The sequence below is a fragment of the Schistocerca americana genome, chromosome 6 (assembly GCF_021461395.2).
Source record: "Schistocerca americana isolate TAMUIC-IGC-003095 chromosome 6, iqSchAmer2.1, whole genome shotgun sequence".
Classification (NCBI taxonomy): domain Eukaryota; kingdom Metazoa; phylum Arthropoda; class Insecta; order Orthoptera; family Acrididae; genus Schistocerca; species Schistocerca americana.
In genome coordinates this window covers 483,789,124-483,861,212 of record NC_060124.1, presented here as the reverse complement: position 1 = coordinate 483,861,212, position 72,089 = coordinate 483,789,124, and positions in this window count along the sequence as shown.

Here is a 72,089-nt window from a genome sequence, read left to right as displayed (position 1 = left end):
AATGTAGCCCATAACCATACTCTTACAGTTATCCGGCAAGCGGATTGTTTCTTCTACTGGAATGTTGTTGATTCTGTGATCATATACTACCAACCGTGACCATTGTCACCATTAATTAAGATACAAGCTCAATTACGATGTGAAAACAACTATAGCTGCGAGAACGTATGTAGAAATAGCCAATAATGGAAACAGTAAGATAGAAAACCACTTACAATAATCAGCGTAGAACTTAGTGGTGATAGCCCTGTATAGATGCTTATATCTTTGCATGCATGGATATTCTGTGATTTTTCGGTGAGGATGTTCTTGCCTATGGGAAAATATTGATGTTAGACGGATGTAAGGAAACATATAGCTGTCTAATAACCTATACAGTATATACACTTCGTATTTCAAGCAGTAGCACTATTCAAATGTGAAAATACTCAAGACAGAGCTGATTACAAAGATAAAACAACCGCCACGATATGACTAAAGGATCAGTGATAAACTGTTTCAGTATGTTACGTCGTGTAAATATCCTTGTGCTGCACTACGAAGCGTTACGAAATAGCACGAGTACATGGTGAAATCAGTAACAGCAAATGGAAGCAAGAGATATACTGGCAAATCGGGGAGAAAAGCGCTTGCAAGGTGTTAGTACTAGTATTTCTTGATGATAATTCAGCACTCGGAGTCCTAATCGGGCAGGCACAATATCAGTGAACGATGCTGCTATCATCTTAAAGGATGAGGACAGTCCATATTCAAAATGTAGAAGATTTGCTAACGAAACCTGTGGTGTCACCGCCAGACACCACACTTGCTAGGTGGTAGCCTTTAAATCGGCCGCGGTCCATTAGTATACGTCGGACCCGCGTGTCGCCACTATCAGTGATTGCAGACCGAGCGCCGCCACACGGCAGGTCTAGAGAGACTTCCTAGCACTCGCCCCAGTTGTACAGCCGACTTTGCTAACGATGGTTCACTGACAAATTACGCTCTCATTTGCCGAGACGATAGTTAGAATAGCCTTCAGCTACGTCATTTGCTACGACCTAGCAAGGCCCCATTATCATTTGCTATTATTAATCTTGTGATGCATGTACCGTCAGACCGATGTTCACCAATTATGGATTAAAGTTAAGTATTCCAGAAGCTACGTACTTATTTTACTAGTCTCAACTCCTTTAACTGTTCCAGACCTCACGCCAGCCTGCGTGAGCTTAAACGCGTGCCTTTCGGCTTCACCTCATAGTGGCTTGGCTGTCTTGCCAAGTCACAACAAAACCTACACCTAAATCTTAGGAATAAATGATGGTACATTTAGAGAACTATTACACAAAGGATTCTGTTGTCTCCACGGTACACTTCGCGTAGGGACTATGAGAATCAGGTTAAGCGGACCAGGTCACTTATAGAGACACACAATCTTTTGTTTTGCTCACATCATACGCGAACGGAACAGAACAAACAAAACCTCGTGTATTGGTACAAAGTACCCTACACTTCTCGGAAAAGAGTGGGTTACGGTGTTCATACACTCGAGTGGATGAATATAAATGGTGGCTAATCAGAATAATTCACTTATCAAGAAAATCTATAGTTCTATACAACTCAATTACGCCAGCGAAACGACCTTATAAAACCCGGCGTTGCACTGCTAGTGGGAAGTCTTCACGCTCCCTGAAAATGTTCCAGGAACATTTTCCCGTCTCTCCGTCGGTTATCTCCTCCCTTCGCTTTGGTCTCTTATTTTCTGCGCAGCTCCAGTGGCTTCCTGTTGTTTTGTGCTGCTCCGTACATTATTCATTGCTTTGAGGAGCAGTTTTTGAAGTGCAAAACTACTTCGGCGAAAATTCATCGAGCTCACCGGCTTATAATACCGCACAAAAGGCGTTACTCTCGGTAGATTAATACCGCTTTCATCTTGTGCATCGCTATATGATGAAAACATCGTTTCTATCTGAATATTTCTGCTCTTACTTAGATATTTCCCGTTATAAGCTCGGATAGCGATCTGCTAGATAAAGGTACAGTACAGAGTCGTAATCTCTTGTGAAAAGGCGTTATCTTTGCTTCTCCTTCTGTCGAGAACGTTGAATGCGAATGGTGCGTGAGATAAACAGTGGTATAATCTCTATGACAAGACCCGCACCTTCTACAGTCATAAGGAAAATATTTTCCACCCTGTGCTACATTTTAAATTTTCTGAAGACATGAATAAAATTTTATAAATCACTAAAAAATATGCTGTTCTTTTTGTAACTGTACACTCTTCACGTACAAAATGTTCGGTAAGCGGACTGTGGCTAATACAATCAAAATGTTCGCTGCAAAAATTTTTACTAGAACACACAGTTTATAACAGCCACGCTGCCCCTTCGTCACTCTTTGTCTGCACCTTCGGTCTCTATCCTTTGCAGTAAACAAAGCGTACCATCTTCATCGATAATAAAAAAAGATTCAGGAAGTGAGGTCCACCAGACATCGAAGTGTATCTTCCAAACGTAGCTAATGTCCGTGAGGGAGCTAAAATTTACGCTGTGGAATTCTCTGAGAGCGTGGGGCGTCCCAGAGAAAGTATATGGGCAGTCGTGAATCAAAAAATGGTTCAAATGGTTCTGAGCACTATGGGACTTAACATCTGAGGTCACCAGTCCCCTAGATTTAGAACTACTTAAAGCTAACTATCCTAAGGACATTACACACATCCATGCCGGAGGCAGGATTCGAACCTCCGACCGTAGCGGTCGCGCGGTTCCAGACTGAAGCGCCTAGAACCGCTCGGCCACTCCAGCCGGCAGTCGTTAATCAGGTGAAAATATAATGTGACTGAGTCATATTAGTGGACCTACAACCTAGATGCATCGATGTCTACATTAAAGCGAAATGTAACAGTCATCATAAAACCATTGCATTACATTTACAATTGAAAAATTTGTATTGAAATGCACCAGGCTGGAGTCAGCCCGTCAGTTTCATTTTAATTACATGTACTAGTTACTCAGTCAACTAACAGACAAACTTGTTTCCTTTTTTGTATTCAGATAACGCAGATTTTTATATTCACATGAAACATACATAATAAGTGCAAAAGTTACAGCTTCCTTTTATTTAGATATTTTCATTTAGTTGGTGTTTAGGTTTGCATGTAGTATCCGGTTGGTATTTGTTGAGTCGTGGCGTTGCCATCAGCACCCAGCCTTTCCTCTTACGTGGAGAGCCAATGTGGATCACTTACCTGGGATTTTCTGGTAGGCTCACCCCCAGCTCAGGGATAGTCTCCAGGCTACCCTCCCCCTCTTTTCAGCCCCCACCCACTGTAGAGAACAGAGCACTCCCTACAGTTGCTGACCGCTCCCTTGGTATCGCCCTGCATTTTCGCACTGCCTTGGTGAGCGACGTGGACGTTTCCGGAGAATCTGGGCGGTAATTTGGACTGTAAAGAGGACCTTGCCAGGGATATGGGAATGCAATCACGCAAGAAATAGGCCGACTTCGGAATTCCGCCAACGCGTCACACTGTTGCGAAGACCGAAGCTTTGACACGGGAAAGGGCACTCGTTTGAGTGCACGGTATCTATAAAAATTAGTCAGAGCGGCAGAATGTGCGTTGCTTTTCGAGGGGGAAGAACCGTGAATTCTCTCACACCTGTCCAAGCGACCCCCTATTTTCCGGTGTGGGGTTCCGCTACAAAATTACCGAGCGAGGTGGCGTAGTAGTGGGCACGCAGGTCTCGCGTTCGGGAGAACGACGGCTTAAACTCCATCCGGCTATCCACGTTTAGACTAAATCGCTCCAGGCATATTTCCCCATTCTTGACACTATCCGAGCTTGTGCTCCGTCTCTAATGACCTAGATGTCAAAGTGAAGTTTTACCCAATCTTCCTCCCTTCCTATAAAATTGTTGCAAACTTGTCTGGAGTGAAAAACTAAGAGATTGACTCAAGTGAGAGTGAACATTTCGGTAGAAAGGAGGTAATGTTTGCAATGTGGTCTCTGATTGGCAGTAATTGTGTCAAGGGTTGTGACTGGACAACGAGCAAATTTTGGCGGTTTCTCCGTAGAGGACTAGGAGGATAGTCGTTTTTAAGAATACTCTGCATGTGGATGGAGACCAGATCGTAAGAAGGAATAGTTTTCTTCTGGGTAGGGATCGGTGGGGAATTGAGTTTTCTACTCGCCAAGGTCCAGTCGACTAGGCATTTGACTTCTGCGTGGGTCCTTAGGTAGCACTTCCACTGCAGACCTCTTTTGCAGTGACTGAGGTAGCAGCCCATCTTCTCGAACGTCAATGTTGGTAAATTCAGACACCACTAGAGATGTTAATAATGAAGCAGGAGATGGTGGTTTTTCGTTTTAAAGTAAAAGAGGGTTCTTGTGTTCACTTATACTTTGGCAGCTGAGGGCATATCCATGGCTTTGGTTTCCTGCATGTATCTTCCCACACCCCATCTGATCGATGTGATGATGATAACCAATGAGAAACGCTGTACTTCACTTATTTAAATTGCACCGTGAGTAGCGACTGTCAACGTCCTTGCCGTAGTAGCAACACCGCTTCTTGTCAGACTACTGAAGTTAAGCACTCTCGGGCTTGGTTAGCACTTAAATGGGTGACCGTCCAGTCTTCCGAGCGCTATTGGCAAGCGGGGTGCTCTCAGCCCTTGTGAAACCAATTCACGACCTACTTGAATTGGAAGTAGCGGCTCCGGTCAGAGAAGTAAGAACTTGCGGGGGAGCTGTGTGCTGACCACATTCCCCTCGATATCCGCGTCCAGTGACGCCTGTGGACCGAGAATGGTACGGTGATCCGTCAGTGGGCCTTCAATGCCTGTTCGGAAGGTGTTAAGTTTAGTGTTAGTTAGTGACTAGGTCATTTTCTTCCCTGCGCCGCGGACTTTGCCGCTCAATTTTGTCAGTTGCATTAATTATATTGATTTTATGTTCTGACTTCTACCTATAGCCAGTGTAACAGAGACTTAACCATTACATTTGCCGAGCGGTCTAAGGCGCTGCAGTCATGGACTGTGCGGCTGGTCCGGGCGGAGGTTCGAGTCCTCCCTCGGGCATGGATGTGTGAGTTTGTCCTTAGGATACTTTAGGTTAAGTAGTGTGTAAGCTTAGGGACTGATGACCTTTGCAGTTAAGGCCCATAAGATTTCACACGCATTTTGAACATTACATTTGTCAGTCATGTGCTGTTTCCCCTGTGGGATATTTTATAATAAGCGATCGTCTAAGTAATCTGTATTTCTATTCAGTACATAGACACGAACCACTACATTCCCTTTGTATTATTAATTTCAAGAAGGACCACACCCAGGGTCAATATCCTTCAATCATATTCCGTTGCGCGCAGTTTATCAAGTACATCTCCCGGATGGAGGCGAACAGCATATCGGCAGGATTCATTCGATTCAGATCAAAGGCACTGTTTATATTTAGCCGTAGCCAAGACACGCATTGCAGCATTGCTTACCATGCGAAGGAAACATAGTGTCCACATGACAATGTATTGCACCTGCAAGTACACTCCAACGACTCCAATCGCCAGGTCCCTCTCCACCAGTGGAAACATGTGACGCCTAAAAATTCATGCGTCCCGTTGACATCGTAGGGGACAAAATACACTGCCACAAAGCGTCCCAATTACAAGAAGTAATCATAAAGTTTTAATTGTCACCATGAAAAAAAATACAAAACTTAATACACTACATCTTATTCAGAATCCGACAAAATACACTCCTGGAAATTGAAATAAGAACACCGTGAATTCATTGTCCCAGGAAGGGGAAACTTTATTGACACATTCCTGGGGTCAGATACATCACATGATCACACTGACAGAACCACAGGCACATAGACACAGGCAACAGAGCATGCACAATGTCGGCACTAGCACAGTGTATATCCACCTTTCGCAGCAAATGCAGGCTGCTATTCTCCCATGGAGACGATCGTAGAGATGCTGGATGTAGTCCTGTGGAACGGCTTGCCATGCCATTTCCACCTGGCGCCTCAGTTGGACCAGCGTTCGTGCTGGACGTGCAGACCGCGTGAGACGACGCTTCATCCAGTCCCAAACATGCTCAATGGGGGACAGATCCGGAGATCTTGCTGGCCAGGGTAGTTGACTTACACCTTCTAGAGCACGTTGGGTGGCACGGGATACATGCGGACGTGCATTGTCCTGTTGGAACAGCAAGTTCCCTTGCCGGTCTAGGAATGGTAGAACGATGGGTTCGATGACGGTTTGGATGTACCGTGCACTATTCAGTGTCCCCTCGACGATCACCAGTGGTGTACGGCCAGTGTAGGAGATCGCTCCCCACACCATGATGCCGGGTGTTGGCCCTGTGTGCCTCGGTCGTATGCAGTCCTGATTGTGGCGCTCACCTGCACGGCGCCAAACACGCATACGACCATCATTGGCACCAAGGCAGAAGCGACTCTCATCGCTGAAGACGACACGTCTCCATTCGTCCCTCCATTCACGCCTGTCGCGACACCACTGGAGGCGGGCTGCACGATGTTGGGGCGTGAGCGGAAGACGGCCTAACGGTGTGCGGGACCGCAGCCCAGCTTCATGGAGACGGTTGCGAATGGTCCTCGCCGATACCCCAGGAGCAACAGTGTCCCTAATTTGCTGGGAAGTGGCGGTGCGGTCCCCTACGGCACTGCGTAGGATCCTACGGTCTTGGCGTGCATCCGTGCGTCGCTGCGGTCCGGTCCCAGGTCGACGGGCACGTGCACCTTCCGCCGACCACTGGCGACAACATCGATGTACTGTGGAGACCTCACGCCCCACGTGTGGAGCAATTCGGCGGTACGTCCACCCGGCCTCCCGCATGCCCACTATACACCGTCGCTCAAAGTGCGTCAACTGCACATACGGTTCACGTCCACGCTGTCGCGGCATGCTACCAGTGTTAAAGACTGCGATGGAGCTCCGTATGCCACGGCAAACTGGCTGACACCGACGGCGGCGGTGCACAAATGCTGCGCAGCTAGCGCCATTCGACGGCCAACACCGCGGTTCCTGGTGTGTCCGCTGTGCCGTGCGTGTGATCATTGCTTGTGCAGCCCTCTCGCAGTGTCCGGAGCAAGTATGGTGGGTCTGACACACCGGTGTCAATGTGTTCTTTTTTCCATTTCCAGGAGTGTAGATATAACTTATCATATACTGATGACCTATATAATTTAACTATATAGACACTGACTTGGCATAACTGAGGAGCGTACTACCGTCTATCGGGAGTTATGCCAAGCGAACAGGGATAACAGTCTACTGCAGTGTGCTACCATCTGGTGGCATTGTTGCAAACCTACTGTTGATTGTAAGTGCAATCTGTGCACGCCGTGAACCGTGCACGTTGTTTATCAAATATATATGTATTTGACCTGTATTACGTGTCGCCAGTTGCGCGTCCGCACAACCTCCTTGGAACGTACACAACTGAAGGTGGGCTCGCGACCTCTGATGCCAAGTTTCAAGGAGTCTAGAGGAGTAGGAATGTAGCACAGCGCAGTAGATTGAATGCCGTGTACTTCAGACTACCGCATCAGCATTATTTTTAACAGAATTCAACGAAAAATAACCAATAAATCCACGAAGTGTCAAAAGTTAGGATATTAATGTGCTCTTTTGCTCTTACACAACGGCCGCCGCCACTTGCACGACATGCTGGGGTGATGCAAATCGTTTGTTGACGTATGTAGATGGTGTTGCTGTAGAGGCGCGGCACCTGTGGCCGCCAGCCAAGCACATCGGCCCGTGGCCATGGGAACAGCTGACTGACTGTGTGTACTCTCCCCCCTCCGCGCTCTAGTGGCCGGGCAATTACTGCGCTTGCTGCACGGCTACATACGCGGCGCGTTCCCGCGCAGTCGTCTGCCACAAACGCCTGCTTGGGGAGAGCAGTCTACAATGAACACAGCAGCGAACAGAGGAACACACAACGCAAAAATGACGGCAACGGGGACACGTCATTAAATAGTTTTGTCACAGTTCCATAGCTCAGGGACCTAACTACACTACTGGCCATTAAAATTGCTACACCAAGAAGAAATGCATATGATAAACGGGTATTCATTACACAAACATATTGTACTAGAACTGACAAGTGATTACATTTTCACGCAATTTTGGTGCATAGATCCTGAGAAATCAGTACCCTGTACCCAGCACCTCTGCCAAATAATAACGGCCTAGATACGCCTGGGCATTGAGTCAAACAGAGCTTGGATGGCGTGTACAGGTACAGCTGCCCATGCAGCTTCAACACGATACCACAGTTCATCAAGAGTAGTGACTGGCGTATTGTGACGAGCCATTTGCTCGGCCACCATTGACCAGACGTTATTAATTGGTGAGAGATCTGGAGAATGTGCTGGACAGGGCAGCAGTCGAACATTTTCTGTATCCAGAAAGATCCGTACAGGACCTGCAACATGCGGTCGTGCATTATCCTGCTGAAATGTAGGGATTCGCAGGGATCGAATGAAGGGTAGAGCCGCGGGTCGTAACACATCTGAAATGTAAAGTCCACTGTTCAGAGTGCCATCATTGCGAACAAGAGGTGACCGAGACGTGTAACCAATGGCACCCCATACCATCACGCAAGGCTGATACGCCAGTATGGCGATGACGAATACTCGCTTCCACCGCGATGTCGCCAAACACGGATGCGACCATCATGATGCTGCAAACAGAACCTGGATTCATCTGAAAAAATGACGTTTTGCCATTCGTGCACCCAGGTTCATCGTTCCGTACACCATCGCAGGCGCTCCTGTCTGTGATCCAGCGTCAAGGCTAACCGCAGCCATGGTCTCCGAGCTGATAGTCCATGCTGCTGCAAACGTCGTCGAACTGTTCGTGCAGGTGGTTGTTGTCTTGCTAACGTCCCCATCTGTCGACTCAGGGATCGAGACGTGGCTGCACGATCCGTTACAGCCATGCTGATATGAGGACTGTCATCTCGACTGCTAGTGATACGAGGGAGTTGGGATCCAGCACGGCGTTCCGTATTACCCTCCTGAACCCACCGATTCCATATTCTGCTAACAGTCATTGGATATCGACCAACGCAAGCAGCAGTGTCGCGATACGATAAACCGCAATCGCGATAGGCTACAATCCGATCTTTATCAAAGTCGGAAACGTGATGGTACGCATTTATTCTCCTTACACGAGTCATCACAACAACGATTCACTAGGCAACACCGGTGAACTGCTGTTTGTGTATGGGAAATCGGTTGGAAACTTTCCTCATGTCAGCACGTTGTAGTCGTCGCCACCGGCGCGAACCTTGTGTGAATGCTCTGAAAAGCTAATCGTTTGCATATCACAACGTCTTCTTCCTATCGGTTAAATTTCGCGTCTGTAGCACGTCATCTTCGTGGTGTAGCAATTATAATGGCCAGTAGTGTAGGTTGATGCAACTGGGGTAAAGCCCGGGGCCCCCGAGGGCAAGTTGCTATGTGGCATCCAAAAGAAAGCGATGGAAGAAAAAAAAAAAAGGCAAGAAAAAAATTTAAGTTTGTATTTTCAGTTAACTAGGAAACTACGCTGTAATCGGAGTTTTGTATTTCTTTTATATGTATGGTGCGTGAACGTCGGAACTCAAATATCAGTCCTTCAAAAAAAGTTGATGCATCTGTAAAAAATTCTCGACAAAATCGACTTTGAAGTGTTCTGCATGTCTTCAACAGCCTAGAAGAAGGTGGACTTGAGGCTTTGTGGTAGAAAACTCGCGTGCCTTGTGGGCACACTGGGTTATATTTCTGGCTAATGCAAATTTTCAAACAATGATGCATGTTCTACGAGCACGTCCGTGAAGACTAAAATACATAAATATGAAAAATTATTTTACTATGTTTTTTGTAAAATATTCTTCACTAACCATTGTTTATAAATGGTTGGTAAATAAGATTTTGTATTTGCAATGAAACCTGGAATTTTGCGAGTGATATATAATTAGAAATAAGAAGGCGTACACTTTTCATGAAAATGACAGATTCGCAATAGCTAGCATACATGCAATGAATGTTACAGTTAATTGACGTAGACAATAGAACTGAAAAGAAACGAAAAAAATAATGACGAAAACAATACTCTAAGCAGCGATTACAAGTTTAGAACGCTACCAATTTTTGCCGTCTTTATGTACTTTACGCTACACGGAAGTGTATGTAGGGCATTCAGCTTTGGTTAAAAATTTGCGCCGGCCTGAAATCAAGCATAAAGCGCCTACGTGGCAGACGAGCACTCTACCAAAGTGCGATTCTGTCTGTCGAAAAATCCGTCATGTTCTACTGCACTGAAGAAGGTCGGAAAACTTAAAATTCAACTTTTACGAGAATTTTTCAGAGTTGCTTCGAACTGCTCTGGGATATAATATCCGAGTTCTGAACTTCATGTACCACAAATATAAAAAGTTGCAAAAATCTAATTTCTGTGTGGTGTTCTTGTCACGTTATTTACTTTAACGATTCTTTAACCCCCATTCTGTTTAATAATGTAGTCAGTCATAACCGTGAAGGCAATGTTAAGTTAAACAGACAAATAACTTCGAATAGTGTAAAACGGAACGTCATTATTTAATTATCGGAGAGAACTTAAAAATTAATTCGTAAATTTGCCTCCTATGAACTAGGTATTTGCTGTCAAGATGATACTAACAAAATTGGTTCAAATGGCTCTGAGCACTATGGGACATAACTTCTGAGGTCATCAGTCCCCAAGAACTTAGAACTACTTAAACCTAACTAACCTAAGGACATCACACACATCCATGCCCGAGGCAGGATTCGAACCTGCGACTGTAGCGGTCGCGCGGTTCCAGACTGTAGCGCCTAGAACCGCTCGGCCACACCGGCCGGCGATAATACTAACATTTTGCCACCATTACCTGGAACGTGAAATGCAGCTCACAGTGTTTCGCAGGAAATGGCTGTTATAAAATGGACAAAATATTAAAATTAAAAACGAAAATCTACTTTTTCCCAACGACTCTAATTTCATCATCGTGTGTTTTTTAAGTCAAAGTAATATACTAGTGCTTTGTGACACTAACCAAATTTTTCTTGACGGTAACTTCGACTACTGCTACAAATTATTTTTTGGATATTTACAGTTCATGTTTGAAGCAATGGTCATCCCATCTACATCGACATACAAACTCCGCAAGCCACCGTCTGGTGCGTAGCGAAGTGTACACTGTACCACTACTAGTCATTTCTTTTGCTGATACACTAGCAAAAAGAGCGAGGGAAAGACGACGTCTATATGCCTCCGTATGAGCCCCAAATTTGTCGTCTCCTGTCCTCGTGATCCATACGCGAAATGTACGTTGGCGGCAGAAGGCTAGTTCTGCAGTTCAAATGCCCGTTCTATAAATTTTCTCGACAGTGTTCCTCGAAATGAACGTCACCCTCCCTCCAGGGTTTCCGAGTTGAGTTCCCAAAAGTATCTCTACTTACGCGTTGGTAGAACCTACCAGTAACAAGTCTAGCAGCTCGCCTCTGAGTTGCTTCGATGTCTTCGTTTAATCCGATCTTCTGGGGACCCCAAACACTTTAGAATACTCAAGAATAGGTCGTACTAGTGTTCTATACGCTATTTCAATTTCAGGTGTCCCACACTTTCCTAAAACTCTCCCAATAAACCGAAGTCGACGAATGGCCTTCGCTGTTGCAGTGGTCACGTGTTCGTTCCATTTTAGACCCTCTTAGTATTTTGTTTGTTACCCGACAAAATAGCAGTTATGCACGAAAACGTCTTAACTGAAATCGTACATGCTTCTGACGAAATGAATATTAAGTTTCAAGGGTTAACCATTGTGTATAATTTCGAAGTAGGTATACGGAAAGCAGTTTGACAGGTGTGGCTATATTCATCAATAGTTGATGTAGATTTCATTTGACGCAGCATGGATGAGGAAAATTCAGGAGTTAAGGCTGTCTTCCGATTACAAACAAAAAAACACTGAAACAAGTTAATGGTTTAACGGGGTGTCTGGTTTGGCTTTTCTCCCTCTCGGTACTGGTGTTGAAGATTTAACGAGCGTTGAACCCGAAAATAAAAATGTTACATGTTTTTTAACGACTAAGAAATGTGATGAACGAAGAGTAGCAATCGGTCTTAAAAATAAAATTGAATCCTAAAGCTTTGTTATCACTTTGGAGTCAGAAATGCGATGACGAGCTGTAATGAATCTAAAAAGAAAATTTAACACTTGAGCTTTCTTATCCTTTTAATTATTTAGTGCAGAGCACTAGAAAAATAGTGCATTAGAGGTTTTACAGCATGAAAGTAAGTACGTTCTGGTTGTTAATGACATATTAGGAAGAGTGCTGTTAGGATAGCTAACATCAAAGGATCGTTTGACATATTGCTCGATGAATCTGTAGACGTAGGTGAAATATAGAACATTGGATGTATTTTGCATAACAAATGAGGAAAGGAGCTTAACATCTCACTCGTTGTGAAAGTATGCTTACTCTGTTTTTCACGCTAGCAAATGGGAACTGGCGGTGCAAAAAATGGTTCTGCCATCTACTGATGTGTGTGTGTGTGTGTGTGTGTGTGTGTGTATGTGTGTGTGTGTGTGTGTGAGTGTGTGTGTGTGTGTGTGTGTGTGGGTTTATAAAGCAATGTATTTACAGTGTGAGTAATGTCTGCAACGTAGCATTAGCATTTTATCATTGTTATGTAACTTATTTGCAAAACAGTAGTTTATACTGGGGTAAACCGAATGATGCAGCACTGTTGTAGGCATAGTGCATTGTATTCGGGTGGGTGGAGGCTGTTCTTCGTCCAGCCATCTTGATTTAGATTTTCCGTGGTTTCCATAAATTATTTCAGGCAAATGCCCAGATGATTCCCACTGTAAGACCACGGCGGACTACCTGTCCCATCCTTGCATAACAGACCTGCAAGCCTGTAAAAGTACATGTGAAATATTCTGTTTCTGTTACTCTTAAATTGTAATTCTAAGACATGTCTAATATCACGTAAAAGAGATCTCCGCATGAATAAAACCACTACTGCTAGTACTAAAAAGGGTACAGAAAGAAAGAAGAGGAGGAGAAGGATTGCATGTAAAGTTCTACGTCTACATCTACATCCGTACTCCGTAAGCCACCTGACGGTGTGTGGCGGAGGGTACCTTGAGTACCTCTATCAGTTCTCTTTTCTATTCCAGTCTCGTATTGTTCGTGGAAAGAAAGATTGTCGGTATGCCTCTGTGTGGGCTCTAATCTCTCTGATTTTATCCTCATGGTCTCTTCGCGAGATATACGTAGGAGGGAGCAATATACTGCTTGACTCATCGGTGAAGGTATGTTCTCGAAACTATGTGGTACGGATCCCACACCGGTGAACAGTATTCAAGCAGTGGGCGAACAAGTGTACTGTAACCTACTTCCTTTGTTTTCGGAATGCATTTCTTTAGGATTCTTCCTATGAATCTCAGTCTGGCATATGCTTTACCAATTAATTTTATTTGGTCATTCCTTTTTAAATCACTCCTAATGCCTACTCCCAGATAATTTATGGAATTAACTGACATTCATTGAGATTCAATTGCCATTCCCTGCACCATGCGTCAATTCGTTACAGATCCTCCTGCATTTCAGTACAATTTTCCATTGTTACAACCTCTCGATATACTACAGCATCATCCGCGAAAAGCCTCAGTGAACTTCCGATGATATCCACAAGGTGATTTATGTATATTGCGAATAGCAACGGTCCTACGACACTTCCCTGCGGCACACCTGAAATCACTCTTACTTCGAAAGACTTCTCTCCATTGATGAGGTGAGGGCAACATTTTGTTGAGAAAAGGAAAACCGACAGTCAAGCTACGTGGACGGGAGTTAGAGGAGACAAATGTAAGTACTTGCCACAGGACTGGGTTACGCCACTGTCGTAACTGTGTAGAATATATTCGAGGAACGATCTGCAGCATCCACCAGTTATTTAGGTTATCGAACTTGTTTTATTCCCATGTACTAGTTTCGGGTGTTTTCGCATCTGTCTGTGTTGGCATATACTTAGTTTCTCCTCACAAAAGTTACAAGAAGAACTGGACGCTAATGAGGAGTTCGGGGCTCTAAATACCTTCCCCCTCCCCACTCCCCCCTCACAAAAAAGGATCAAGAGAAGGATATATTTTGTTTTCACAAGCATATCTACACAGCGCAGATCGTATCAAAACGGCTCATGCGATTGTGTACAGGTGTGGGTGCAGATTTTCGTTCTGGATCGTGGGGCTGGGGGATCACAATTTCGTTCTCCCTCCCACTTTCGCTTTTATTGTACCACAACTACCTAGGATTTTAATATGATAATAATACAGGGTGTTTCAAAAATGACCGGTATATTTGAAATGGCAAAAAAAACTAAATGAGCAGCGATAGAAATACACCGTTTGTTGCAATATGTTTGGGACAACAGTACATTTTCAGGCGGACAAACTTTCGAAATTACAGTAGTTACAATTTTCAACAACAGATGGCGCTGCAGGTGATTTGAAAGATATAGAAGACAACGCAGTCTGTGGGTGCGCCATTCTGTACGTCGTCTTTCTGCTGTAAGCGTGTGCTGTTCACAACGTGCAAGTGTGCTGTAGACAACATGGTTTACTCCTTAGAACAGAGGATTTTTCTGGTGTTGGAATTCCACCGCCTAGAACACAGTGTTGTTACAACAAGACGAAGTTTTCAACGGAGGTTTAATGTAACCAAAGGACCGAAAAGCGATACAATAAAGGATCTGTTTGAAAAATTTCAGCGGACTGGGAACGTGACGGATGAACGTGCTGGAAAGGTAGGGCGACTGCGTACGGCAACCACAGAGGGCAACGCGCAGCTAGTGCAGCAGGTGATCCAACAGCGGCCTCGGGTTTCCGTTCGCCGTGTTGCAGCTGCGGTCCAAATGACGCCCACGTCCACGTATCGTCTCCTGCGCCAGAGTTTACACCTCTATCCATACAAAATTCAAATGCGGCAACCCCTCAGCGCCGCTACCATTGCTGCACGAGAGACATTCGCTAACGATATAGTGCACAGGATTGATGACGGCGATATGCATGTGGGCAGCATTTGGTTTACTGACGAAGCTTATTTTTACCTGGACGGCTTCGTCAATAAACAGAACTGGTGCATATGGGGAACCGAAAAGCCCCATGTTGCAGTCCCATCGTCCCTGCATCCTCAAAAAGTATAGGTCTGGGCCGCCATTTCTTCCAAAGGAATCATTGGCCCATTTTTCAGATCCGAAACGATTACTGCATCACACTATGTGGACATTCTTCGTGAATTTGTGGCGGCACAAACTGCCTTAGACGACACTGCGAACACCTTGTGGTTTATGCAAGATGGTGCCCGGCCACATCGCACGGCCGACGTCTTTAATTTCCTGAATGAATATTTCGATGATCATGTGATTGCTTTGGGCTATCCGAAACATACAGGAGGCGGCGTGGATTGGCCTCCCTATTCGCCAGACATGAACCCCTGTGACTTCTTTCTGTGGGGACACTTGAAAGATCAGGTGTACTGCCAGAATCCAGAAGCAATTGAACAGCTGAAGCAGTACATCTCATCTGCTTGTGAAGCCATTCCGCCAGACACGTTGTCAAAGGTTTCGGGTAATTTCATTCAGAGACTACGCCATATTATTGCTACGCATGGTGGATATGTGGAAAATATCGTACTATAGAGTTTCCCAGACCGCAGCGCCATCTGTTGTTGACAATTGTAACTACTGTAATTTCGAAAGTTTGTCTGCCTGAAAATGTACTATGGTCCCAAGCATATTGCAACAAACGGTGTATTTCTATCGCTGCTCGTTTAGTTTTTATTGCCGTTTCAAATATACCGGTCATTTTTGAAACACCCTGTATATATGCAAATATATTAATGTAATAATTATCTGTTTTGAGTAACTTGCAACAAGCATAACCAAAACTGACATTCAAGAAAATGTACCATTTTAAAGTATGCGCTCGAAAAGTTTAGACGTTCATATTTCATGTAGTTGATTTAAGAGTTGTGACAGTAACAAACTCTCATAACGTTAACAACGTCAAAATTTACGCAGCATAAAATCAAGTGGGCTCTCACCATTATCTGTATAACAGCAAAACCATTACAAACAAGTTTAGGTGACCATGGGTTTGTGAGGGTGTAAGTGCTGTTCCCTTCAGTCGTTTGCCCGTGAAACAGAAACGCGTTCTTCGTTGCGGCGAGATCTTATTACGATATTTCAGTCACTAATTTTCTCCTCTGAATGCGAAAATATTCTATTGTCTCCAACGTACACATGGTGAAACGATTATCGAACAATATTAGAGAGTCAGTGCGCCTACAGAAAGTTGGAAATGTTCATTTTTCCCACTCGCTGTTATGAGAGTGGAACAGTAGAGAAGTAGTCCGAAGGTGGTTAGAAGAACGCATGTGGCGTTTATGCCACAGCTCTGCCCATGTTTATTACATTTTTGTTGGTATGTTTTAAAACACGTTATGGAAAGATTTTGTTGCGAGAGGCTACCAAGTAGGGAGGATCACAAAGCGCAGACTCATCGAACGACGCACCAGATGGTAACACAGCGTGAGAACGGCCAGTCGAGCAGGACTCATATCTTACCTGAGCAGACAGGCAGTGGGGATTCACCTACAATGCTGGGCGCCCAGTAGCGAATATTTTATTACTCAGGTTTACTGTTTAAGTATTAATATACAGCTCTGACTTTCTTTCCACTGTGAACTTATTAGTAATAATTTCAGTATCACTCAGTTAATCAGGAAATGATAGTCACAAATCATAGTTACAAGCGCGCCCAGAGCGGCTAGGCACTAAACTGGTAAGTTAGCTCACTATTAGTGTACGATCGGTTTCCGAGAAGGTAATATATGAATCCGTGTATAAAATATGATCTGACGTAAAGACGGAACTGTTTGTATCAAAATTGTTCAAATGGCTCTAAGCACTAAGGGACTTAACATCTGAGGTCATCAGTCCGCTAGACTTAGAACTACTTAAACCTAACTAACCTAAGGACATCACACACATCCATGTTCGAGGCAGGATTCGAACCTGCGACCGTAGCAGCAGCGCGGTTGTGGACTGAAGCGCCTAGAACCGCTCGGCCACAGCGGCAGGCATCAAAATTGTCTTGGATGACGTGCGGTGCTGTGTTAATCCAAGTTTACGATCAGTTTACGATGTGGTAACACGCGTACTAGTGTATGAAGATCAATTCAGGCATTATTTGTTAAAGTTGCTTCGGAAAACATATTTGTGGTCCCTCATGTGGATTCTAAGATCGTTGAAGCATTTTGTGGCTTTTGGGCTGCTCGGGAACAAATGGTTAACGACTGGAAATCTTGTTATGAATATTAACGATAGCTTGGCTCTAAAAACCGTTTTTACTAATTTTGCAATCTGACAAATAAAACAAAATTAGTTGGTGTCCTAACGTTTTACGGTTCTCATTATGCTTGGTATTTGAACCTACGCACTTGCCACCTTATTATGCGCTGTTTATTGCACAAGCGTTAGAGCTCGCGGCCGACGGACAAGAAACTGACTGGGGCAATGTCTACGAGATTCGAGGGAAGCACTTTGACTACAATTCAGTTGCGAGAAGTGGTGGTGGGGGTGGGGGGGGGGGGGGGGGGCGAACGCGCTGCACTTCCATCCTTGTGCGTCCCGTGAACTTACTGTGGCAGACGATATTTCGAACATTCACTCTCCCGACCGCTGTGATATTGCTACACCCTCCGCCATGCACACAAGTTTAAATTTCAGGGTAATCGTGTGGATGTAGTTCCATTCGGGAAAGTCAGCCTTTGTGGTGTTTATTTTTGCAATGAAGGGGTTTCCCCTCTCTCTGACACACGAGCCTTGTCGGCTTTGTTGCTGATAGCAAGTGCAGTTAGCCTGATTACGGCTACCTTTCTCCTGGTTGGAAGGTATTGTTCAAGAAACTGAAAAGTATCCTGTGTTAAACGTACATCACAATGCTATGCAATCCACAAATTTCATTTGGTAATTATAAGGTATAGCGTATATTTACGCCAATATAGCTCTTACTGCCATTGATCGAAAGTCGAACACAAATTTGCCTTGGAACATGCACATCGTCCAAATTGCTCCCATCATTGGCGGGAGAGGTTCGTCGAAGCTCCTCAAAACGCTCTCTATCATTTGTTTAGAAATGGTCCATCACTACCCGGACAGTGGCCTTATCATTATGAGGAGTCGCCGTGGGAAAAAAAAAAACCTTTGTTCTTGAGATGGCCCCACAGGGGAAAAAAACCAAGGGTTGGAAAGTTAAGTGATCTCGCCGATCATGGGATCACCCAATCGTCAGAGTGATCGACGTAGAAAGTGGCACCTCAATGTAGTCACTGAATTATGGGCTGTGTGAGCTGAATCTCCACATCACTGCAATCATACCACGTTTGGACGGCAATGTCCCTGCAGCTGTGAAGTTAAGAAATTGTTCATTATTGCCGCATACAGCTCGGAAGTGGCACTCACTGGCCGTCCGTTGTTGTCTTAAAAATATATGGCCCAATGGACTGTTGAGTAGCACACGAACTTTGCCTACGCTGGGCATTTTTGTGGATGATTTGTTGGTTTGTGAGCGAGTGATATGCAAGTTACGTTTATTGAAAGTCTGCCTATCAGACATCACAAGACTTAATATATAAGAAACTATCAGCCTCGATTGCGGTAGTGAAACCAACCTTTACCTAGGTTTCAGCCCACATAATTGAACTTTCTTCAGAAGATGTACTTGAATCTATAATTTGTATAAGATGGTATGGTCTAGAAATAAAACTAAAGCAATCTGAATAGGTGTAGTCGCCTTTTAAAAATGCGGTACATAAGTACTAAGTCAACACCAAGACTTGACTTAAGCTCTGGCGTGCGCCTCGTCTCCATGCACGCCGTGCGGTGGGCCTCGGGAGCTCACGTGAAACTTTGCAATGTCGTGTCACTGCCTTGAAACAGCTTACTAGTAGACGATGGGGCGCTTGAAACAGCACGATGGCATAACAGACATGTCAATATTACGTCTCCAAAATTGTTGAACACATGTGCACAGCAAAGACCATCAGGGGAAATGTATTTCTCGTCGTGAGAGAAATTCAACAGGCCGCAATGTCGACTGTAGCGTGCCTTCCTATTTTTAGACCGATTTCTTACTAATTTTTTTCCGAAAATTAGACGAGTAAATTGAAAATATTGTTTTCAGTTATTAATATTTTTTGCGGGGGGGGGGGGGGGGGGGTGGTTACCCACGATGGTTTAATAAGTCATATCTTCTACGTGATGTAATATCGAACCTTGGCATACATTTCGACTTACACATCGAAATTAACTTTTACCATGATGCCAGTTGTATTCCGGTCCGCCACGAGGAATATGTTGTCATGAGGGGCGAGGGGTACATCAAGACGAAGTGCCCTTTGTGTATGCGCATCACGAGTAGCATAACCCTTGCGGCATACGTTAACCGTCTCATTTCGTAGTAAACAGGTCAATGTTGGTACTACTGACTTCAGCCTCGGCGACAGGTGACATGCCGGCAAGCTCCTGCGGAACTTCAAATCGCCGGCATAGTTTTAAGTTGCCAGGTTATGTGGCTGGCCATACGTGCCTCCGTGATAAAATCAGCTCGCTCGCGCAGTACACATTTGCGATAACACTCCAGATATTTCACGTTTCAGCAAGTCGGAGCACCAACGCACTGGCATCATTGCATGTGAGAACATTTCTTTAACAATGAACTGCCTCGATGATGGATAGGCCTTACGGTCAGATTGTTTGTAGCAGGCATCTCACCTTGTAATTCCAAAATGTGCCGCATGGGGTAGCCGTGAGGTCAGGGGCGCCTTGCCACGGTTCGAGCGTCTCCCCCCGTCGGGGGTTCGAGTTCTCCCTGGGGCATGGATGTGTGTGTTGTCGTTAGTGTAAGTTAGTGTAAGTTATATTAAGTAGTTTGTAAGCTTAGAGACGGATGACCTTAGCAGTTTGGTCCCATAGGAACTTACCACAAATTTCCAAAATGCGCTATGGGTTGGAGGAGGAGAGCATTTTGTGAAGCTGCTGTATATCCATGTAGACACCACTGGATACTTTTTCACCTCTACGGTCATAAAAAGAACGAACTGTGTTGAAGTTAGTGATTTAAACTGTAAAGTGAAATGGTATTGGAATCTTCCGCTATGGCCAAGCCAGGCTAATGACATTAGAAATAGAATATGGATTAGATCCATGCCACTTTACAAATAGTGCCCTATCGACTTTATGAAGAAACGTAAAAAAATAAACAGGTGATTCGCCATTTTTCAAGACTATTATACACCCTCCTAATGTACAAAATGAAAACCCGTTACTGCATCACATGTTGTCATTCGTTTTTGCAAGATTTTTATTTATTTTTAAATGGCTTTTTCTTCTTCTGCACTTCAACTATTAGGCAATGTACTCATTCCGATTTCGCATCATTAACTCCTTCTCCTTCTCAGCCTTCCAACATCTCTCTTTCCTGAGGCCTCCTACTTGTTTTCGACTGGAATTCTGTCTTCATCCTTCCTCTTGAGCTGTTGACTCCATTATTCGCCCTAGTTTTCAATGTTCTCATTTAAATTGATACACTCCGAATTGCGCTCGGATGTCATCACTTTTTATGTGGTCCCTCTTTGAGCAACCTTCGAAAGTTCTTAATAATCACATTTCTACTAACGGTGTGTTATTTTCATCTACTTTGCTGTCATCCCAGGATTCGCTGCCATAAAACAGCACAAGCACTGCTACTGTTTTATATACTTTCAATTTTGTGCCTTTGCTAACTTTATTTTTTTAAAGTTTTGTTTATATTTGCGTATACAGGGTGAAGAAAAATTCACGCTCTCGGAACTCGCAGTGCGATTCCTCACATACTATTAATAAAAAAAAAGTTTCTCATAAAATTTCGTCCAGGGCATATTTCGTACAGTAAATGGACGTTGGAGACTGACAATCTGTGAACACCGTAATCACACGTACTGCAACTACCTCTGTCAGGAAAAATGGTAGTGCTGCGCAGTTGGTGCAGTGGATTGCGTTTTGGTTTAGCATGAGGGAGGTCGAGGGCCCGATTCTGGGTCGAGGCTTATTTCTGTTTGTTTGCTAAAAGTAGTCTTAGTGGTACGTTATTTAGCGTCTTAATCGTCATGCATCGATTGCAAGGGGTCTTCTGCAAAACATTTGCAGTTACGTACTACGAACACAGAAATGGAAGTACATTTTAATAGGTCAGCTTTTAAATAAGCCCTTTGCGCGTCGTGGACGCGAATTATTTCGCACCCCTCCATCTACTATATTCCAAACCTTTTTTCTGTGTACCCCCCCCTCCCCCAAAGGTCCAATCGAAATTACTTGCAAAGCACTTTTCTAGCACTTCTGGTGACGTAGGGTCCTAATGAAATGTAATGGACCTGAATGTGGCAAGAATAATAGTTGGTATTAATCGATGGGACCATTGGGGGAGGGTACACAGAAAACCGGTTTCTAATCTAGTAGATGGAGTGGTGCGAAACAATTCGCGTCCATGACGTGCAAAAGGCTTCTTTAAAAGCTGACCAAGCAAAACGATTGTATTTCCTTTCTGTGTTCAAAGTTCGTAACTGCCAATGGTTTATAAAAGGCCCAATGAAATCGCTGTATGACCATTAAGACGCCAGATACCGTACCACGCAGACGTAAATACAAATAACCCTAGACCGAGAATCGAAGCTTCGACCTCCTGCGTGATAACCCAAAGCGCTATCCGCTGCACCAACTGCAAAGCACTGCTGCTATATGCTGATAGAGGTAGTCAACGTACACACGATTACAGTGTTGTCAGGCTGCCAGTCTTCAACATCCATTTACTGCTCGAAATATGGGCTGGACGAAATTTTGTGAGAAACTTTCTTTTATTGAGAGTATGTGAGGAATCGCGCTGCGAAGTCCGGGTGCGTGAATTTTTACTCAGACTGTATGTACTGAAATGCGTTAGTTTTGTTTCCTCTGTCATTTTCTACGTCCAGATTTAAGTCACTGCCTAAATAAATGAAACTGGAGAACTATCTTGTTTCCAGTAACAATCTCAGATCGAACTGGAAATTTTCCATAATGCATCATAATTTTTCTTTTGGTAACAGAGACTTTTAGAGCGAAGTTTTCTTCCCAAGTCATAAAACCTTTACACAGAATTTCTTAAGTCTGCCTCCGTATTTTGTAATACAGTTACAGCATCTGCATAGAGCATCCCATTTTCCTCTTCAGCAGTTTCCCTTCATGGACTTCTTCCGGTTTCTTATGAGGTGTTCACTATAGATGCTAAAAAAGAGTCGTTGCCGTGCTACATCCCAGTCTGAAACCTTGTCTTATTAGTATCTCTCTTTGGAGTGCATGTATTTGCGATTATTTTGGTATCTTCGTATATGCTTCTGATTACTTCATAAAATGCTTGGGGCATCCTAGCTTGTCTGTTACTGTCCATAGTGTTTTTTAATGACCAACACAAAGGCGTTTTCTAAGACAATGAATGTAACATGTACTGATAAACAAACTTCTCGTCTTTTCACAAAAATATCTTGGCGCTAAAAATATTATCGCTGAACGAGCGACCACTTTGTTCTTCTCCCAAACGTACATCTTGTGGTATCGATAGCTACGATGCCGATCTTAGGTTGGTACTACGAGAGCGGAAGATCTTCGCTGACGACGGCGCCCTCTAGCCGGCGCTGTGCAGCTCTAGGAGCGCCACTCCAGATTCTCCCCATTTGATCACGAGCGGCCGAGCAACCAACATTGTTTCGATTTCATAGTGGGCGAGCCACTACAGATTTTGCCTGTGTAACTACTGCTAACTTTGACACATCCGGCTTCGCACCTACATGCTCCTCAGTAGAAAGTTATGTATTCACGTTTAATATTGTGTTGTGATATTGTGAAACAACTTTTACTTTAATTGCAGTACCGAGACTTCTACCTCATCTGCTCCTCCTAGCTTCCTATATTCGGCCTATCCTCTAAATTACAGGAGCAGACCCGCGTGCCGCCTTCCAGCCGGGATACAAAACATCTGTTATTACTTTCAAGCGATTGTTTGCTATTTTCCAGTAACGTTTATAATCTACATTCGTGAGACTTATACCCCTGTAATTGCCACAAGCATATCTTTGACACTTAAAAAAATACTTCTGCATTTTTTGATTCATCAAGGACTTCATAACTACGTAAGTGTTCATTAAATAAATTTAACCATATTAGTTAGCACTGTGTCCCTTCATACTAAAGTAATTCATCATTTATTCCATCTGGGTCACAATGTTTGCTATTTTACATACTTTTCAGAAACTTTTGAACGTCGTCGAAGGTTGTTGAATTAACTGTCTTGTTTTAGTAGGGTGTTAAGTATTCTTTATTTATTACAGCGGTTTCACAATACCAAAAATTCTTAAAATGTTGTAACCATTGTTCTTCACTAATTACGTTCATTCTAGAATTATGTCTTTCTCACTGATTTCAGTTCCCTACCCTTTTATCTGTAAAGTTCTTTGTCGAATATGTGTGTGTGTGTGTGTGTGTGTGTGTGTGTGTGTGTGTGTGTTCGATATTTGTAAGCCGGCCGCGGTGACCGAGCGGTTCTAGGCGCTTCAGTCCGGAACCGCACGACTACTACGGTCGCAGGTTCGAATCCTGCCTCGGGCATGGATGTGTGTGATGTCCTTAGGTTAGTTACGTTTGATTAGTTCTAAGTTCTAAGGGACTGATGACCTCAGATGTTAAGTTCCATAGTGCTCAGAGCAATTTGAACCATATGATATTTGTAAATGTTGTTCTGTTTCTTGTATTGTCTTCTGTAGCAGGAAATGATAAGCCTTTTGTTTTTTCTTCACACCCTCTTCAATTCCTGTATTCCACATTTTTAATCCTCTCCTCCTTAATTTTTTCTTTTCACTAGCTGCTTACAAAGCTGCTCTTTGTATACGACTTCACATCATCCACAGTTGCAATTTTTACTAGGTATTCCTGTTATCCCCCATGATACAGTTTCTTAATACACCGTTCTGTTGTATACATACACCGAAGTGCCATAGAAACTGGTACAGGCCTGCGTATTCAAATACCGGGGTATGTAAACAGGCAGAATACGGCGCTGCAGTCGGCAACGCCTATATAATAAGTGTCTGGCGATATTGTTAGATCGTTTACTGCTGCTACAATGGCAGGTTATTAGCATTTGAGTTTGAACTTGGTGTTATAGTCGGCGCACGAACAATGGAACACAGCGTCTCCGATATAACGATGAAGCGGGTATTTTGCGGTACGATTCTTTTACGAGTGTACCGTGAATATCTGGAATCCCGTAAAATATCAAATCTCTAACATCGCTGAGGCTGAAAAAAGATCCTGCAAGAACGGGACCAACGACGACTGAAGAGAATTGTTCAGCGTGTCAGAAGCGCAAACCTTCCGCAAATTGCTTCAGATTTCAGTGATGGGTCATCAACAAGTGTCAGCGTGCGAACCATTCAACGAAACATCATCGATATGGGCTTTCGGAGCCGAAGGCGCACTCGTGTACCCTTGATGACTGCACGACACAAAGCTTTATGCCTCGTCCTGGCCCTTCAACACCGACACTGGTCTGTTGATGACTGGAAACATATGGCCTGGTGGGACGAATCTCGTTTCAGATTGTGTCGAGCGGATGATCATTTACGGGTATGGAGGCAACGTAATGACTCCATGGACCCTGCATGTCAGCAGGGGACTGTTCAAGCCGGTGGAGGCTCTGTGGGGCGTGTGCAGCTGGAGTGATGTGAGACCCCTGATACGTCTAGGAACGTGGCAGACAGGTGACACGGACGTAACCATCCTGTCTGATCACCTGCATACATTCGTGTCCGTTATGCATTCCGACGGACTTGGGAAATTCCAGGAGGACAATGCGGAGTCTCACACGTCCAGAATTGCTAGAGAGTGGTTCCAGAAACACTCTTCTGAGTTTAAACACCTCCGCTAGCCATCAAACTCCCCAGACACGAACATTATTGAGCATATCTGGGATGCCTTGCAACGTGATGTTCAGAAAAGATCTCCAACCACTCGTACTGTTACGGATTTATAGACAGCCCTGCAGCATTCACGGTGTCAGTTCTCTCCAGCACTCCTTCACACATCAGTCGAGTCCATGCCAGGTCGTGTTGCGGCACTTTCGCGTGTTCGCGGGGCCCTACTCGATATTATGCAGGTATGCCAGTTTCTTCGGCTCTTCAGTGTTTGTTAGATATTTTTACAGTTAATAGTATGTGGCAAACTGCCTTAGCTCTCGGGCTTTATCATTACTTATTTGTTCTCCGAAAGTGCCATGTGCTTCTGATGCTGGTTGACTTCCTGTTCTATTTTACAATGTAGTGAATGTATTTCTAGTTGTTGGTTCTTTCTGTTACAGGTGAGTAGTGTCGAAAACTGGTACTGAAAGTTGTGGATTACATCCCGTGACGTGTGCATTTATTGAGGTAGGTGAGCATCGAGCGGTTCTTCCTTTTAATGCATTCCTATGCAAGCCTGTGTGCTGTAGTTTCAGTAAAAGGACGCCCACTGTGTCTATAAAGTTAAACTGCTTTGATTTATAGTAAATACATACGGTCTTTGGAAGCGGCATTTTGCTTCAAGCCCACTGATTGTAAATTTAGACGACAATGACGTCTTTAAGATAATTCGTGCCTGGATTTACAGGCTCACTGGAGACCAGTTCTTCAAGTTTATAAGCTTAAAGTGACTGAAAAGAAGAAAAAGGAAGAGGCTGAGCACTTTTCTACATTATCTGCAATCTTCAAATGATAGGTCGCGGAATTAAGATAAAAAAGTTCGAATGAAAATCCAGTTAGTAGTCTCATAAGCTCGTACTGTTTTTCTGAATTCTATGCAGATTAATAAACATCGAACTGAGCCTAGCTGATAAATGAGATTTAAACTTAGACATTATACTATAATTTGGAAGCTGCTTTCCTCAGGAGTTCTTTAGTGATTTGCAACCGTTAATAGCTAAAATATTCCGAAACAAAGACAGTTGCAATGATGGAACCCGCTTAATTTCAATGAAAAATACGAATAATGATTCAAAAAAACTCATCCTTTCAAGTAAACCTGCCATTGATACCTGTCCCGCTGTAGGCCTATACAGAACTAATTAAAGACATTTGCTGATATAGTCTAAAATCATCTTTTCATCATATAATGTTATGGTCAAACCATTCTACTCAGTGAATGGGGAACCGTAAGGGCAGTTATACATGTTGTTCTTTGTCGACCACATTTCCATTTAACTTCCCATGGGATGGATATGTTCTGGCATCTGCTTCTATGGAATATTTCGGTATTATAATTCCTAATAATTGCGTGCTTGTTGCCGTCTCTTACGAGCCACCTTCATCAACAAAATGTGTGTAACTGAAAATGCACAGCATTTCTTGATAATATATCTTATAAATAAAATTTATTACTCTCAATGCACAGAATAATTTTTAACACGTAGTAACTACGTCAGCAACTGACAAAAAATTACAGTAAAGTTGATAAGCACATTTGGCAAAAATATTGTAATATCCCCAGGAGACATCACATTAATACCGCGTAACACCGTCTGGCACATATGCAGACTGGTGTTTTGTTAGGTGAATTTAATATTGATCACATTGAGCTTTGTTTCGTGTTACCACTGCTATTTTGCGTGAGAATGAATTATGATCTCGTAGGTGCGTTTGTGTGAAGGTGTGTTTGTGTTTGTGTCATGCGACACGCTTATTATGTTGTTCAGTCTGCAGATACCTTATGCAACTCTTCAGTGGAGAACAGTGATAATATAATTTGACAGATATAAACTTTTTTCTTTCTTATTCATATAACTATTGCATACCTGAGTGGAACTCATTACCTTTGAGCTGCAGACAATCTCTTCACTTCAACTTCCTGTTTTCTCCTCACTGCATGTAACAGATGTTATATAAGCACTGCGCTTCTCATTCAGTCAGCTTGGTTAGGTTATCTAGAATATCGTCTATGACTAGTTCAGTTGTTAGAAAAACTTGGGTTCTATTCACATGTCATTACTTGACTAAACCCAGTTGTTTTTTGTGGTCATCAGTCCGAAGACTTTTTCGTAACAGTTCTCTACCGTAGTCTACCCTGTGCAAACCTCATCTCGAAATAATTACTGCAACTTACATCCTTTTGAACGTGCTTACTGTATTCAACTCTTGCTCTCCCCCACTCCCCCAACGATTTTACCCTCTCCTCTAACCCTCCCCCCCCCCCCCCAGTACACACACACACACACACACACACACACACACACACACACACACACACACACACACACACTTCCCTTCAGTACTAAATTTGTGATCCTTTCATGTCTCAGAAAGTGTAGACTCAACCGATACTTTCCTTCAATCAAGTTGTCCCACAAATTTCCTTTCTCTCCAATTCTGTTCAGTACCTCCTCATTACTTACACAATCTACTTCTCTAATCTTCAGCATTCTTCTGTAGCACTACATTTCAAAAGAAGCTGTTCTCTTCTTCTGTAAACTATTTATCATCCAGGTTTCACTTGCATAGAAGGCCACACTCCAGACAAATACCTTCAGAAAATTTTTCCTATCACTTTAGTCTGTATTTGATGCTAACATATTTCTCTTCTTCAGAAACAGTTTTATTGGCATTGCCCGTCTACGTTTAATGTCCTCTCTACTTTGGCCGTCTTGAGTTGTTTTATCGACCAAACGGCAAAACTAATCTACTACTTTCAGCCCCTAGTTTCCTAATCTAATTCCCTCAGCATTACCTGTTTTAATTTGACTAAATTCCATTATTTCTGTTTTCCTTTTGTTGATGTTCATCTTATATCGTCTTTTCAAGACACTATCATTCCTTTCAGCCTGCCGCTGTGGCTGAGCGGTTCTAGGCGTCAGTCTGGAGCCGCTCGACCGCTACTGTCGCAGGTTCGAATCCTGCCTCGGGCATGAGTGTGTGTGATGTCTTTAGGTTAGTTAGGTTTAAGTAGTTCTAAGTGTAGGGGACTGATGACCTCATATGTTAAGTCCCATAGTGCTTAGAGCCATTTGAACCATCATTCCTTTCAGCTGTTCTTCCAATTTGTTTGCTGTCTCTGATAAGATTACAACGTCGGCAAACCTCAAAGCTTTTATTTGTTCTTGCTGAACTTCAATTCCTTCTACATATTTGTATTTCGTTTCCTTCACCGCTGGCTCAATGTACAGATTGAACAACGTCGGGGATAGGCTGCAGGTCTGTCTCACTCAACCGCTGTTGCTCTTTCATTCCCCTCGACTATTATAACTGCCGTATAATATCTGCACGAGTTGTATATAACCTTGCGTTGCCTATTTTACCCCTCCAACCAGATATATCCAGAATTAATAAATACAGGGCATTTCTGTAAGAGCGTTGAAAAATATAGCAGGATGTAGAGAATGCTCCACTGAACAATTTCAGGTGGTTATATTCTTTGTCTAGAATGTCTGTTTTCCAGCTTATATACAACTAACATGCGTACAAGTTTACACTTACTGTACTGTTTATTTACATGTGCATTCTTTATTTCCTGCAAGGAAACAAGGACGAGCCTGATTACTAGGAAGTCATGATGTAGGTTTTGCTTACTTTACTTGTGCATAGGGTGGCTCTGTTGTATCGTATTTACATTGGCTTACGTACCCTTGGCTGTTCATTAGAGGATGTGGATACAATATGACGGTGCACGGCCTCACTTCAGTGTGGATGTCCCCAACCATCTCAATGCAGTATTTCCTTGTCGCTGGATTGGAACAAGAGTTTCCATTCCATGACATGCGAGGTCACCTGACCTGAATCCCCTTGATTATTTCCTATGGAGATATCTAAAGTCACTCGTGTGTCACACCCCAGTGGACACAGAGATCGAATTAGTTGCCAGAATTGTAGCTGCCTGTAATGTGATTCGGAGCACACCAGGGATAGTTGTCAGGGTGCGTCAGATCTTGTTCGCCGATGCCATGCTTGCATTGAGGATGACGGCCATCAGTTTCAGCACTTTTTGTAAGATACAATACAAACGGAACGTTCATCGTATCTGTGATTTGCAGTTAACTGTAACTAATGTAAATAAAAAGGTACACAGAAATGTGGTTTTATTCCTATTATCTCCTTAAGCTGGCTTCTCCAGGTTCCCTACCACAAATTGTTCAATGTAGCATCCTCTACGTCCTTTAAATTTTTGCACGCTCTTTCTGAAACGGAGAGCAGCGCGCTTCGTTACAAGACCATTTAGTAATCGCGAAAGCGTTACGGAGATGACAGATAATCTCCAGTGGAAGACTATGCAGGAGAGACGCTCAGTAGCTCGGTACGGGCTTTTGTTGAAGTTTCGAGAACATACCTTCACCGAGGAGTCAGTATATTGCTCCCTCCAACGTATATCTCGCGAAGAGACCATGAGGATAAAATCAGAGAGATTAGAGCCCACACAGAGGCATACCGACAATCCTTCTTTCCACGAACAATACGAGACTGGAATAGAAGGGAGAACCGATAGAGGTACTCAAGGTAACCTCCGCCACACACCGTCAGGTGGCTTGCGGAGTATGGATGTAGATGTAAATGTAGATGAAACACTTTTTATATCGAGGTGAGCTTTCGACCAAGTTGCAGTGGGCGAAACGGCTATCTTTCTGACGTCCGCAAGTAATTTTTATCTTTTCTAGTCAGTGAACTAAGACACCCTCCTTTTTTTATCCGAATAGAACTATATACTATTTTCGTGGCATTTGAAAGAAGTTTCAAAGAGAAATTCACCGCTATAGCTTGTTTTGGGCTTGAATAAAATCAAAATAGCAGTGCTGCAAACCACTGCCCCGCCGTCAGGAGAAGGGGTTCCACAGAACGCCTGCTTTGTTATATCAAATCTAAGGGACTCCGGTACGGTTCGTGCGTTTATCATCACGGCTGGCATGACAAGTGCTCAAAATGTTGATCTTGAGGATTGCTACGCGCTATAAAGTTATTCTGGAGAAACAATACTACACGTTGAATTTCATCTGCAGTTAACGGCAACACAGGCACTTGTCATAGGGAATTTAACACATTTGGGAGTCGTCAGAGTTCCTCATAGACCTCTTGTTTTAATTTTCGCCCCAGATAAATGTACAGAAGTGTTTGTTAAGCGTGCACACCATTTTGCTTTTTCTGAACGTCCGTTATAATGCTGTCCAAATGTTGCCTTAAGAGGATCTGTCATTACATTTGCGGAATGGAAGGTGCTTCCGTCATGTTCATACCACAATGAATGCCTTATATGCAGTGGATGTCTTCCAATAACTGAGGCAGCGGCATTTCTTAGGAACTGGAGATAACTGAGTGAATTTAGATTCTCATCAAAAAAGAGAGGACCAATTATGCATGTCTTGAAAAATACGCAGCAGACGTTGACGGTCCGAAAGCGTAGTTTTTATCACTTCTGAGTCACCGTGAATTTTCAACTGTCCTTAAACAAAATTTTGCGTAGCTATAGCGCACCACTTTCAACTGTCGTAGACAAAGTTCGGAGAACCGTAACAAACTTTGAAAGTCATTGCCATGAAACGGTGCATGCAGTTGAAGGCGAAGTGGAGGAATTGCGATAGAATGTAGTGTTCGTATAGCACTTGTTTGGTTGACTCGCCTCGTACTTCCGAGGTGACTCTTAGTGACGTCTGCACTATGTGCAACTGCTGCTAAAATGATAGTTTCATTTCTTTCATCAGTTTTCTTTTTCCTAGGCATATTTTATTCTATACATATCCAGTTTCCCATGATTTTTTTATAATCTATGCAAAGTGCTTGCCACTACCTGGATACCCTTCAGCATACAACCGCACCGCTGTCCGACATTCGCCGGCCAGTGTGGCCGTGCGGTTAAAGGCGCTTCAGTCTGGAACCGCGTGACCGCTGCGGTCGCAGGTTCGAATCCTGCCTCGGGCATGACTGTGTGTGATGTCCTTAGGTTAGTTAGTTTTAATTAGTTCTAAGTTCTAGGCGACTGATGACCTCAGAAGTTAAGTCGCATAGTGCTCAGAGCCATTTGAACCATTTTTTGTCCGACATTCGCTTTTTCCATTTTCGTATACATGGTGAATTTTTCAATAGCCTTTTTAGTAAGTTACTTGATTGCTGCAACAGTAGAACAGGAACTGATGCGTTTCAAGCGCGCAGGGAACACAAAAGTCATAGATGAGTTGCTTGTTTGCTTATACTTGGTATAAAAGGGCAGGTGTTCGCTGGAATCTTTTCTACTGTCGGCGGAACAGTAATCTGCGGCGCTCTTACCTTGATACTGCATGATCAAGTCCCATACATGTTATTTCGTTGACGTTCCCTGAGGAGCTTCCTTCAAATGCGACAGAAAAATTATAGTTCCATTGTAAAAGAAACGAACTAAATAGGATAAAAATTACTTTGGAATGTCTGGAAATTCGCCATAGTGCCTGCTACAGCTAGGAGAAAACCGTACCTCGATACACACTACTGGCCATTAAAATTGCTATACCACGAAGATGAGGTGCTACAGACGCGAAATTTAACCGACAGGAAGAAGATGCTGTGATATGCAAATGATTAGCTTTTCAGAGCATTCACACAAGGTTGGCGCCGGTGCCGACACCTACAACGTGTTGACGAGGAACGTTTCCAACCGATTTCTCATACACAAACAGCAGCTGACCGGCGTTGCCTGGTGAGACGTTATTGTGATGCCTCGTGTAAGGAGGAGAAATGCGTACGATCACGTTTCCGACTTTGATAAAGGTCGGATTGTAGCCTATGGCGATTGCGGTTTATCGTATCGCGTCATTGCTGCTCGCGTTGGTCGAGATCCAATGACTGTTGGCAAAATATGGAATCGGTGGGTTCAGGAGGGTAATACGGAACGCCATGCTGGATCCCAACGGCCTTGCATCACTAGCAGTCGAGATGACAGGCATCTTATCCCCATGGTTGTAACGGATCGTGCAGCCACGTCTCGATCCCTGAGTCAACAGATGGGGACGTTTGCAAGACAACAACCATCTGCACGAACAGTTCGACGACGTTTGATGTAGCATGGACTATCAGTCCGGAGACCATGGCTGCGGTTACCCTTGATGCTGCATCACAGACAGGAGCGCCTGCGATGGTGTACTCAACGATGAACCTGCGTGCACGAAAGGCAAAACGCCACTTTCTCGGATGAATCCAGGTTCTGTTTACAGCATCATGATGGTCGCATCCGTGTTTGGCGACATCGCGGTGAACGCACATTGGAAGCGTGTATTCGTCGTCGCCGTACTGGCGTATCACCCGGCGTGATGGTATGGGGTGCCATTGATTACACGTCTAGGTCACCTCTTGTTCGCACTGACGGCACTTTGAACAGTGGACGTTACATTTCAAATGTGTTAATACCCGTGGCTCTACCCTTCATTCGATCCCTGCGAAACCCAACATTTCAGCAGGATAATGCACGACCGCATGTTGGAGGTACTGCACGGGCCTTTACGGATACAGAAAATGTTCGACTGCTGCCCTGGCCAGCACATTCTCCAGATGTCTCACCAATTGAAAACGTCTTGTCAGTGGTGGCTGAGCAACTGGCTCGTCACAGTACTCCAGTCACTACTCTTGATGAACTGTGGTATCGTGTTGAAGCTGCATGGCCAGCTGTACCTGTACACGCGATCCAAGCTCTGTTTGACTCAATGTCCAGGCGTATCAAGGCCGTTATTAGGGCCAGAGGTGGTTGTTCTGGGTACTGATTTCTCAGGATCCATGCATCCAAATTGCGTGAAAATGTAATCACACGTCAGTTCTAATATAATATATTTGTCCAATGAATATCCGTTGATCATCTGAATTTCTTCTTGGTGCAGCAATTTTAATGGCTAGTAGTGTATTTATTCATTGTAGATGTATCTGGAGCTACCTGTCTTAGTTTCCCCATCCAGCATAAGGCCTCCGTGTCAATGAAGGACTTGCCCCTAGAAATACTTGAAGTGGCCAGACAAAGGCTAACAACGTTATTGATTTCGACGTCATATTTCATACTTTATCTTGGCTTATCAGGAAGCACCAGAAGTAATAAGTGATCAGCATCTTCGATTTGCAACCATAAGTTAGTTACGAGCATTAGGCTTACAAGTGATACAGAATAAGCTCTTGTGACACGACAAGCAAACAAAAGCTCAATAATTTGCTCATAGCATGGCACTGACGAAATTGATGAGACACGTATAAAGAACTTAAAAAAGTTAATAATCACAAGTCCTTGACAAACAACTTTTTGTAGTTTAATACTATTACAGACAAAATTAAGGGTTAAAGGACATTGTAGTACACTACAGACTTAAGTAGTGTTGTTGCTAGCATAAAACAAAGAGTAGAAAAGTAAGGAGATGCAACCCCTGTAGTATACAACAGTTAAATTGAAATTATCCTCAGCAAGCGAACATCTCCTCAGTGACTGCACAGCTGACTGAATTACGTCAGAGAGAACGCTTGTCGGCTGCTGGTTCAAACGTCGCAACCAGATTTACCGGAGAAGTAGGTCCCTGCATCAGCCCTTCGCAAGAGAGATACATATTCATTGCCTCATTAATGCCGCCAACCAATCTCACGGGCCGGCTGCCCGCACAGGCACTGGGCCGAGATGCAGCAAAGGAACTGCTAACAGGCCCGTCAACACTCAGCGGCGCGTCCGCAGTGGAGTACTACTTGCCAACAAAGGAAATCACCCTCGTAATTGTAGCGTTGAGCGTCCATCATCGACGGTGCTACTGTACTCACTTGTCAGTCAGTACCTCGACTGATTACTTGTTTCATTACTGTGGTGTAGAATGTTTCTCTGTCGCAGCTGATTCCAAAGAATCACCCATGTAATTGTGGCGTTGAGCGTCCACAATCGACGGTGCTACTGTACTCACTTGTCAGCCAGTACCTCGACTGATTACTTGTTTCATTACTGTGGTGTAGAATGTTTCTCTGTCGCAGCTGATTCCAAAGAATCACCCATGTAATTGTGGCGTTGAGCGTCCACAATCGACGGTGCTACTGTACTCACTTGTCAGTCAGTGCCTTGACTGATTACTCGTTTCATTACTGTGGTGTAGAATGTTTCTCTGTCGCAGCTGATTCCAAAGAATCACCCATGTAATTGTGCCGTTGAGCGTCCATAATCGACGGTGCTACTGTACTCACTTGTCAGTCAGTACCTCGACTGATTACTTGTTTCATTACTGTGGTGTAGAATGTTTCTCTGTCGCAGCTGATTCCAAAGAATCACCCATGTAATTGTGGCGTTGAGCGTCCACAATCGACGGTGCTACTGTACTCACTTGTCAGCCAGTACCTCGACTGATTACTTGTTTCATTACAGTGGTGTAGAATGTTTCTCTGTCGCAGCTGATTCCAAAGCATCACCCATGTAATTGTGGCGTTGAGCGTCCACAATCGACGGTGCTACTGTACTCACTTGTCAGTCAGTGCCTTGACTGATTACTCGTTTCATTACTGTGGTGTAGAATGTTTCTCTGTCGCAGCTGATTCCAAAGAATCACACATGTAATTGTAGCGTTGAGCGTCCATCATCGACGGTGCTACTGTACTCACTTGTCAGCCAGTACCTCGACTGATTACTTGTTTCATTACTGTGGTGTAGAATGTTTCTCAGTCGCAGCTGATTCCAAAGAATCGCCCTTGTAATTGTAGCGTTGAGCGTCCATCATCGAACGTGCTACTGTACTCACTTGTCGACTGATTACTTGTTTCATTACTGTGGTGTAGAATGTTCCTCTGTCGCAGCTGATTCCAAAGAATGACCCTTGTAATTGTAGCGTTGAGCGTCCATCATCGAAAGTGCTACTGTACTCACCTGTCGACTGATTACTTGTTTCATTACTGTGGTGTAGAATGTTCCTTTGTTGCAGCTGATTCCAAAGAATAACCCTTGTAATTGTAGCGTTGAGCGTCCACAATCGACGGTGCTACTGTACTTACTTGTCAGTCAATACCTTGATTGATAACTTGTTTCATTACTGTGGTGTAGAATGTTTCTCTGTCGCAGCTGATTCCAAAGAATCACCCTTGTAATTGTAGCGTTGAGCGTCCATCATCGAACGTGCTACTGTACTCACTTGTCGACTGATTACTTCTTTCATTACTGTGGTGTAGAATGTTCCTCTGTCGCAGCTGATTCCAAAGAATGACCCTTGTAATTGTAGCGTTGAGCGTCCATAATCGAAGGTGCTACTGTACTCACTTGTCAGTCAGTACCTCGACTGGTTACTTGTTTCATTACTGTGGTGTAGAATGTTTCTCTGTCGCAGCTGATTCCAAAGAATCACCCTCGTAATTGTAGCGTTGAGCGTCCATCATCGACGGTGTTACTGTACTCACTTGTCAGTCAGTACCTCGACGGATTACTTGTTTCATTACTGTGGTGTAGAATGTTCCTCTGTTGCAGCTGATTCCAAAGAATAACCCTTGTAATTGTAGCGTTGAGCGTCCATCATCGACGGTGCTACTGTACTTACTTGTCAGTCAATACCTTGACTGATTACTTGTTTCATTACTGTGGTGTAGAATGTTTCTCTGTCGCAGCTGATTCCAAAGAATCACCCTTGTAATTGTAGCGTTGAGCGTCCATCATCGAACGTGCTACTGTACTCACTTGTCGACTGATTACTTGTTTCATTACTGTAGTGTAGAATGTTCCTCTGTCGCAGCTGATTCCAAAGAATGACCCTTGTAATTGTAGCGTTGAGCGTCCATAATCGAAGGTGCTACTGTACTCACTTGTCAGTCAGTACCTCGACTGGTTACTTGTTTCATTACTGTGGTGTAGAATGTTTCTCTGTCGCAGCTGATTCCAAAGAATCACCCTCGTAATTGTAGCGTTGAGCGTCCATCATCGACGGTGTTACTGTACTCACTTGTCAGTCAGTACCTCGACGGATTACTTGTTTCATTACTGTGGTGTAGAATGTTTCTCTGTCGCAGCTGATTCCAAAGAATCGCCCTTGTAATTGTAGCGTTGAACGTCCATCATCGAACGTCCTACTGTACTCACTTGTCGACTGACTACTTGTTTCATTACTGTGGTGTAGAATGTTCCTCTGTCGCAGCTGATTCCAAAGAATGACCCGTGTAATTGTAGCGTTGAGCGTCCATCATCGAACGTGCTACTGCACTCACTTGTCGACTGATTACTTGTTTCATTACTGTGGTGTAGAATGTTTCTCTGTCGCAACTGATTCCAAAGAATCACCCTTGTAATTGTAGCGTTGAGCGTCCATCATCGAACGTGCTACTGTACTCACTTGTCGACTGATTACTTGTTACATTACTGTGGTGTAGAATGTTCCTCTGTTGCAGCTGATTCCAAAGAATAACCCTTGTAATTGTAGCGTTGAGCGTCCATAATCGAAGGTGCTACTGTACTCACTTGTCAGTCAGTACCTCGACTGGTTACTTGTTTCATTACTGTGGTGTAGAATGTTTCTCTGTCGCAGCTGATTCCAAAGAATCACCCTCGTAATTGTACCGTTGAGCGTCCATCATCGAACGTGCTACTGTACTCACTTGTCGACTGATTACTTGTTTCATTACTGTGGTGTAGAATGTTCCTCTGTCGCAACTGATTCCAAAGAATGACCCTTGTAATTGTAGCGTTGAGCGTCCATAATCGAAGGTGCTACTGTACTCACTTGTCAGTCAGTACCTCGACTGGTTACTTGTTTCATTACTGTGGTGTAGAATGTTTCTCTGTCGCAGCTGATTCCAAAGAATCACCCTCGTAATTGTAGCGTTGAGCGTCCATCATCGACGGTGCTACTGTACTCACTTGTCAGTCAATACCTTGACTGATTACTTGTTTCATTACTGTGGTGTAGAATGTTTCTCTGTCGCAGCTGATTCCAAAGAATCACCCTCGTAATTGTAGCGTTGAGCGTCCATCATTGACGGTGTTACTGTACTCACTTGTCTGTCAGTACCTCGACGGATTACTTGTTTCATTACTGTGGTGTAGAATGTTTCTCTGTCGCAGCTGATTCCAAAGAATCACCCTTGTAATTGTAGCGTTGAGCGTCCATCATCGACGGTGCTACTGTACTCACTTGTCAGTCAATACCTTGACTGATTACTTGTTTCATTACTGTGGTGTAGAATGTTTCTCTGTCGCAGCTGATTCCAAAGAATCACCCTTGTAATTGTAGCGTTGAGCGTCCATAATCGAAAGTGCTACTGTACTCACTTGTCAGTCAGTACCTCGACTGGTTACTTGTTTCATTACTAAGGTGTAGAATAGTTCTCTGTCGCAGCTGATTCCAAAGAATCACCCTCGTAATTGTAGCGTTGAGCGTCCATCATCGACGGTGTTACTGTACTCACTTGTCAGTCAGTACCTCCACTGATTACTTGTTTCATTACTGTGGTGTAGAATGTTTCTCTGTCGCAGCTGATTCCAAAGAATCACCCTTGTAATTGTAGCGTTGAGCGTCCATCATCGACGGTGCTACTGTATTCACTTGTCAGTCAATACCTTGACTGATTACTTGTTTCATTACTGTGGTGTAGAATGTTTCTCTGTCGCAGCTGATTCCAAAGAATCACGCTTGTAATTGTAGCGTTTAGCGTCCATCATCGACGGTGCTACTGTACTCACTTTTCAGTCAATACCTTGTTTGATTACTTGTTTCATTACTGTGGTGTAGAATGTTTCTCTGTCGCAGCTGATTCCAAAGAATCGCCCTTGTAATTGTAGCGTTGAGAGTCCATCATCGACGGTGCTACTGTACTCACTTGTCAGTCAATACCTTGACTGATTACTTGTTTCATTACTGTGGTGTAGAATGTTTCTCTGTCGCAGCTGATTCCAAAGAATCACCCATGTAATTGTGGCGTTGAGCGTCCATCATCGAACGTGCTACTGTACTCACTTGTCGACTGATTACTTGTTTCATTACTGTGGTGTAGAATGTTTCTCTGTCGCAGCTGATTCCAAAGAATCGCCCTTGTAATTGTAGCGTTGAGCGTCCATAATCGAAGGTGCCACTGTACTCACTTGTCAGTCAGTACCTCGACTGGTTACTTGTTTCATTACTGTGGTGTAGAATGTTTCTCTGTCGCAGCTGATTCCAAAGAATCACCCTTGTAATTGTAGCGATGAGCGTCCATAATCGAAGGTGCTACTGTACTCACTTGTCCACTGATTACTTGTTTCATTACTGTGGTGTAGAATGTTTCTCTGTCGCAGCTGATTCCAAAGAATCACCCTAGTAATTGTAGCGTTGAGCGTCCATCATCGACGGTGCTACTGTACTCACTTGTCAGTCAATACCTTGTTTGATTACTTGTTTCATTACTGTGGTGTAGAATGTTTCTCTGTCTCAGCTGATTCCAAAGAATCACGCTTGTAATTGTAGCGTTGAGCATCCATCCTCGACGGTGCTACTGTACTCACTTGTCAGTCAATACCTTGTTTGATTACTTGTTTCATTAATGTGGTGTAGAATGTTTCTCTGTCGCAGCTGATTCCAAAGAATCACCCTTGTAATTGTAGCGTTGAGCGTCCATCATCGAACGTGCTACTGTACTCACTTGTCGACTGATTACTTGTTTCATTCCTGTGGTGTAGAATGTTCCTCTGTCGCAGCTGATTCCAAAGAATGACCCTTGTAATTGTAGCGTTGAGCGTCCATAATCGAAGGTGCTACTGTACTCACTTGTCAGTCAGTACCTCGACTGGTTACTTATTTCATTACTGTGGTGTAGAATGTTTCTCTGTCGCAGCTGATTCCAAAGAATCACCCTCGTAATTGTAGCGTTGAGCGTCCATCATCGAACGTGCTACTGTACTCACTTGTCGACTGATTACTTGTTTCATTACTGTGGTGTAGAATGTTCCTCTGTCGCAACTGATTCCAAAGAATGACCCTTGTAATTGTAGCGTTGAGCGTCCATCATCGAAGGTGCTACTGTACTCACTTGTCAGTCAGTACCTCGACTGGTTACTTGTTTCATTACTGTGGTGTAGAATGTTTCTCTGTCGCAGCTGATTCCAAAGAATCACCCTCGTAATTGTAGCGTTGAGCGTCCATCATCGACGGTGCTACTGTACTCACTTGTCAGTCAATACCTTGACTGATTACTTGTTTCATTACTGTGGTGTAGAATGTTTCTCTGTCGCAGCTGATTCCAAAGAATCAACCTTGTAATTGTAGCGTTGAGCGTCCATAATCGAAGGTGTTACTGTACTCACTTGTCAGTCAGTACCTCGACTGATTACTTGTTTCATTACTGTGGTGTAGAATGTTTCTCTGTCGCAGCTGATTCCAAAGAATCACCCTCGTAATTGTAGCGTTGAGCGTCCATCATCGACGGTGTTACTGTACGCACTTGTCAGTCAGTATCTCGACGGATTACTTGTTTCATTACTGTGGTGTAGAATGTTTCTCTGTCGCAGCTGATTCCAAAGAATCACCCTTGTAATTGTAGCGTTGAGCGTCCATCATCGACGGTGCTACTGTACTCACTTGTCAGTCAATACCTTGACTGATTACTTGTTTCATTACTGTGGTGTAGAATGTTTCTCTGTCGCAGCTGATTCCAAAGAATCGCCCTTGTAATTGTAGCGTTGAGCGTCCATCATCGAACGTGCTACTGTACTCACTTGTCGACTGATTACTTGTTTCATTACTGTGGTGTAGGATGTTCCTCTGTTGCAGCTGATTCCAAAGAATAACCCTTGTAATTGTAGCGTTGAGCGTCCATAATCGAAGGTGCTACTGTACTCACTTGTCAGTCAGTACCTCGAATGGTTACTTGTTTCATTACTGTGGTGTAGAATGTTTCTCTGTCGCAGCTGATTCCAAAGAATCACCCTGGTAATTGTAGCGTTTAGCGTTCATCATCGACGGTGTTACTGTACTCACTTGTCAGTCAGTACCTCGACTTATTACTTGTTTCATTACTGTGGTGTGGAATGTTTCTCCGTCGCAGCTCATTCCAAAGAATCACCCTTGTAATTGTAGCGTTGAGCGTCCATAATCGAAGGTGCTACTGTACTCACTTGTCGACTGATTACTTATTTCATTACTGTGGTGTAGAATGTTTCTCTGTCGCAGCTAATTCCAAAGAATCACCCTTGTAATTGTAGCGTTGAGCGTCCATCATCGACGGTGTTACTGTACTCACTTGTCAGTCAGTACCTCGACTGATTACTTGTTTCATTACTGTGGTATAGAATGTTTCTCTGTCGCAGCTGATTCCAAAGAATCACCCTTGTAATTGTAGCGTTGAGCGTCCATCATCGACGGTGCTACTGTACTCACTTGTCAGTCAATACCTTGACTGATTACTTGTTTCATTACTGTGGTGTAGAATGTTTCTCTGTCGCAGCTGATTCCAAAGAATCACGCTTGTAATTGTAGCGTTGAGCGTCCATCATCGACGGTGCTACTGTACTCACTTGTCAGTCAATACCTTGTTTGATTACTTGTTTCATTACTGTGGTGTAGAATGTTTCTCTGTCGCAGCTGATTCCAAAGAATCACCCTTGTAATTGTAGCGTTGAGCGTCCATAATCGAAGGTGCTACTGTACTCACTTGTCAGTCAGTACCTCGACTGGTTACTTGTTTCATTACTGTGGTGTAGAATGTTTCTCTGTCGCAACTGATTCCAAAGAATCACCCTCGTAATTGTAGCGTTGAGCGTCCATCATCGACGGTGTTACTGTACTCACTTGTCAGTCAGTACCTCGACTGATTACTTGTTTCATTACTGTGGTGTAGAATGTTTCTCTGTCGCAGATGATTCCAAAGAATCACCCTTGTAATTGTAGCGTTGAGCGTCCATCATCGACGGTGCTACTGTACTCACTTGTCAGTCAATACCTTGACTGATTACTTGTTTCATTACTGTGGTGTAGAATGTTTCTCTGTCGCAGCTGATTCCAAAGAATCACCCTTGTAATAGTAGCGTTGAGCGTCAATAATCGAAGGTGCTACTGTACTCACTTGTCGACTGATTACTTGTTTCATTACTGTGGTGTAGAATGTTTCTCTGTCGCAGCTGATTCCAAAGAATCGCCCTTGTAATTGTAACGTTGAGCGTCCATAATCGAAGATGCTACTGTACTCACTTGTCAGTCAGTACCTCGACTGGTTACTTGTTTCATTACTGTGGTGTAGAATGTTTCTCTGTCGCAGCTGATTCCAAAGAATCACCCTCGTAATTGCAGCGTTGAGCGTCCATCATCGACGGTGTTACTGTACTCACTTGTCAGTCAGTACCTCGACTGATTACTTGTTTCATTACTGTGGTGTAGAATGTTTCTCTGTCGCAGATGATTCCAAAGAATCACCCTTGTAATTGTAGCGTTGAGCGTCCATCATCGACGGTGCTACTGTACTCACTTGTCAGTCAATACCTTGACTGATTACTTGTTTCATTACTGTGGTGTAGAATGTTTCTCTGTCGCAGCTGATTCCAAAGAATCACCCATGTAATTGTGGCGTTGAGCGTCCATAATCGAAGGTGCTACTGTACTCACTTGTCGACTGATTACTTGTTTCATTACTGTGGTGTAGAATGATTCTCTGTCTCAGCTGACTCCAAAGAATCACGCTTGTAATTGTAGCGTTGAGCGTCCATCATCGACGGTGCTACTGTACTCACTTGTCAGTCAATACCTTGTTTGATTACTTGTTTCATTACTGTGGTGTAGAATGTTTCTCTGTCGCAGCTGATTCCAAAGAATCACCCTTGTAATTGTAGCGTTGAGCGTCCATCATCGAACGTGCTGCTGTACTCACTTGTCGACTGATTACTTGTTTCATTCCTGTGGTGTAGAATGTTCCTCTGTCGCAGCTGATTCCAAAGAATGACCCTTGTAATTGTAGCGTTGAGCGTCCATAATCGAAGGTGCTACTGTTCTCACTTGTCAGTCAGTACCTCGACTGGTTACTTGTTTCATTACTGTGGTGTAGAATGTTTCTCTGTCGCAGCTGATTCCAAAGAATCACCCTCGTAATTGTAGCGTTGAGCATCCATCATCGACGGTGTTACTGTACTCACTTGTCAGTCAGTACCTCGACTGATTACTTGTTTCATTACTGTGGTGTAGAATGTTTCTCCGTCGCAGCTGATTCCAAAAAATCACCCTCGTAATTGTAGCGTTGAGCGTCCATAATCGAAGGTGCTACTGTACTCACTTGTCGACTGATTACTTGTTTCATTCCTGTGGTGTAGAATGTTCCTCTGTCGCAGCTGATTCCAAAGAATGACCCTTGTAATTGTAGCGTTGAGCGTCCATAATCGAAGGTGCTACTGTACTCACTTGTCAGTCAGTACCTCGACTGGTTACTTGTTTCATTACTGTGGTGTAGAATGTTTCTCTGTCGCAGCTGATTCCAAAGAATCACCCTCGTAATTGTAGCGTTGAGCGTCCATCATCGAACGTGCTACTGTACTCACTTGTCGACTGATTACTTGTTTCGTTACTGTGGTGTAGAATGTTCCTCTGTCGCAACTGATTCCAAAGAATGACCCTTGTAATTGTAGCGTTGAGCGTCCATAATCGAAGGTGCTACTGAACTCACTTGTCAGTCAGTACCTCGACTGGTTACTTGTTTCATTACTGTGGTGTAGAATGTTTCTCTGTCGCAGCTGATTACAAAGAATCACCCTCGTAATTGTAGCGTTGAGCGTCCATCATCGACGGTGCTACTGTACTCACTTGTCAGTCAATACCTTGACTGATTACTTGTTTCATTACTGTGGTGTAGAATGTTTCTCTGTCGCAGCTGATTCCAAAGAATCACCCTCGTAATTGTAGCGTTGAGCGTCCATCATCGACGGTGTTACTGTACTCACTTGTCAGTCAGTATCTCGACGGATTACTTGTTTCATTACTGTGGTGTAGAATGTTTCTCTGTCGCAGCTGATTCCAAAGAATCACGCTTGTAATAGTAGCGTTGAGCGTCCATCATCGACGGTGCTACTGTACTCACTTGTCAGTCAATACCTTGACTGATTACTTGTTTCATTACTGTGGTGTAGAATGTTTCTCTGTCGCAGCTGATTCCAAAGAATCGCCTTGTAATTGTAGCATTGAGCGTCCATCATCGAACGTGCTACTGTACTCACTTGTCGACTGATTACTTGTTTCATTACTGTGGTGTAGAATGTTCCTCTGTTGCAGCTGATTCCAAAGAATAACCCTTGTAATTGTAGCGTTGAGCGTCCATAATCGAAGGTGCTACTGTACTCACTTGTCAGTCAGTACCTCGACTGGTTACTTGTTTCATTACTGTGGTGTAGAATGTTTCTCTGTCGCAGCTGATTCCAAAGAATCACCCTCGTAATTGTAGCGTTGAGCGTCCATCATCGACGGTGTTACTGTACTCACTTGTCAGTCAGTACCTCGACTGATTACTTGTTTCATTACTGTGGTGTAGAATGTTTCTCCGTCGCAGCTCATTCCAAAGAATCACCCTTGTAATTGTAGCGTTGAGCGTCCATAATCGAAGGTGCTACTGTACTCACTTGTCGACTGATTACTTGTTTCATTACTGTGGTGTAGAATGTTTCTCTGTCGCAGCTGATTCCAAAGAATCACCCTCGTAATTGTAGCGTTGAGCGTCCATCATCGACGGTGTTACTGTACTCACTTGTCAGTCAGTACCTCGACTGATTACTTGTTTCATTACTGTGGTATAGAATGTTTCTCTGTCGCAGCTGATTCCAAAGAATCACCCTTGTAATTGTAGCGTTGAGCGTCCATCATCGACGGTGCTACTGTACTCACTTGTCAGTCAATACCTTGACTGATTACTTGTTTCATTACTGTGGTGTAGAATGTTTCTCTGTCGCAGCTGATTCCAAAGAATCACGCTTGTAATTGTAGCGTTGAGCGTCCATCATCGACGGTGCTACTGTACTCACTTGTCAGTCAATACCTTGTTTGATTACTTGTTTCATTACTGTGGTGTAGAATGTTTCTCTGTCGCAGCTGATTCCAAAGAATCACCCTTGTAATTGTAGCGTTGAGCGTCCATCATCGAACGTGCTACTGTACTCACTTGTCGACTGACTACTTGTTTCATTCCTGTGGTGTAGAATGTTCCTCTGTCGCAGCTGATTCCAAAGAATGACCCTTGTAATTGTAGCGTTGAGCTTCCATAATCGAAAGTGCTACTGTTCTCACTTGTCAGTCAGTACCTCGACTGGTTACTTGTTTCATTACTGTGGTGTAGAATGTTTCTCGGTCGCAGCTGATTCCAAAGAATGACCCTCGTAATTGTAGCGTTGAGCATCCATCATCGACGGTGTTACTGTACTCACTTGTCAGTCAGTACCTCGACTGATTACTTGTTTCATTACTGTGGTGTAGAATCTTTCTCCGTCGCAGCTGATTCCAAAAAATCACTCTTGTAATTGTAGCGTTGAGCGTCCGTAATCGAAGGTGCTACTGTACTCACTTGTCGACTGATTACTTGTTTCATTACTGTGGTGTAGAATGTTTCTCTGTCGCAGCTGATTCCAAAGAATCACCCTCGTAATTGTAGCGTTGAGCATCCATCATCGACGGTGTTACTGTACTCACTTGTCAGTCAGTACCTCGACTGATTACTTGTTTCATTACTGTGGTGTAGAATGTTTCTCCGTCGCAGCTGATTCCAAAAAATCACCCTCGTAATTGTAGCGTTGAGCGTCCATAATCGAAGGTGCTACTGTACTCACTTGTCGACTGATTACTTGTTTCATTCCTGTGGTGTAGAATGTTCCTCTGTCGCAGCTGATTCCAAAGAATGACCCTTGTAATTGTAGCGTTGAGCGTCCATAATCGAAGGTGCTACTGTACTCACTTGTCAGTCAGTACCTCGACTGGTTACTTGTTTCATTACTGTGGTGTAGAATGTTTCTCTGTCGCAGCTGATTCCAAAGAATCACCCTCGTAATTGTAGCGTTGAGCGTCCATCATCGAACGTGCTACTGTACTCACTTGTCGACTGATTACTTGTTTCGTTACTGTGGTGTAGAATGTTCCTCTGTCGCAACTGATTCCAAAGAATGACCCTTGTAATTGTAGCGTTGAGCGTCCATAATCGAAGGTGCTACTGAACTCACTTGTCAGTCAGTACCTCGACTGGTTACTTGTTTCATTACTGTGGTGTAGAATGTTTCTCTGTCGCAGCTGATTACAAAGAATCACCCTCGTAATTGTAGCGTTGAGCGTCCATCATCGACGGTGCTACTGTACTCACTTGTCAGTCAATACCCTGACTGATTACTTGTTTCATTACTGTGGTGTAGAATGTTTCTCTGTCGCAGCTGATTCCAAAGAATCACCCTCGTAATTGTAGCGTTGAGCGTCCATCATCGACGGTGTTACTGTACTCACTTGTCAGTCAGTATCTCGACGGATTACTTGTTTCATTACTGTGGTGTAGAATGTTTCTCTGTCGCAGCTGATTCCAAAGAATCACGCTTGTAATAGTAGCGTTGAGCGTCCATCATCGACGGTGCTACTGTACTCACTTGTCAGTCAATACCTTGACTGATTACTTGTTTCATTACTGTGGTGTAGAATGTTTCTCTGTCGCAGCTGATTCCAAAGAATCGCCTTGTAATTGTAGCATTGAGCGTCCATCATCGAACGTGCTACTGTACTCACTTGTCGACTGATTACTTGTTTCATTACTGTGGTGTAGAATGTTCCTCTGTTGCAGCTGATTCCAAAGAATAACCCTTGTAATTGTAGCGTTGAGCGTCCATAATCGAAGGTGCTACTGTACTCACTTGTCAGTCAGTACCTCGACTGGTTACTTGTTTCATTACTGTGGTGTAGAATGTTTCTCTGTCGCAGCTGATTCCAAAGAATCACCCTCGTAATTGTAGCGTTGAGCGTCCATCATCGACGGTGTTACTGTACTCACTTGTCAGTCAGTACCTCGACTGATTACTTGTTTCATTACTGTGGTGTAGAATGTTTCTCCGTCGCAGCTCATTCCAAAGAATCACCCTTGTAATTGTAGCGTTGAGCGTCCATAATCGAAGGTGCTACTGTACTCACTTGTCGACTGATTACTTGTTTCATTACTGTGGTGTAGAATGTTTCTCTGTCGCAGCTGATTCCAAAGAATCACCCTCGTAATTGTAGCGTTGAGCGTCCATCATCGACGGTGTTACTGTACTCACTTGTCAGTCAGTACCTCGACTGATTACTTGTTTCATTACTGTGGTATAGAATGTTTCTCTGTCGCAGCTGATTCCAAAGAATCACCCTTGTAATTGTAGCGTTGAGCGTCCATCATCGACGGTGCTACTGTACTCACTTGTCAGTCAATACCTTGACTGATTACTTGTTTCATTACTGTGGTGTAGAATGTTTCTCTGTCGCAGCTGATTCCAAAGAATCACGCTTGTAATTGTAGCGTTGAGCGTCCATCATCGACGGTGCTACTGTACTCACTTGTCAGTCAATACCTTGTTTGATTACTTGTTTCATTACTGTGGTGTAGAATGTTTCTCTGTCGCAGCTGATTCCAAAGAATCACCCTTGTAATTGTAGCGTTGAGCGTCCATCATCGAACGTGCTACTGTACTCACTTGTCGACTGACTACTTGTTTCATTCCTGTGGTGTAGAATGTTCCTCTGTCGCAGCTGATTCCAAAGAATGACCCTTGTAATTGTAGCGTTGAGCTTCCATAATCGAAAGTGCTACTGTTCTCACTTGTCAGTCAGTACCTCGACTGGTTACCTGTTTCATTACTGTGGTGTAGAATGTTTCTCGGTCGCAGCTGATTCCAAAGAATGACCCTCGTAATTGTAGCGTTGAGCATCCATCATCGACGGTGTTACTGTACTCACTTGTCAGTCAGTACCTCGACTGATTACTTGTTTCATTACTGTGGTGTAGAATCTTTCTCCGTCGCAGCTGATTCCAAAAAATCACTCTTGTAATTGTAGCGTTGAGCGTCCGTAATCGAAGGTGCTACTGTACTCACTTGTCGACTGATTACTTGTTTCATTACTGTGGTGTAGAATGTTTCTCTGTCGCAGCTGATTCCAAAGAATCACCCTTGTAATTGTAGCGTTGAGCGTCCATCATCGACGGTGTTACTGTACTCACTTGTCAGTCAGTACCTCGACTGGTTACTTGTTTCATTACTGTGGTGTAGAATGTTTCTCTGTCGCAGCTGATTCCAAAGAATCACCCTAGTAATTGTAGCGTTGAGCGTCCATCATCGACGGTGTTACTGTACTCACTTGTCAGTCAGTACCTCGACTGATTACTTGTTTCATTACTGTGGTGTAGAATGTTTCTCCGTCGCAGCTCATTCCAAAGAATCACCCTTGTAATTGTAGCGTTGAGCGTCCATAATCGAAGGTGCTACTGTACTCACTTGTCGACTGATTACTTGTTTCATTACTGTGGTGTAGAATGTTTCTCTGTCGCAGCTGATTCCAAAGAATCACCCTTGTAATTGTAGCGTTGAGCGTCCATAATCGAAGGTGCTACTGTACTCACTTGTCAGTCAGTACCTCGACTGGTTACTTGTTTCATTACTGTGGTGTAGAATGTTTCTCTGTCGCAACTGATTCCAAAGAATCACCCTCGTAATTGTAGCGTTGAGCGTCCATCATCGACGGTGTTACTGTACTCACTTGTCAGTCAGTACCTCGACTGATTACTTGTTTCATTACTGTGGTGTAGAATGTTTCTCTGTCGCAGCTGATTCCAAAGAATCACCCTTGTAATTGTAGCGTTGAGCGTCCATAATCGAAGGTGCTACTGTTCTCACTTGTCGACATATTACTTGTTTCAATACTGTGGTGTAGAATGTTTCTCTGTCGCAGCTGATTCCAAAGAATCACCCTTGTAATAGTAGCGTTGAGCGTCAATAATCGAAGGTGCTACTGTACTCACTTGTCGACTGATTACTTGTTTCATTACTGTGGTGTAGAATGTTTCTCTGTCGCAGCTGATTCCAAAGAATCGCCCTTGTAATTGTAGCGTTGAGCGTCCATAATCGAAGATGCTACTGTATTCACTTGTCAGTCAGTACCTCGACTGGTTACTTGTTTCATTACTGTGGTGTAGAATGTTTCTCTGTCGCAGCTGATTCCAAAGAATCACCCTCGTAATTGCAGCGTTGAGCGTCCATCATCGACGGTGTTACTGTACTCACTTGTCAGTCAGTACCTCGACTGATTACTTGTTTCATTACTGTGGTGTAGAATGTTTCTCTGTCGCAGATGATTCCAAAGAATCACCCTTGTAATTGTAGCGTTGAGCGTCCATCATCGACGGTGCTACTGTACTCACTTGTCAGTCAATACCTTGACTGATTACTTGTTTCATTACTGTGGTGTAGAATGTTTCTCTGTCGCAGCTGATTCCAAAGAATCACCCATGTAATTGTGGCGTTGAGCGTCCATAATCGAAGGTGCTACTGTACTCACTTGTCGACTGATTACTTGTTTCATTACTGTGGTGTAGAATGATTCTCTGTCTCAGCTGACTCCAAAGAATCACGCTTGTAATTGTAGCGTTGAGCGTCCATCATCGACGGTGCTACTGTACTCACTTGTCAGTCAATACCTTGTTTGATTACTTGTTTCATTACTGTGGTGTAGAATGTTTCTCTGTCGCAGCTGATTCCAAAGAATCACCCTTGTAATTGTAGCGTTGAGCGTCCATCATCGAACGTGCTGCTGTACTCACTTGTCGACTGATTACTTGTTTCATTCCTGTGGTGTAGAATGTTCCTCTGTCGCAGCTGATTCCAAAGAATGACCCTTGTAATTGTAGCGTTGAGCGTCCATAATCGAAGGTGCTACTGTTCTCACTTGTCAGTCAGTACCTCGACTGGTTACTTGTTTCATTACTGTGGTGTAGAATGTTTCTCTGTCGCAGCTGATTCCAAAGAATCACCCTCTTAATTGTAGCGTTGAGCATCCATCATCGACGGTGTTACTGTACTCACTTGTCAGTCAGTACCTCGACTGATTACTTGTTTCATTACTGTGGTGTAGAATGTTTCTCCGTCGCAGCTGATTCCAAAAAATCACCCTCGTAATTGTAGCGTTGAGCGTCCATAATCGAAGGTGCTACTGTACTCACTTGTCGACTGATTACTTGTTTCATTCCTGTGGTGTAGACTGTTCCTCTGTCGCAGCTGATTCCAAAGAATGACCCTTGTAATTGTAGCGTTGAGCGTCCATAATCGAAGGTGCTACTGTACTCACTTGTCAGTCAGTACCTCGACTGGTTACTTGTTTCATTACTGTGGTGTAGAATGTTTCTCTGTCGCAGCTGATTCCAAAGAATCACCCTCGTAATTGTAGCGTTGAGCGTCCATCCTCGAACGTGCTACTGTACTCACTTGTCGACTGATTACTTGTTTCGTTACTGTGGTGTAGAATGTTCCTCTGTCGCAACTGATTCCAAAGAATGACCCTTGTAATTGTAGCGTTGAGCGTCCATAATCGAAGGTGCTACTGAACTCACTTGTCAGTCAGTACCTCGACTGGTTACTTGTTTCATTACTGTGGTGTAGAATGTTTCTCTGTCGCAGCTGATTCCAAAGAATCACCCTCGTAATTGTAGCGTTGAGCATCCATCATCGACGGTGCTACTGTACTCACTTGTCAGTCAATACCTTGACTGATTACTTGTTTCATTACTGTGGTGTAGAATGTTTATCTGTCGCAGCTGATTCCAAAGAATGACCCTCGTAATTGTAGCGTTGAGCGTCCATCATCGACGGTGTTACTGTAGTCACTTGTCAGTCAGTACCTCGACGGATTACTTGTTTCATTACTGTGGTGTAGAATGTTTCTCTGTCGCAGCTGATTCCAAAGAATCACGCTTGTAATAGTAGCGTTGAGCGTCCATCATCGACGGTGCTACTGTACTCACTTGTCAGTCAATACCTTGACTGATTACTTGTTTCATTACTGTGGTGTAGAATGTTTCTCTGTCGCAGCTGATTCCAAAGAATCGCCTTGTAATTGTAGCATTGAGCGTCCATCATCGAACGTGCTACTGTACTCACTTGTCGACTGATTACTTGTTTCATTACTGTGGTGTAGAATGTTCCTCTGTTGCAGCTGATTCCAAAGAATAACCCTTGTAATTGTAGCGTTGAGCGTCCATAATCGAAGGTGCTACTGTACTAACTTGTCAGTCAGTACCTCGACTGGTTACTTGTTTCATTACTGTGGTGTAGAATGTTTCTCTGTCGCAGCTGATTCCAAAGAATCACCCTCGTAATTGTAGCGTTGAGCGTCCATCATCGACGGTGTTACTGTACTCACTTGTCAGTCAGTACCTCGACTGATTACTTGTTTCATTACTGTGGTGTAGAATGTTTCTCCGTCGCAGCTCATTCCAAAGAATCACCCTTGTAATTGTAGCGTTGAGCGTCCATAATCGAAGGTGCTACTGTACTCACTTGTCGACTGATTACTTGTTTCATTACTGTGGTGTAGAATGTTTCTCTGTCGCAGCTGATTCCAAAGAATCACCCTCGTAATTGTAGCGTTGAGCGTCCATCATCGACGGTGTTACTGTACTCACTTGTCAGTCAGTACCTCGACTGGTTACTTGTTTCATTACTGTGGTGTAGAATGTTTCTCTGTCGCAGCTGATTCCAAAGAATCACCCTTGTAATTGTAGCGTTGAGCGTCCATCATCGACGGTGCTACTGTACTCACTTGTCAGTCAATACCTTGACTGATTACTTGTTTCATTACTGTGGTGTAGAATGTTTCTCTGTCGCAGCTGATTCCAAAGAATCACGCTTGTAATTGTAGCGTTGAGCGTCCATCATCGACGGTGCTACTGTACTCACTTGTCAGTCAATACCTTGTTTGATTACTTGTTTCATTACTGTGGTGTAGAATGTTTCTCTGTCGCAGCTGATTCCAAAGAATCACCCTTGTAATTGTAGGGTTGAGCGTCCATCATCGAACGTGCTACTGTACTCACTTGTCGACTGATTACTTGTTTCATTCCTGTGGTGTAGAATGTTCCTCTGTCGCAGCTGATTCCAAAGAATGACCCTTGTAATTGTAGCGTTGAGCGTCCATAATCGAAGGTGCTACTGTACTCACTTGTCAGTCAGTACCTCGACTGGTTACTTGTTTCATTACTGTGGTGTAGAATGTTTCTCTGTCGCAGCTGATTCCAAAGAATCACCCTTGTAATTGTAGCGTTGAGCGTCCATAATCGAAGGTGCTACTGTACTCACTAGTCGACTGATTACTTGTTTCATTACTGTGGTGTAGAATGTTTCTCTGTCGCAGCTGATTCCAAAGAATCGCCCTTGTAATTGTAGCGTTGAGCGTCCATAATCGAAGGTGCTACTGTACTCACTTGTCAGTCAGTACCTCGACTGGTTACTTGTTTCATTACTGTGGTGTAGAATGTTTCTCTGTCGCAGCTGATTCCAAAGAATCACCCTCGTAATTGTAGCGTTGAGCGTCCATCATCGACGGTGTTACTGTACTCACTTGTCAGTCAGTACCTCGACTGATTACTTGTTTCATTACTGTGGTGTAGAATGTTTCTCTGTCGCAGCTGATTCCAAAGAATCACCCTTGTAATTGTAGCGTTGAGCGTCCATAATCGAAGGTGCTACTGTACTCACTTGTCAGTCAGTACCTCAACTGGTTACTTGTTTCATTACTGTGGTGTAGAATGTTTCTCTGTCGCAGCTGATTCCAAAGAATCGCCCTTGTAATTGTAGCGTTGAGCGTCCATAATCGAAGGTGCTACTGTACTCACTTGTCAGTCAGTACCTCGACTGGTTACTTGTTTCATTACTGTGGTGTAGAATGTTTCTCTGTCGCAGCTGATTCCAAAGAATCACCCTCGTAATTGTAGCGTTGAGCGTCCATCATCGACGGTGCTACTGTACTCACTTGTCAGTCAATACCTTGTTTGATTACTTGTTTCATTACTGTGGTGTAGAATGATTCTCTGTCTCAGCTGATTCCAAAGAATCACGCTTGTAATTGTAGCGTTGAGCGTCCATCATCGAACGTGCTACTGTACTCACTTGTCGACTGATTACTTGTTTCATTCCTGTGGTGTAGAATGTTCCTCTGTCGCAGCTGATTCCAAAGAATGACCCTTGTAATTGTAGCGTTGAGCGTCCATAATCGAAGGTGCTACTGTACTCACTTGTCAGTCAGTACCTCAACTGGTTACTTGTTTCATTACTGTGGTGTAGAATGTTTCTCTGTCGCAGCTGATTCCAAAGAATCACCCTTGTAATTGTAGCGTTGAGCGTCCATCATCGACGGTGCTACTGTACTCACTTGTCAGTCAATACCTCGACTGATTACTTGTTTTATTACTGTGGTGTAGAATGTTTCTCCGTCGCAGCTGATTCCAAAAAATCACCCTTGTAATTGTAGCGTTGAGCGTCCATAATCGAAGGTGCTACTGTACTCACTTGTCGACTGATTACTTGTTTCATTACTGTGGTGTAGAATGTTTCTCTGTCGCAGCTGATTCCAAAGAATCACCCTTGGAATTGTAGCGTTGAGCGTCCATAATCGAAGGTGCTACTGTACTCACTTGTCAGTCAGTACCTCGACTGGTTACTTGTTTCATTACTGTGGTGTAGAATGTTTCTCTGTCGCAGCTGATTCCAAAGAATCACCCTTGTAATTGTAGCGTTGAGCGTCCATCATCGACGGTGCTACTGTACTCACTTGTCAGTCAATACCTCGACTGATTACTTGTTTCATTACTGTGGTGTAGAATGTTTCTCTGTCGCAGCTGATTCCAAAGAATCACCCTCGTAATTGTAGCGTTGAGCGTCCATCATCGACGGTGTTACTGTACTCACTTGTCAGTCAGTACCTCGACTGGTTACTTGTTTCATTACTGTGGTGTAGAATGTTTCTCTGTCGCAGCTGATTCCAAAGAATCACCCTTGTAATTATAGCGTTGAGCGTCCATCATCGACGGTGCTACTGTACTCACTTGTCAGTCAATACCTTGACTGATTACTTGTTTCATTACTGTGGTGTAGAATGTTTCTCTGTCGCAGCTGATTCCAAAGAATCACCCTTGTAATTGTAGCGTTGAGCGTCCATCATCGAACGTGCTACTGTACTCACTTGTCGACTGATTACTTGTTTCATTCCTGTGGTGTAGAATGTTCCTCTGTCGCAGCTGATTCCAAAGAATGACCCTTGTAATTGTAGCGTTGAGCGTCCATAATCGAAGGTGCTACTGTACTCACTTGTCAGTCAGTACCTCGACTGGTTACTTGTTTCATTACTGTGGTGTAGAATGTTTCTCTGTCGCAGCTGATTCCAAAGAATCACCCTTGTAATTGTAGCGTTGAGCGTCCATAATCGAAGGTGCTACTGTACTCACTTGTCGACTGATTACTTGTTTCATTACTGTGGTGTAGAATGTTTCTCTGTCGCAGCTGATTCCAAAGAATCGCCCTTGTAATTGTAGCGTTGAGCGTCCATAATCGAAGGTGCTACTGTACTCACTTGTCAGTCAGTACCTCTACTGGTTACTTGTTTCATTACTGTGGTGTAGAATGTTTCTCTGTCGCAGCTGATTCCAAAGAATCACCCTCGTAATTGTAGCGTTGAGCGTCCATCATCGACGGTGTTACTGTACTCACTTGTCAGTCAGTACCTCGACTGATTACTTGTTTCATTACTGTGGTGTAGAATGTTTCTCTGTCGCAGCTGATTCCAAAGAATCACCCTTGTAATTGTAGCGTTGAGCGTCCATCATCGACGGTGCTACTGTACTCACTTGTCAGTCAATACCTTGTTTGATTACTTGTTTCATTACTGTGGTGTAGAATGATTCTCTGTCTCAGCTGATTCCAAAGAATCACGCTTGTAATTGTAGCGTTGAGCGTCCATCATCGAACGTGCTACTGTACTCACTTGTCGACTGATTACTTGTTTCATTCCTGTGGTGTAGAATGTTCCTCTGTCACAGCTGATTCCAAAGAATGACCCTTGTAATTGTAGCGTTGAGCGTCCATAATCGAAGGTGCTACTGTACTCACTTGTCAGTCAGTACCTCGACTGGTTACTTGTTTCATTACTGTGGTGTAGAATGTTTCTCTGTCTCAGCTGATTCCAAAGAATCACCCTTGTAATTGTAGCGTTGAGCGTCCATCATCGACGGTGCTACTGTACTCACTTGTCAGTCAATACCTCGACTGATTACTTGTTTCATTACTGTGGTGTAGAATGTTTCTCCGTCGCAGCTGATTCCAAAAAATCACCCTTGTAATTGTAGCGTTGAGCGTCCATAATCGAAGGTGCTACTGTACTCACTTGTCGACTGATTACTTGTTTCATTACTGTGGTGTAGAATGTTTCTCTGTCGCAGCTGATTCCAAAGAATCAAGCTTGTAATTGTAGCGTTGAGCGTCCATAATCGAAGGTGCTACTGTACTCACTTGTCAGTCAGTACCTCGAATGGTTACTAGTTTCATTACCGTGGTGTAGAATGTTTCTCTGTCGCAGCTGGTTCCAAAGAATCACCCTTGTAATTGTAGCGTTGAGCGTCCATAATCGAAGGTGCTACTGTACTCACTTGTCGACTGATTACCTGTTTCATTACTGTGGTGTAGAATGTTTCTCTGTCGCAGCTGATTCCAAAGAATCACCCTTGTAATTGTAGCGTTGAGCGTCCATAATCGAAGGTGCTACTGTACTCACTCGTCAGTCAGTACCTCGACTGGTTACTTGTTTCATTACTGTGGTGTAGAATGTTTCTCTGTCGCAGCTGATTCCAAAGAATCACCCTTGTAATTGTAGCGTTGAGCGTCCATAATCGAAGGTGCTACTGGATTCACTTGTCAGTCAGTACCTCGACTGGTTACTAGTTTCATTACCGTGGTGTAGAATGTTTCTCTGTCGCAGCTGGTTCCAAAGAATCACCCTTGTAATTGTAGCGTTGAGCGTCCATAATCGAAGGTGCTACTGTACTCACTTGTCGACTGATTACTTGTTTCATTACTGTGGTGTAGAATGTTTCTTTGTCGCAGCTGATTCCAAAGAATCACCCTTGTAATTGTAGCGTTGAGCGTCCATAATCGAAGGTGCTACTGTACTCACTTGTCAGTCAGTACCTCGACTGGTTACTTGATTCATTACTGTGGTGTAGAATGTTTCTCTGTCGCAGCTGATTCCAAAGAATCACCCTCGTAATTGTAGCGTTGAGCGTCCATCATCGACGGTGCTACTGTACTCACTTGTCAGTCAATACCTTGACTGATTACTTGTTTCATTACTGTGGTGTAGAATGTTTCTCTGTCGCAGCTGATTCCAAAGAATCACCCTCGTAATTGTAGCGTTGAGCGTCCATCATCGACGGTGTTACTGTACTCACTTGTCAGTCAGTACCTCGACGGATTACTTGTTTCATTACTGTGGTGTAGAATGTTTCTCTGTCGCAGCTGATTCCAAAGAATCACGCTTGTAATAGTAGCGTTGAGCGTCCATCATCGACGGTGCTACTGTACTCACTTGTCAGTCAATACCTTGACTGATTACTTGTTTCATTACTGTGGTGTAGAATGTTTCTCTGTCGCAGCTGATTCAAAAGAATCGCCTTGTAATTGTAGCATTGAGCGTCCATCATCGAACGTGCTACTCTACTCACTTGTCGACTGATTACTTGTTTCATTACTGTGGTGTAGAATGTTCCTCTGTTGCAGCTGATTCCAAAGAATAACCCTTGTAAATGTAGCGTTGAGCGTCCATAATCGAAGGTGCTACTGTACTCACTTGTCAGTCAGTACCTCGACTGGTTACTTGTTTCATTACTGTGGTGTAGAATGTTTCTCTGTCGCAGCTGATTCCAAAGAATCACCCTCGTAATTGTAGCGTTGAGCGTCCATCATCGACGGTGTTACTGTACTCACTTGTCAGTCAGTACCTCGGCTGATTACTTGTTTCATTACTGTGGTGTAGAATGTTTCTCCGTCGCAGCTCATTCCAAAGAATCACCCTTGTAATTGTAGCGTTGAGCGTCCATAATCGAAGGTGCTACTGTACTCACTTGTCGACTGATTACTTGTTTCATTACTGTGGTGTAGAATGTTTCTCTGTCGCAGCTGATTCCAAAGAATCACCCTCGTAATTGTAGCGTTGAGCGTCCATCATCGACGGTGTTACTGTACTCACTTGTCAGTCAGTACCTCGACTGGTTACTTGTTTCATTACTGTGGTGTAGAATGTTTCTCTGTCGCAGCTGATTCCAAAGAATCACCCTTGTAATTGTAGCGTTGAGCGTCCATCATCGACGGTGCTACTGTACTCACTTGTCAGTCAATACCTTGACTGATTACTTGTTTCATTACTGTGGTGTAGAATGTTTCTCTGTCGCAGCTGATTCCAAAGAATCACGCTTGTAATTGTAGCGTTGAGCGTCCATCATCGACGGTGCTACTGTACTCACTTGTCAGTCAATACCTTGTTTGATTACTTGTTTCATTACTGTGGTGTAGAATGTTTCTCTGTCGCAGCTGATTCCAAAGAATCACCCTTGTAATTGTAGCGTTGAGCGTCCATCATCGAACGTGCTACTGTACTCACTTGTCGACTGATTACTTGTTTCATTCTTGTGGTGTAGAATGTTCCTCTGTCGCAGCTGATTCCAAAGAATGACCCTTGTAATTGTAGCGTTGAGCGTCCATAATCGAAGGTGCAACTGTACTCACTTGTCAGTCAGTACCTCGACTGGTTACTTGTTTCATTACTGTGGTGTAGAATGTTTCTCTGTCTCAGCTGATTCCAAAGAATCACGCTTGTAATTGTAGCGTTGAGCGTCCATCATCGATCGTGCTACTGTACTCACTTGTCGACTGATTACTTGTTTCATTCCTGTGGTGTAGAATGTTCCTCTGTCGCAGCTGATTCCAAAGAATGACCCTTGTAATTGTAGCGTTGAGCGTCCATAATCGAAGGTGCTACTGTACTCACTTGTCAGTCAGTACCTCGACTGGTTACTTGTTTCATTACTGTGGTGTAGAATGTTTCTCTGTCTCAGCTGATTCCAAAGAATCACCCTTGTAATTGTAGCGTTGAGCGTCCATCATTGACGGTGCTACTGTACTCACTCCTCAGTCAATACCTCGACTGATTACTTGTTTCATTACTGTGGTGTAGAATGTTTCTCCATCGCAGCTGATTCCAAAAAATCACCCTTGTAATTGTAGCGTTGAGCGTCCATAATCGAAGGTGCTACTGTACTCACTTGTCGACTGATTACTTGTTTCATTACTGTGGTGTAGAATGTTTCTCTGTCGCAGCTGATTCCAAAGAATCACCCTTGTAATTGTAGCGTTGAGCGTCCATAATCGAAGGTGCTACTGTACTCACTTGTCAGTCAGTACCTCGAATGGTTACTAGTTTCATTACCGTGGTGTAGAATGTTTCTCTGTCGCAGCTGGTTCCAAAGAATCACCCTTGTAATTGTAGCGTTGAGCGTCCATAATCGAAGGTGCTACTGTACTCACTTGTCGACTGATTACCTGTTTCATTACTGTGGTGTAGAATGTTTCTCTGTCGCAGCTGATTCCAAAGAATCAGCCTTGTAATTGTAGCGTTGAGCGTCCATAATCGAAGGTGCTACTGTTCTCACTTGTCAGTCAGTACCTCGACTGGTTACTTGTTTCATTACTGTGGTGTAGAATGTTTCTCTGTCTCAGCTGATTCCAAAGAATCACGCTTGTAATTGTAGCGTTGAGCGTCCATCATCGAACGTGCTACTGTACTCACTTGTCGACTGATTACTTGTTTCATTCCTGTGGTGTAGAATGTTCCTCTGTCGCAGCTGATTCCAAAGAATGACCCTTGTAATTGTAGCGTTGAGCGTCCATAATCGAAGGTGCTACTGTACTCACTTGTCAGTCAGTACCTCGACTGGTTACTTGTTTCATTACTGTGGTGTAGAATGTTTCTCTGTCTCAGCTGATTCCAAAGAATCACCCTTGTAATTGTAGCGTTGAGCGTCCATCATCGACGGTGCTACTGTACTCACTTGTCAGTCAATACCTCGACTGATTACTTGTCTCATTACTGTGGTGTAGAATGTTTCTCTGTCGCAGCTGATTCCAAAGAATCACCCTTGTAATTGTAGCGTTGAGCGTCCATAATCGAAGGTGCTACTGTACTCACTTGTCAGTCAGTACCTCGACTGGTTACTAGTTTCATTACCGTGGTGTAGAATGTTTCTCTGTCGCAGCTGGTTCCAAAGAATCACCCTTGTAATTGTAGCGTTGAGCGTCCATAATCGAAGGTGCTACTGTACTCACTTGTCGACTGATTACTTGTTTCATTACTGTGGTGTAGAATGTTTCTCTGTCGCAGCTGATTCCAAAGAATCACCCTTGTAATTGTAGCGTTGAGCGTCCATAATCGAAGGTGCTACTGTACTCACTTGTCAGTCAGTACCTCGACTGGTTACTTGTTTCATTACTGTGGTGTAGAATGTTTCTCTGTCGCAGATGATTCCAAAGAATCACCCTAGTAATTGTAGCGTTGAGCGTCCATCATCGACGGTGCTACTGTACTCACTTGTCAGTCAATACCTCGACTGATTACTTGTTTCATTACTGTGGTGTAGAATGTTTCTCCGTCGCAGCTGATTCCAAAAAATCACCCTTGTAATTGTAGCGTTGAGCGTCCATAATCGAAGGTGCTACTGTACTCACTTGTCGACTGATTACTTGTTTCATTACTGTGGTGTAGAATGTTTCTCTGTCGCAGCTGATTCCAAAGAATCAACCTCGTAATTGTAGCGTTGAGCGTCCATCATCGACGGTGCTACTGTACTCACTTGTCAGTCAATACCTCGACTGGTTACTTGTTTCATTACTGTGGTGTAGAATGTTTCTCTGTCGCAGCTGATTCCAAAGAATCACCCTCGTAATTGTAGCGTTGAGCGTCCATAATCGAAGGTGCTACTGTACTCACTTGTCAGTCAATACCTTGTTTGATTACTTGTTTCATTACTGTGGTGTAGAATGTTTCTCTGTCGCAGCTGATTCCAAAGAATCGCCCTTGTAATTGTAGCGTTGAGCGTCCATAATCGAAGGTGCTACTGTACTCACTTGTCAGTCAGTACCTCGACTGGTTACTTGTTTCATTACTGTGGTGTAGAATGTTTCTCTGTCTCAGCTGATTCCAAAGAATCACCCTTGTAATTGTAGCGTTGAGCGTCCATCATCGACGGTGCTACTGTACTCACTTGTCAGTCAATACCTCGACTGATTACTTGTTTCATTACTGTGGTGTAGAATGTTTCTCCGTCGCAGCTGATTCCAAAAAATCACCCTTGTAATTGTAGCGTTGAGCGTCCATAATCGAAGGTGCTACTGTACTCACTTGTCGACTGATTACTTGTTTCATTACTGTGGTGTAGAATGTTTCTCTTTCGCAGCTGATTCCAAAGAATCACCCTTGTAATTGTAGCGTTGAGCGTCCATAATCGAAGGTGCTACTGTACTCACTTGTCAGTCAGTACCTCGAATGGTTACTAGTTTCATTACCGTGGTGTAGAATGTTTCTCTGTCGCAGCTGGTTCCAAAGAATCACCCTTGTAATTGTAGCGTTGAGCGTCCATAATCGAAGGTGCTACTGTACTCACCTGTCGACTGATTACCTGTTTCATTACTGTGGTGTAGAATGTTTCTCTGTCGCAGCTGATTCCAAAGAATCACCCTTGTAATTGTAGCGTTGAGCGTCCATAATCGAAGGTGCTACTGTACTCACTTGTCAGTCAGTACCTCGACTGGTTACTAGTTTCATTACCGTGGTGTAGAATGTTTCTCTGTCGCAGCTGGTTCCAAAGAATCACCCTTGTAATTGTAGCATTGAGCGTCCATAATCGAAGGTGCTACTGTACTCACTTGTCGACTGATTACTTGTTTCATTACTCTGGTGTAGAATGTTTCTCTGTCGCAGCTGATTCCAAAGAATCACCCTCGTAATTGTAGCGTTGAGCGTCCATCATCGACGGTGTTACTGTACTCACTTGTCAGTCAGTACCTCGACTGGTTACTTGTTTCATTACTGTGGTGTAGAATGTTTCTCTGTCGCAGCTGATTCCAAAGAATCACCCTTGTAATTGTAGCGTTGAGCGTCCATCATCGACGGTGCTACTGTACTCACTTGTCAGTCAATACCTTGACTGATTACTTGTTTCATTACTGTGGTGTAGAATGTTTCTCTGTCGCAGCTGATTCCAAAGAATCACGCTTGTAATTGTAGCGTTGAGCGTCCATCATCGACGGTGCTACTGTACTCACTTGTCAGTCAATACCTTGTTTGATTACTTGTTTCATTACTGTGGTGTAGAATGTTTCTCTGTCGCAGCTGATTCCAAAGAATCACCCTTGTAATTGTAGGGTTGAGCGTCCATCATCGAACGTGCTACTGTACTCACTTGTCGACTGATTACTTGTTTCATTCCTGTGGTGTAGAATGTTCCTCTGTCGCAGCTGATTCCAAAGAATGACCCTTGTAATTGTAGCGTTGAGCGTCCATAATCGAAGGTGCTACTGTACTCACTTGTCAGTCAGTACCTCGACTGGTTACTTGTTTCATTACTGTGGTGTAGAATGTTTCTCTGTCGCAGCTGATTCCAAAGAATCACCCTTGTAATTGTAGCGTTGAGCGTCCATAATCGAAGGTGCTACTGTACTCACTAGTCGACTGATTACTTGTTTCATTACTGTGGTGTAGAATGTTTCTCTGTCGCAGCTGATTCCAAAGAATCGCCCTTGTAATTGTAGCGTTGAGCGTCCATAATCGAAGGTGCTACTGTACTCACTTGTCAGTCAGTACCTCGACTGGTTACTTGTTTCATTACTGTGGTGTAGAATGTTTCTCTGTCGCAGCTGATTCCAAAGAATCACCCTCGTAATTGTAGCGTTGAGCGTCCATCATCGACGGTGTTACTGTACTCACTTGTCAGTCAGTACCTCGACTGATTACTTGTTTCATTACTGTGGTGTAGAATGTTTCTCTGTCGCAGCTGATTCCAAAGAATCACCCTTGTAATTGTAGCGTTGAGCGTCCATAATCGAAGGTGCTACTGTACTCACTTGTCAGTCAGTACCTCAACTGGTTACTTGTTTCATTACTGTGGTGTAGAATGTTTCTCTGTCGCAGCTGATTCCAAAGAATCGCCCTTGTAATTGTAGCGTTGAGCGTCCATAATCGAAGGTGCTACTGTACTCACTTGTCAGTCAGTACCTCGACTGGTTACTTGTTTCATTACTGTGGTGTAGAACGTTTCTCTGTCGCAGCTGATTCCAAAGAATCACCCTCGTAATTGTAGCGTTGAGCGTCCATCATCGACGGTGCTACTGTACTCACTTGTCAGTCAATACCTTGTTTGATTACTTGTTTCATTACTGTGGTGTAGAATGATTCTCTGTCTCAGCTGATTCCAAAGAATCACGCTTGTAATTGTAGCGTTGAGCGTCCATCATCGAACGTGCTACTGTACTCACTTGTCGACTGATTACTTGTTTCATTCCTGTGGTGTAGAATGTTCCTCTGTCGCAGCTGATTCCAAAGAATGACCCTTGTAATTGTAGCGTTGAGCGTCCATAATCGAAGGTGCTACTGTACTCACTTGTCAGTCAGTACCTCAACTGGTTACTTGTTTCATTACTGTGGTGTAGAATGTTTCTCTGTCGCAGCTGATTCCAAAGAATCACCCTTGTAATTGTAGCGTTGAGCGTCCATCATCGACGGTGCTACTGTACTCACTTGTCAGTCAATACCCCGACTGATTACTTGTTTTATTACTGTGGTGTAGAATGTTTCTCCGTCGCAGCTCATTCCAAAAAATCACCCTTGTAATTGTAGCGTTGAGCGTCCGTAATCGAAGGTGCTACTGTACTCACTTGTCGACTGATTACTTGTTTCATTACTGTGGTGTAGAATGTTTCTCTGTCGCAGCTGATTCCAAAGAATCACCCTTGGAATTGTAGCGTTGAGCGTCCATAATCGAAGGTGCTACTGTACTCACTTGTCAGTCAGTACCTCGACTGGTTACTTGTTTCATTACTGTGGTGTAGAATGTTTCTCTGTCGCAGCTGATTCCAAAGAATCACCCTTGTAATTGTAGCGTTGAGCGTCCATCATCGACGGTGCTACTGTACTCACTTGTCAGTCAATACCTCGACTGATTACTTGTTTCATTACTGTGGTGTAGAATGTTTCTCTGTCGCAGCTGATTCCAAAGAATCACCCTCGTAATTGTAGCGTTGAGCGTCCATCATCGACGGTGTTACTGTACTCACTTGTCAGTCAGTACCTCGACTGGTTACTTGTTTCATTACTGTGGTGTAGAATGTTTCTCTGTCGCAGCTGATTCCAAAGAATCACCCTTGTAATTATAGCGTTGAGCGTCCATCATCGACGGTGCTACTGTACTCACTTGTCAGTCAATACCTTGACTGATTACTTGTTTCATTACTGTGGTGTAGAATGTTTCTCTGTCGCAGCTGATTCCAAAGAATCACCCTTGTAATTGTAGCGTTGAGCGTCCATCATCGAACGTGCTACTGTACTCACTTGTCGACTGATTACTTGTTTCATTCCTGTGGTGTAGAATGTTCCTCTGTCGCAGCTGATTCCAAAGAATGACCCTTGTAATTGTAGCGTTGAGCGTCCATAATCGAAGGTGCTACTGTACTCACTTGTCAGTCAGTACCTCGACTGGTTACTTGTTTCATTACTGTGGTGTAGAATGTTTCTCTGTCGCAGCTGATTCCAAAGAATCACCCTTGTAATTGTAGCGTTGAGCGTCCATAATCGAAGGTGCTACTGTACTCACTTGTCGACTGATTACTTGTTTCATTACTGTGGTGTAGAATGTTTCTCTGTCGCAGCTGATTCCAAAGAATCGCCCTTGTAATTGTAGCGTTGAGCGTCCATAATCGAAGGTGCTACTGTACTCACTTGTCAGTCAGTACCTCTACTGGTTACTTGTTTCATTACTGTGGTGTAGAATGTTTCTCTGTCGCAGCTGATTCCAAAGAATCACCCTCGTAATTGTAGCGTTGAGCGTCCATCATCGACGGTGTTACTGTACTCACTTGTCAGTCAGTACCTCGACTGATTACTTGTTTCATTACTGTGGTGTAGAATGTTTCTCTGTCGCAGCTGATTCCAAAGAATCACCCTTGTAATTGTAGCGTTGAGCGTCCATCATCGACGGTGCTACTGTACTCACTTGTCAGTCAATACCTTGTTTGATTACTTGTTTCATTACTGTGGTGTAGAATGATTCTCTGTCTCAGCTGATTCCAAAGAATCACGCTTGTAATTGTAGCGTTGAGCGTCCATCATCGAACGTGCTACTGTACTCACTTGTCGACTGATTACTTGTTTCATTCCTGTGGTGTAGAATGTTCCTCTGTCGCAGCTGATTCCAAAGAATGACCCTTGTAATTGTAGCGTTGAGCGTCCATAATCGAAGGTGCTACTGTACTCACTTGTCAGTCAGTACCTCGACTGGTTACTTGTTTCATTACTGTGGTGGAGAATGTTTCTCTGTCTCAGCTGATTCCAAAGAATCACCCTTGTAATTGTAGCGTTGAGCGTCCATCATCGACGGTGCTACTGTACTCACTTGTCAGTCAATACCTCGACTGATTACTTGTTTCATTACTGTGGTGTAGAATGTTTCTCCGTCGCAGCTGATTCCAAAAAATCACCCTTGTAATTGTAGCGTTGAGCGTCCATAATCGAAGGTGCTACTGTACTCACTTGTCGACTGATTACTTGTTTCATTACTGTGGTGTAGAATGTTTCTCTGTCGCAGCTGATTCCAAAGAATCAAGCTTGTAATTGTAGCGTTGAGCGTCCATAATCGAAGGTGCTACTGTACTCACTTGTCAGTCAGTACCTCGAATGGTTACTAGTTTCATTACCGTGGTGTAGAATGTTTCTCTGTCGCAGCTGGTTCCAAAGAATCACCCTTGTAATTGTAGCGTTGAGCGTCCATAATCGAAGGTGCTACTGTACTCACTTGTCGACTGATTACCTGTTTCATTACTGTGGTGTAGAATGTTTCTCTGTCGCAGCTGATTCCAAAGAATCACCCTTGTAATTGTAGCGTTGAGCGTCCATAATCGAAGGTGCTACTGTACTCACTTGTCAGTCAGTACCTCGACTGGTTACTTGTTTCATTACTGTGGTGTAGAATGTTTCTCTGTCGCAGCTGATTCCAAAGAATCACCCTTGTAATTGTAGCGTTGAGCGTCCATAATCGAAGGTGCTACTGGATTCACTTGTCAGTCAGTACCTCGACTGGTTACTAGTTTCATTACCGTGGTGTAGAATGTTTCTCTGTCGCAGCTGGTTCCAAAGAATCACCCTTGTAATTGTAGCGTTGAGCGTCCATAATCGAAGGTGCTACTGTACTCACTTGTCGACTGATTACTTGTTTCATTACTGTGGTGTAGAATGTTTCTCTGTCGCAGCTGATTCCAAAGAATCACCCTTGTAATTGTAGCGTTGAGCGTCCATAATCGAAGGTGCTACTGTACTCACTTGTCAGTCAGTACCTCGACTGGTTACTTGATTCATTACTGTGGTGTAGAATGTTTCTCTGTCGCAGCTGATTCCAAAGAATCACCCTCGTAATTGTAGCGTTGAGCGTCCATCATCGACGGTGCTACTGTACTCACTTGTCAGTCAATACCTTGACTGATTACTTGTTTCATTACTGTGGTGTAGAATGTTTCTCTGTCGCAGCTGATTCCAAAGAATCACCCTCGTAATTGTAGCGTTGAGCGTCCATCATCGACGGTGTTACTGTACTCACTTGTCAGTCAGTACCTCGACGGATTACTTGTTTCATTACTGTGGTGTAGAATGTTTCTCTGTCGCAGCTGATTCCAAAGAATCACGCTTGTAATAGTAGCGTTGAGCGTCCATCATCGACGGTGCTACTGTACTCACTTGTCAGTCAATACCTTGACTGATTACTTGTTTCATTACTGTGGTGTAGAATGTTTCTCTGTCGCAGCTGATTCAAAAGAATCGCCTTGTAATTGTAGCATTGAGCGTCCATCATCGAACGTGCTACTCTACTCACTTGTCGACTGATTACTTGTTTCATTACTGTGGTGTAGAATGTTCCTCTGTTGCAGCTGATTCCAAAGAATAACCCTTGTAAATGTAGCGTTGAGCGTCCATAATCGAAGGTGCTACTGTACTCACTTGTCAGTCAGTACCTCGACTGGTTACTTGTTTCATTACTGTGGTGTAGAATGTTTCTCTGTCGCAGCTGATTCCAAAGAATCACCCTCGTAATTGTAGCGTTGAGCGTCCATCATCGACGGTGTTACTGTACTCACTTGTCAGTCAGTACCTCGACTGATTACTTGTTTCATTACTGTGGTGTAGAATGTTTCTCCGTCGCAGCTCATTCCAAAGAATCACCCTTGTAATTGTAGCGTTGAGCGTCCATAATCGAAGGTGCTACTGTACTCACTTGTCGACTGATTACTTGTTTCATTACTGTGGTGTAGAATGTTTCTCTGTCGCAGCTGATTCCAAAGAATCACCCTCGTAATTGTAGCGTTGAGCGTCCATCATCGACGGTGTTACTGTACTCACTTGTCAGTCAGTACCTCGACTGGTTACTTGTTTCATTACTGTGGTGTAGAATGTTTCTCTGTCGCAGCTGATTCCAAAGAATCACCCTTGTAATTGTAGCGTTGAGCGTCCATCATCGACGGTGCTACTGTACTCACTTGTCAGTCAATACCTTGACTGATTACTTGTTTCATTACTGTGGTGTAGAATGTTTCTCTGTCGCAGCTGATTCCAAAGAATCACGCTTGTAATTGTAGCGTTGAGCGTCCATCATCGACGGTGCTACTGTACTCACTTGTCAGTCAATACCTTGTTTGATTACTTGTTTCATTACTGTGGTGTAGAATGTTTCTCTGTCGCAGCTGATTCCAAAGAATCACCCTTGTAATTGTAGCGTTGAGCGTCCATCATCGAACGTGCTACTGTACTCACTTGTCGACTGATTACTTGTTTCATTCCTGTGGTGTAGAATGTTCCTCTGTCGCAGCTGATTCCAAAGAATGACCCTTGTAATTGTAGCGTTGAGCGTCCATAATCGAAGGTGCTACTGTACTCACTTGTCAGTCAGTACCTCGACTGGTTACTTGTTTCATTACTGTGGTGTAGAATGTTTCTCTGTCTCAGCTGATTCCAAAGAATCACCCTTGTAATTGTAGCGTTGAGCGTCCATCATTGACGGTGCTACTGTACTCACTCCTCAGTCAATACCTCGACTGATTACTTGTTTCATTACTGTGGTGTAGAATGTTTCTCCATCGCAGCTGATTCCAAAAAATCACCCTTGTAATTGTAGCGTTGAGCGTCCATAATCGAAGGTGCTACTGTACTCACTTGTCGACTGATTACTTGTTTCATTACTGTGGTGTAGAATGTTTCTCTGTCGCAGCTGATTCCAAAGAATCACCCTTGTAATTGTAGCGTTGAGCGTCCATAATCGAAGGTGCTACTGTACTCACTTGTCAGTCAGTACCTCGAATGGTTACTAGTTTCATTACCGTGGTGTAGAATGTTTCTCTGTCGCAGCTGGTTCCAAAGAATCACCCTTGTAATTGTAGCGTTGAGCGTCCATAATCGAAGGTGCTACTGTACTCACTTGTCGACTGATTACCTGTTTCATTACTGTGGTGTAGAATGTTTCTCTGTCGCAGCTGATTCCAAAGAATCAGCCTTGTAATTGTAGCGTTGAGCGTCCATAATCGAAGGTGCTACTGTACTCACTTGTCAGTCAGTACCTCGACTGGTTACTTGTTTCATTACTGTGGTGTAGAATGTTTCTCTGTCTCAGCTGATTCCAAAGAATCACGCTTGTAATTGTAGCGTTGAGCGTCCATCATCGAACGTGCTACTGTACTCACTTGTCGACTGATTACTTGTTTCATTCCTGTGGTGTAGAATGTTCCTCTGTCGCAGCTGATTCCAAAGAATGACCCTTGTAATTGTAGCGTTGAGCGTCCATAATCGAAGGTGCTACTGTACTCACTTGTCAGTCAGTACCTCGACTGGTTACTTGTTTCATTACTGTGGTGTAGAATGTTTCTCTGTCTCAGCTGATTCCAAAGAATCACCCTTGTAATTGTAGCGTTGAGCGTCCATCATCGACGGTGCTACTGTACTCACTTGTCAGTCAATACCTCGACTGATTACTTGTTTCATTACTGTGGTGTAGAATGTTTCTCTGTCGCAGCTGATTCCAAAGAATCACCCTTGTAATTGTAGCGTTGAGCGTCCATAATCGAAGGTGCTACTGTACTCACTTGTCAGTCAGTACCTCGACTGGTTACTAGTTTCATTACCGTGGTGTAGAATGTTTCTCTGTCGCAGCTGGTTCCAAAGAATCACCCTTGTAATTGTAGCGTTGAGCGTCCATAATCGAAGGTGCTACTGTACTCACTTGTCGACTGATTACTTGTTTCATTACTGTGGTGTAGAATGTTTCTCTGTCGCAGCTGATTCCAAAGAATCACCCTTGTAATTGTAGCGTTGAGCGTCCATAATCGAAGGTGCTACTGTACTCACTTGTCAGTCAGTACCTCGACTGGTTACTTGTTTCATTACTGTGGTGTAGAATGTTTCTCTGTCGCAGATGATTCCAAAGAATCACCCATGTAATTGTAGCGTTGAGCGTCCATCATCGACGGTGCTACTGTACTCACTTGTCAGTCAATACCTCGACTGATTACTTGTTTCATTACTGTGGTGTAGAATGTTTCTCCGTCGCAGCTGATTCCAAAAAATCACCCTTGTAATTGTAGCGTTGAGCGTCCATAATCGAAGGTGCTACTGTACTCACTTGTCGACTGATTACTTGTTTCATTACTGTGGTGTAGAATGTTTCTCTGTCGCAGCTGATTCCAAAGAATCAACCTCGTAATTGTAGCGTTGAGCGTCCATCATCGACGGTGCTACTGTACTCACTTGTCAGTCAATACCTCGACTGGTTACTTGTTTCATTACTGTGGTGTAGAATGTTTCTCTGTCGCAGCTGATTCCAAAGAATCACCCTCGTAATTGTAGCGTTGAGCGTCCATAATCGAAGGTGCTACTGTACTCACTTGTCAGTCAATACCTTGTTTGATTACTTGTTTCATTACTGTGGTGTAGAATGTTTCTCTGTCGCAGCTGATTCCAAAGAATCGCCCTTGTAATTGTAGCGTTGAGCGTCCATAATCGAAGGTGCTACTGTACTCACTTGTCAGTCAGTTCCTCGACTGGTTACTTGTTTCATTACTGTGGTGTAGAATGTTTCTCTGTCTCAGCTGATTCCAAAGAATCACCCTTGTAATTGTAGCGTTGAGCGTCCATCATCGACGGTGCTACTGTACTCACTTGTCAGTCAATACCTCGACTGATTACTTGTTTCATTACTGTGGTGTAGAATGTTTCTCCGTCGCAGCTGATTCCAAAAAATCACCCTTGTAATTGTAGCGTTGAGCGTCCATAATCGAAGGTGCTACTGTACTCACTTGTCGACTGATTACTTGTTTCATTACTGTGGTGTAGAATGTTTCTCTTTCGCAGCTGATTCCAAAGAATCACCCTTGTAATTGTAGCGTTGAGCGTCCATAATCGAAGGTGCTACTGTACTCACTTGTCAGTCAGTACCTCGAATGGTTACTAGTTTCATTACCGTGGTGTAGAATGTTTCTCTGTCGCAGCTGGTTCCAAAGAATCACCCTTGTAATTGTAGCGTTGAGCGTCCATAATCGAAGGTGCTACTGTACTCACCTGTCGACTGATTACCTGTTTCATTACTGTGGTGTAGAATGTTTCTCTGTCGCAGCTGATTCCAAAGAATCACCCTTGTAATTGTAGCGTTGAGCGTCCATAATCGAAGGTGCTACTGTACTCACTTGTCAGTCAGTACCTCGACTGGTTACTAGTTTCATTACCGTGGTGTAGAATGTTTCTCTGTCGCAGCTGGTTCCAAAGAATCACCCTTGTAATTGTAGCATTGAGCGTCCATAATCGAAGGTGCTACTGTACTCACTTGTCGACTGATTACTTGTTTCATTACTGTGGTGTAGAATGTTTCTCTGTCGCAGCTGATTCCAAAGAATCACCCTTGTAATTGTAGCGTTGAGCGTCCATAATCGAAGGTGCTACTGTACTCACTTGTCAGTCAGTACCTCGACTGGTTACTTGTTTCATTACTGTGGTGTAGAATGTTTCTCTGTCGCAGCTGATTCCAAAGAATCACCCTTGTAATTGTAGCGTTGAGCGTCCATCATCGACGGTGCTACTGTACTCACTTGTCAGTCAATACCTCGACTGATTACTTGTTTCATTACTGTGGTGTAGAATGTTTCTCCGTCGCAGCTGATTCCAAAAAATCACCCTTGTAATTGTAGCGTTGAGCGTCCATAATCGAAGGTGCTACTGTACTCACTTGTCGACTGATTACTTGTTTCATTACTCTGGTGTAGAATGTTTCTCTGTCGCAGCTGATTCCAAAGAATCAACCTCGTAATTGTAGCGTTGAGCGTCCATCATCGACGGTGCTACTGTACTCACTTGTCAGTCAATACCTCGACTGGTTACTTGTTTCGTTACTGTGGTGTAGAATGTTTCTCTGTCGCAGCTGATTCCAAAGAATCACCCTCGTAATTGTAGCGTTGAGCGTCCATAATCGAAGGTGCTACTGTACTCACTTGTCAGTCAATACCTTGTTTGATTACTTGTTTCATTACTGTGGTGTAGAATGTTTCTCTGTCGCAGCTGATTCCAAAGAATCGCCCTTGTAATTGTAGCGTTGAGCGTCCATAATCGAAGGTGCTACTGTACTCACTTGTCAGTCAGTACCTCGACTGGTTACTTGTTTCATTACTGTGGTGTAGAATGTTTCTCTGTCGCAGCTGATTCCAAAGAATCACCCTCGTAATTGTAGCGTTGAGCGTCCATCATCGACGGTGCTACTGTACTCACTTGTCAGTCAATACCTTGTTTGATTACTTGTTTCATTACTGTGGTGTAGAATGTTTCTCTGTCGCAGCTGATTCCAAAGAATCACCCTTGTAATTGTAGCGTTGAGCGTCCATCATCGAACGTGCTACTGTACTCACTTGTCGACTGATTACTTCTTTCATTCCTGTGGTGTAGAATGTTCCTCTGTCGCAGCTGATTCCAAAGAATGACCCTTGTAATTGTAGCGTTGAGCGTCCTTAATCGAAGGTGCTACTGTACTCACTTGTCAGTCAGTACCTCGACTGGTTACTTGTTTCATTACTGTGGTGTAGAATGTTTCTCTGTCGCAGCTGATTCCAAAGAATCACTCTCGTAATTGTAGCGTTGAGCGTCCATCATCGACGGTGCTACTGTACTCACTTGTCAGTCAATACCTTGTTTGATTACTTGTTTCATTACTGTGGTGTAGAATGTTTCTCTGTCGCAGCTGATTCCAAAGAATCGCCCTTGTAATTGTAGCGTTGAGCGTCCATAATCGAAGGTGCTACTGTACTCACTTGTCGACTGATTACTTGTTTCATTACTGTGGTGTAGAATGTTTCTCTGTCGCAGCTGACTCCAAAGAATCGCCCTTGTAATTGTAGCGTTGAGCGTCCATAATCGAAGGTGCTACTGTACTCACTTGTCAGTCAGTACCTCGACTGGTTACTTGTTTCATTACTGTGGTGTAGAATGTTTCTCTGTCGCAGTTGATTCCAATGAATCGACCATGTAATTGTAGCGTTGACCGTCCATAATCGAAGGTGCTACTGTACTCACTTGTCGACTGATTACTTGTTTCATTACTGTGGTGTAGAATGTTTCTCTGTCGCAGGTGATTCCAAAGAATCACCCTTGTAATTGTAGCGTTGAGCGTCCATCATCGAACGTGCTACTGTACTCACTTGTCGACTGATTACTTGTTTCATTCCTGTGGTGTAGAATGTTCCTCTGTCGCAGCTGATTCCAAAGAATGACCCTTGTAATTGTAGCGTTGAGCGTCCATAATCGAAGGTGCTACTGTACTCACTTGTCAGTCAGTACCTCGACTGGTTACTTGTTTCATTACTGCGGTGTAGAATGTTTCTCTGTCGCAGCTGATTCCAAAGAATCACCCTCGTAATTGTAGCGTTGAGCGTCCATCATCGACGGTGCTACTGTACTCACTTGTCAGTCAGTGCCTTGACTGATTACTCGTTTCATTACTGTGGTGTAGAATGTTCCTCTGTCGCAGCTGATTCCAAAGAATCGCCCTTGTAATTGTAGCGTTGAGCGTCCATAATCGAAGGTGCTACTGTACTCACTTGTCGACTGATTACTTGTTTCATTACTGTGGTGTAGAATGTTTCTCTGTCGCAGCTGATTCCAAAGAATCACCCTTGTAATTGTAGCGTTGAGCGTCCATAATCGAAGGTGCTACTGTACTCACTTGTCAGTCAGTACCTTGACTGGTTACTTGTTTCATTACCGTGGTGTAGAATGTTTCTCTGTCGCAGCTGGTTCCAAAGAATCACCCTTGTAATTGTAGCGTTGAGCGTCCATAATCGAAGGTGCTACTGTACTCACTTGTCGACTGATTACTTGTTTCATTACTGTGGTGTAGAATGTTTCTCTGTCGCAGCTGATTCCAAAGAATCGCCCTTGTAATTGTAGCGTTGAGCGTCCATAATCGAAGGTGCTACTGTACTCACTTGTCAGTCAGTACCTCGACTGGTTACTTGTTTCATTACTGTGGTGTAGAATGTTTCTCTGTCGCAGCTGATTCCAAAGAATCACCCTCGTAATTGTAGCATTGAGCGTCCATCATCGACGGTGCTACTGTACTCACTTGTCAGTCAATACCTCGACTGGTTACTTGTTTCATTACTGTGGTGTAGAATGTTTCTCTG